The following is a 72,089-nucleotide window of genomic DNA, read 5'->3' as shown; positions in this document are numbered from 1 at the left end:
CGCTGAGACTAATATACACAAGAATGAGCTTCAGTGTTTCATTTTCATGTTGACTAGCAAGCTATCGAGGTGGATAAGTAGCCGTGTTGCTGTTCTTAGCATCCCGTCCACTAGATTATACGTCACGCAAGAAGCACCTGAATGACTCACGTCGCCATCTGCTGACTGAATTGGGTGACGCAGTTTAACAAAAAAAGATTATGTCAAACAACGTCATAACAAATCATTTCAAAGTAAGGATTTTCCTCACTTCTTATCGGAGGAAACCGGAAACATCCGGTTTTCATGGATACACAGTCTCTTCAAGTTAGCTTCCTTGTACAATTTTCTTCTATTCAGATTCATTTAAATGTTTACATTTTAGTCATTTAGCAGACGCTCTTATCCAGGGCGACTTACAGGAGCCATTAGGGCAGGGTTTCCCAGATTCGGTGAGTCCATACATTTTTCATACTGGCGCTTGTAACGCCAGGGTAGTGGGTTTGATTCCCGGGACCATCCATATGTACAATGTATGCATGCATGACTGTAAGTCGCTTTGGATGAAAGCGTCTGCTAATTGCCTTATATTATTATTACTGATATACCTCTTTCCACACTGGGAGCAGTGGTAAGGCATCTTCCATGTGTGTGTTACCACATGGTCTTTCCCTAACTGGGTAAATATCTTTCCACACTGGGAGCATTGATAACGTTTCTCTTAGGTGTGGATTCTTTCATGCTCTTTTAGTTGCCTTGACCAGGTCAATTTAAATCCACAGTGGGAGCAGTGGTAAAGCTTCACTCCAAAGTGTATTCTCTGATGTATTTTCAGAGTCCCTAACCGGGTAAAACACTTTACACACTGGGAGCATTGGAAAAGCTTCTCTCCTGAGTGTGTCCTCTCATGTGATTTTAGGCACCATGATGAGGAAAATCTCATTTCACATCGGCAGTAGTGGTAAGGCTTCTCCCTTGTGTATTACCTCATGTCTTTTCATGCTCCCTAACTCTGTAAAACTCTTTCCACACTGGGAACATTGAAACGTTTTTCTCCTGTGTGTGTCCTATCATGCCTTTTCAGGTTCCCTAACTTGCTAAAACTATTTTTACACTGAGAGCATTGGAAAGGCTTCTTTCCTGTTTGTGTCCTCTCATGTGTTTTCAGGCTCCCTTCCAAGGTAAAACCCTTTCCACACTGTGAGCATTGGAATGGCTTTTCTCCTGTGGGTATTCTTTCATGCTCTTTCAGGTAACATACCCACTTAAAACTCTTTCCACAGTGGGAACACTGGTGTGGTCTCACTGGTTTGGGCATCTCTGGTTCCCCTGAAGGACTCTTACCGATGTGAGAGTGAGAGTCTGCCAAAGACAAACAGCGTATCTAGTTAAACAGAGACTAGGATCATATACATTTTTATATATTTTTTCATTTTGAGCTGTGAAGCAATTTGCTATGTTGTGCACTTAATAAACACGACCCTGAATGAACCCTCCACGTGGTAAAACTGTCTTCCTCTGAGGTTTAATCCAAACTAGATCCCTCAATAACCTGAGGTCAGTGTTTTAGATGGTTTAATCCAGATCCAAATGATCCTTCGCTGTCTTGATTCTGTCCTTTTCATCATTTTGAAAAGAAAATGAAAGCCAAGATTTCACCCAAATGTCATGAAATCAGACAGGAGTTGGGTTGTAATAATATAGCATATACTGTATGATGTGGCATCATAGAGATTTTCAGATTAGTCTGTGTAACACTTTACATTTACATTTTAGTCATTCAGCAGACGCTCTTATCCAGGGTGACTTACAGGAGCCATTAGGGAAGGGTTTCCCAGATCCAGTCCTCGGGACCCCAAAGCACGTGTTGGTTGTTGCCCTAACAACACTACACTGCATTAGGGTTAACCTTTTACTGCAGAGGGCTAAATCAGGGTCACACATTCTTGGTAGTCTTAAACAAATCTGCTTTGAAACACACCTCACACACATTGTTATGGGCTTAAAAAAAAAAAAAAAAAGACACCTGTACCATGTCAGATATAGAGTTGAAATGTATTCCATTTTGAGTTTGCGTCCCGATATTACACTTTATATACATCACAGAACACTGAAATACAGTATAACAAAACTGTTTAACATAGAAATACCATATTTTCAGAGTTACATTCGTAAGATTTTATGAATTCTGAAATTCTGAAAATTATGAATAACATTCCACCCTTGAGGCCACCAGAGAGCGATTTGGACATTTGACTGCAGGAAAGGGCTACGTGCCCCGCCTCCCTATACCTTATAGCAAAAAATTAAGGACCTAATAAAACCATTGAGATTTTAAAAACAAATGATGTAGAGCTTCAAATCATGTCTTAAGAAATAATAATTTTTCCCTCGTGTGAAGTTGAGTATTGAGATTGATCAAAGCACTACAGAAAGAGATATTCAGAGACATCGGTTCAGCAACTGCAGAATTTGTGCCACTGTTTAAGATAGAACTCACTGGTGTTCATCAGACCTCCAGTCTCTTCTTCTTCTTCTTCTTCTTCTTCTTCTTCTTCTTCTTCTTCTTCTTCTTCTTCTTCTTCTTCTAATGTAACAGTTATCTCTCCACCCTCCTTAACTCCAAAACCGTCTTCCTCTTCTTTCACTGTGACGTCCATCTCCTCCTCTTTCCCTCCAAAAACCACATTGGTGGTATGGCTTCTCCCCTGTGTATGTTTTCTCATGTCCTTTCAGGCTCCCTAACTGGGTAAAAAAAACTCTTCCCGCAGTGGTGAGCAGTGGTGTGGTCTCGCTGGTTTGGACGTCTCTGGCTCTGGTTCCTCTGAGTCTGGTCTCTCTCCTGCCAAAGACAAACAGAGTGTTTATTTAAACAGAGACCTGAATAAAACACTAATTAAAACACTATTAAACTTCACTGTTGATATGCAAAAAAATTGGCAAAAGTGAAGGCTTTGATTTCTGGTCAAACAGATGTAAAAGGGGCCTTAGAAAACATCTACCAGAAATTGTGTGAATTAGAAATGGCCTACATCAGCACAATAATGTTGAAGTAAATACCCCTGACAACTGATATCAACACTTCCATTTAATTTCGGATTAGTTATTTTACAACTGATATCAACACTTAGTTTCTGATTAGTTATTTTACAACTGATATCAGTACTTCAATTTAGTTTCTGATGAGTTATTTTACAACTAATATCAACACTTAGTTTCTGATGAGTTATTTTAGAACTAATATCAACACTTAGTTTCTGATGAGTTATTTTACAACTGATATCAACACTTAGTTTCTGATGAGTTATTTTACAACTGATATCAACACTTAGTTTCTGATGAGTTATTTTACAACTGATATCAACACTTAGTTTCTGATGAGTTATTTTACAACTGATATCAACACTTAGTTTCTGATGAGTTATTTTCCTTCTGTAAGTTTCAGAAACATTGCTGTGCTGTACTATACTCTACTGTACCGGTGGGCTGGACTGTTGGTACTTAAAACGGGAGGAATGAGACAGAATATCTATCTATTAAACAGTCTGTTCCATACCCACTTTCTCTGCTTACCTCATGTCAAAATAAATGTCCCCCACAAGTTCTTCCTTTTTTTGTGCACACATGCCATGCTTTTATTTTGACAAGAGCAGCTATACTCACTGGTGTCGTGTTCAGTCTCCTCTTCCTCTCCTTCCTCTTCCTCCTTCACCTTTTATTGAGATAGCATCCTCTTTGTTGTAGTAAATATATTATTTGTCGTAGTAAATATATTTGTTATGTTGTAAGATGTTGTGCAAAGACCTATTTAGGTAAGGACCTTGTTTTCAATAAATGCTGTTCCTGATGCAAGAACAGAGGACAAAGGGTCCTGTCTTCTCACCAGATTGCCTAATCTTAAAGGAGTGTGATAACAGGACAATCAGTTCCTCCTCGGCCCCCACTTGTTGCTTCTCAAGGGTTTCCCTTGAGACACACACACACACACACACACACACACACACACACACACACACACACACTCATTCTCAACTCCCCACGAGTCATTCTCATGACACACAAACATCTCACTGGACGCACACTCATTCTCAAACCCCTTACTACTGGTCGGGTGCCAAGGGCAGAGGACTCTGCCGTGCACCAATGGGGCTCCTGCTCTGGACAGAGCAGACCCGCCTCCTACGCCTCGGGAACCAATCAAGGGACTAGGAGAAGGACCCCTTCCTTGCTGTTACATTGTATAAAGAGTGTTGAAAACTCTGTTTAATGATCTCTTTCTCAACTGTCTCCATAAGAGGCAATTGAATTGGGTCCATGCATGTTAATTAAACGGGATCCCAATGCATGTAGTCTTAACAGTACAAGATAACTCTGTTTGATTAAAATGCCTTTTGCTTATAAACAAATTCCTATCTGTCTAGCGTCGGTGGTTTGTACTTCCTCTCTTGTAACTTTTTACACCAACAAAATGGTAGCAGAGGATGGTTTCTTAATTCGATCTAAAGAGTTGGTGCGAGAGGAAAAGGCAAATCATCGATCTAAAAACAGACGGAAGAGTGACCTGAAAATCCAGGAGAAATCAACTATTCGTCTTGGCTCAGGAAACCTGATCAGAGCGCGCTCTTCTAAAAAAAAAGGTGAGCAGAGCCTGTTAAAACGAAATCTTGCATATTGTATTATAGACCAATACCAAATTTTGATCAGAAGTACTGAGTGTGAGTATGAATACTTGTTAAAAACAATTTCCCATCCTAATGAAATAAGGCATAAGTGAGATATCTGGTACTGTGATTTATACTGTAAAATTTCCTATGAATAAGTTAACACAGTTAAAAAGTCCTATTTACATAGGTTGTGAGTTTCCACATTTAAAAGGTCCTATTTTAGATAGGTTGTGTGGGGAGTGTGTAAGTCACACAATAAGTTAATAAGATTTGAATCATTTTGTGAATCTATGTGGAAAAGGTATCCAGAATGTGTCAAACTACGGATTGACGCATTGATGGATAAGATTTGACCCATAAATATAGATTTCTAGACATTAGGTGGGGGAGAATCACCGAAATAGACCAGAGGTACTAAATTCCCGGGGATGCCAGTTATCTCTGTGATTTCACACTTAAAACGTTCCATATAAACGGTTGTGTGAAAGGTGCAATTAAGCTGAGACTAAATCCTTCCTAGTGATCGAGTTGTCTAAACTAAAAATCCTTTGATAGGGATCCAGTTGCTTCTGTGACTTCACATAATGAAGGTGCCTAAATAAGGCTGTGTGAAGGGTGGCAGTCGAACTGAGACTATGTTTTAGGACGCTCTGGTAATCTAAATTCATTAGTTGCTTATGTGACTTCACATGTAAAATTGGTCCTTACAAAAGGACGTGTGAAGGGTGGCATGTCGAACTGACAATATGTTTTAGGACGCTTTGAGAACCGGAATGTATTAAGCATTGTAATTCCAATTGGCTTTTGGTTGTGTGTTTTTATGTATTATAACGCGTTAATGGGTGATGGGAAGTTATAGTGAGACTTATGAAACTGAATACCAATCTGTGGAATTGAGTGAATTTGACCTAGGGTTTCAGGAACCAGGGACTGGGGAGACTGATATTGAAATTGTGCATGATTCTAGAACAAGCGTGAGATAACTAAGACGTGGTGTGTGCTGTGTGTGGTGGTTACTGCATTGGTATATGTGACTGGAATTCTGATTTTTATGATAATGATTGCATTACACATAATATAAAAACAATCAGCCTCTTTATATACGAGGGTGTCTACATGAGATAAGTCTGTATTGAGGCAAAACATAATTATACCCAAATTTAATGAACATCTAGAACAACGAATGACAGACAGAGCAAGGGGAAAAGTACAGTATAGGAAAGTTTTAAAAAAGTGGCGTTAGAGAGCAGGAGGGTGCAACCAAAGAAATCAGATGTGTGTGTGGCCACTGAAGCGCCAGTAGAGATGAAAACTCCATTTAAGGGTTCTCCTACAGCTTCCCCAGAGGCCAGTACCAGCACCACTCCTGGCCCCACCTCACTATACAGCCTAAAAGGCACCATGACTTTTGGCCCACAACCACAACCATGGCCTCAGCAAGGCACTCCACCAGGTCCTCCTAGAAGAGGGAACTACCTGTGCTACCATTGTGGAAGAGCTGGACATTTTAGGCGTGATTGTAAGGAACACCCACAATTTCACCATCAACCCCAATGGAGGGGAAGAGGCAGAGGTACACTACAATGGAGAGGTAGAGGAAGGGGTGGACCCCCACAACAACCATAAACCCACCAGTCTGAACTCCAGGTGCCCGAAGGCGTGATCCTCATCCGATACCACCGACATCACAGACTGAACTCAACCAAGGCGATATAGCAGAAGGAAACTATGAACATTCAGTCTGGGCCCAGGAGGGGGCGGCAGAGGACAGGAAGAACTCTGGAGGTGCCGTGATGGAAGACTATTTGCACCAGCTAGACTCTGCCCTGAACTGTTGCATTTGAGACCCTCCAAAAGGTTTCACACATCTGGTGGCACCCTCGCATGACAGAAACTGTAGACAGGTTTTCAAAATGGGTAGAGGCAATTCCTACAGAAACATTAGAAATAGAGGATGATAGGTCAGTAATTAAGTGGCTATAAACTAAGTTAATAACCAGATATGGTATACCAGGGCAGATACAACCACACATTTTAGCAACAAACACCTGAAAGAGGTGGAGGAAAATTCGGAATCATGCACAGATTCGGTTCAGTGTACACTCAGTCCTAGGGACTCGTGGGACGCGCCAACCTAGTCAAGGGAGGGAGGTCATATGCCCGCCCTTGATGTACAACAGATAGAAATGACTGATTATGATATGAAATTGACTGAGTTTTCTGCAGCACTCTCTTCTCAGGTGCGGAAGGCCAGGGAGGGGGAGCTGACAGGAAACACGCTGACATTGAAGGTAAAAGTGGGAGAACTGGGTGAGGGTGAAAGTCCACAAGAGAAAGTGGCTGGAACCCAGGTGGACTGGACCGTACGAAGTGAAGGAGGTTACTTCACACTCAGTCCAGGTCAGAGGTAAATTAGAAGCACCCTGGCACCATCTAACACATTGCACACCAGCCCCCACTCCTTCTAGAACACTGACAGAAGTCAGAGCTGATTTGAGCAGCAAAACCACAATTTGACACCAAACATGTATATTCCCTCATGGAACAACAAACCTCGACCAGGTAGAAGGAGAAATCTTTCCCCCTGGGCAAGGTTAGGTATCTCTGATTGTTTGTTCATATGTCTTCTGCTTGGGACAGGGTTATTACTCGGTACCCTATTATGGCTTTTGGATAAACAACACACGCAGACTCCCCTTGATACTTCAACCTCCAAAAACACCTCAGCCTCCAACACATCGGTGCAGTCACGTGTTAGACGTGGTGCAACCGATACAACATATACTCCCACGCGGGCTAATAGCATTGTTTTTTTGTGTACCTTTAAACACCACCACTACTATTTCATTAAAATGGGAAGCACTGAAGGTCGTAAAAGTGGGTTTCTACAGTAGTTATGATTGGTATATGACTAGAGGGGGTTGGAATGAGTGGTCATGGGAAAATCTAGTGGCTGAAACTAGAGTTAATTGGGCTAGCTATTCAAAAGGGGAACAGTGTTGTACTTTTATTCCTAATAATACTGCTACAGATGGAAGTTTGACAATTGCTCTAGAAGGTTTGAGGACTCTTAATGGTAAAATGAAAGATCATTCTGGGGTCGATACCTCTATGTGGGATTCCTGGATGGATGTTTTTGGGAAATATAAAACCCTTATTTCATCTGTATTGATTTCTATTGCTGTTTTTCTATCAATTCTTACATTGTGTGGATGTTGTTGTATTCCCTGTGCCCGCACTTTGATTAACCGTGTAATAACCACTGCTATTGAACCAATTCACAATGACAAGGCCCAGATGTATCCGCTTTTGGGAAACAAAGATTTGGAACTGGACGATTTTGAAAGTGACTATCCTCCCTTATGTAATGTTAAAGGTGGACCTTTGATTGTCCTTTGGGGAATCCTGAATGTCTGTATGGTGTTGTCCCTGGGGGAGGATGGGCCTGTCAATTAGAGGTTAGCGATTTCAAAGACCAACTCTGATTGTTATAATCACTCACTAGAGGGGGACTGAGTATGGTTTACTCTCCACTCAGGCCAGGCACAAGATTATCATAACAACCTATCATAGTGAGAAGAGCCAGCTCCCTTAGACATCATTCCTGTATCGGGGGAGGACTCGCAGATCACAAAGAACTATTGTGGTCTGGCATTTGAAGACACAGTCCTTATCTTATTTTGCCCACTGAAGCGGCCCTTCACATCAATCACAGCCTTGCCAGAGGTCACAGCCTGCATTAGCCAAGTCAGGACTGCATTCTTTCTAGGTTAGACACCACATCACTGTGGGAGAATAATAGATCCCCAATAATAGCCATATAATTAGTATGCTAGAGGGGGATGGTTGAAATTTTGTTTACCATTTCATTATGCGTTATCATGTTCTGTTTTCTTTCCTGCATTATTGTTTTTCTTTTAAGACTGATTCAACTATGCTTAATGCCAACATAATTAATGGATCACGTCTAGAAGACGTGAAGAGGGGGTTTGTTGTAGTAAATATATTATTTGTCGTAGTAAATATATTTGTTATGTTGTAAGATGTTGTGCAAAGACCTATTTAGGTAAGGACCTTGTTTTCAATAAATGCTGTTCCTGATTGCATGTTAATTAAACGGGATCCCAATGCATGTAGTCTTAACAGTACAAGATAACTCTGTTTGATTAAAATGCCTTTTGCTTATAAACAAATTTCTATCTGTCTAGCGTCGGTGGTTTGTACTTCCTCTCTTGTAACTTTTTACACCAACATCTTCCTCTCTAAAATGTTCTTCCTCTTCTTTCACTGTAATATCCTCCTCTTCTTTAGCAGGGGAGTAGCTAAGTTCATGGTTGGGGATGTTAGCTAATTAGTGACTAGCATCAGCGATTAGCATTAGTGCTAGGCTGAGTATCAATCTCAACAAATAGAACAATGAAATGAAGTTGAAGTTAACTAGTAGATACGTAAACAGAATTGTGTTCAAAACACTCAGATTAATATATCCAAAATGTTCTAAAGAACTTCAATGTTTCGGTTTTATATTAGCTAGCAAGCTACCGAGGTGGTTGAATCAGTAGTTTTGTTGTTGTTGTTGTTGAAGAAGCATCTTTTTCTATGGTATAATGGTGTTCCGCAAACAAACCTTTAGGGTGTTTGCCGCCACCTAATGTGCTGGAGTGTGTGGTCAATCATGGTTTACATGAGCTCTACATTGATATACTGTATACAATAAATATGAATAAATCAATATTTGTTACCTATATTTAAACAGGAAGCCACCATTGAGACCAGGGTCTCTTTCCTGCACATAACATTTATAGACCAAATCTAATCAAAATCGGAAAGTACAAAACAAAGTAAAATACAGTTCAGACAATCCAGAAAAACAGTCACATTCCTCAGCAAATAGTTCCTCAATCAATATTGTATATTGCCCAAAAGTAACAAATTTAAGTAAAATCTTTATTTTATTTTCAAACAAAACGTTAGTTTTTAATGCATTTTATTAAAGAATAAAATGATATGTAAAAGTACAAAGAGTGTAGAAAGTGTTGTGTTGATGAGAACAGATTTTTTAATGAGTGAGTATTTTAAACATAAGGTTACAATAATATCAAGATATGCAGTTGGGTCTATACTGCGCCTACATTGTGTAACGATACATCATGTAGATGTACAGTATCAGTCAATGTTTGGACACACCTACTCATTCAAGGGTTTTTCTTTATTTTTACTATTTTATACATTGTTGAATAATGGTGAAGACATCAAAACTATGAAAAAACACATATGAAATCATGTAGTAACCAAAAAAAGTGTTAAACAAATCAAAATATATTTTATATTTGAGATTCTTCAAAAGTAGCCACCCTTTGCCTTGATGACAGCTTTGCACACTCTTGGCATTCTCTCAACCAGCTTCACCTGGAATGCTTTTCCAACAGTCTTGAAGGAGTTCCCACATATGCTGAGCACTTGTTGGCTTTGTTTCCTTCACTCTGCGGTCCAACTCATCCCAAACCATCTCAATTGAGGTTCAGGTCGGGTGATTGTGGAGGCCAGGTCATCTGATGCAGCACTCCATCACTCTACTTCATCACTCTACTTCAGTACGGAAAACACTGGAAAGTCAATACACAAGACACATTCAGAGTCTCTACGGCCTACTGATCCACCATGTATTGGACCTACATCTGTCCTATGTCCTACCGTTCAGCCTACATCTGTCCTATGTCCCACTGTTCAGCAGCCTACATCCTTATCTCCTGTGTGCGTCCTCTCATGTCTTCTCATGTGACCTAACCAGACAAAACTCTTTTCACATTGGGAGCAGTGGTACTGTTTCTCCCCTGTGTGTATTCTCTCACGCTGTTTCAGGTGACCTAACTGGGTAAAACTCTTTCCACACCGGGAGCAGTGATGAGGCTTCTCTCCTGTGTGTATTCTCTCATGTATTTTCAGGTACCCTAACCAGGCAAAACTCTTTTCACATTGGGAGCAGTGGTAGCACTTCTCCCCTGTGTGTATTCTCTCATGCACTTTCAGGTGTCCTAACTGGGTAAAACTCTTTCCACACTGGGAGCAGTGATGAGGCTTCTCTCCTGTGTGTGTCCTCTCATGTTGTTTCATGTTCCCTAACTGTGAAAAACTCTTTCCACACTGGGAGCATTGGAAAGGTTTATCTCGCTTCTCCCGTGTGTATTCTCTCATGCTCTTTCAGGTATTCTTTCCGGTTAAAACTCTTTCTACACTGGGAGCAGTGATGAGGCTTCTCTCCTGTGTGTATTCTCTCATGTATTTTTAGGCTCCCTAACTGGGTAAAACTCTTTCTACACTGGGAGCATTGGAAAGGCTTCTCCCCTGTGTGTATTCTCTCATGTCGTTTCAGGTCCCTTAACTGGTTAAAACCCTTTCCACACTGGGAGCAGTGATGAGGCTTCTCCCCTGTGTGTATTGTCTCATGTCGTTTGAGGTCCCCTAACTGGTTAAAACCCTTTCCACAGTGGGAGCAGAGGTACTTCTTCTCTCGCTTCTCCCCTGTGTGTATTCTCTCATGCTCTTTCAGGTATTCTTTCCGGTTAAAACTCTTTCCACACTGGGAGCAGTGATAAGGCTTTTCCCCTGTGTGTATTCTCTCATGCACTTTCAGGTGTCCTAACTGGGTAAAACTCTTTCCACACTGGGAGCAGTGATGATGCTTATCTCCTGTGTGTGTCCTCTCATGTATTTTCAGGCTCGCTAACTGGGTAAAACTCTTTCCACACTGGGAGCATTTGAAAGGTTTATCTCGCTTCTCCCCTGTGTGTATTCTCTCATGCTCTTTCAGGTATTCTTTCCGGTTAAAACTCTTTCCACACTGGGAGCAGTGATGAGGCTTTTCCCCTGTGTGAATTCTCTCATGTCGTTTCAGGCCCCTTAACTGATTAAAACCTTTTCCACAGTGGGTGCAGTGGAATCGTCTTGCTGGTTTGGACGTCTCTGGTTCCTCTGAATCTGGTCTTTCTCCTGCCAAAGACAGAGCATTTATTTAAACAGAGACCTGAATGAAACCTCCACAACTCTGCATATTGGTTATTGATTTGGACACGTTAAAACTGTGTTTTGACATTGGGCTATATCCCACCTTGCAAAATGTTGTTGAAAAGAAGACTATGCTCGAGGTCCAATCTATGTTCGGTTTTGGTTGAAAGTGAAAGTTGAAGAGATTTCTCAGGTCGTTGTTTCAACGACTTGAAAACAACTTCATTCAACGTACTTGCAGCCTATTAACATTGACGCAGGATAACACATGCGTCTATGAACAATTTTATTAACAATCTTACATCACTCCAGTATTTCTTGACAATATTCAATAGCTAATTGTCTTTATTCCACTACTGAAGAAGCATGACTCAAATCACCTACTCATATTTCAAACATCCAGCCTGACAAAATATACATTTGTAATTATTCCATGCCTCCCTATTGGAAATGAATTATTGCCAATACATACAGTGGGGAAAAAAGTATTTAGTCAGCCACCAATTGTGCAAGTTCTCCCACTTAAAAAGATGAGAGAGGCCTGTAATTTTCATCATAGGTACACGTCAACTATGACAGACAAAATGAGAAAAAAAATCCAGAAAATCACATTGTAGGATTTTTAATGAATTTATTTGCAAATTATGGTGGGAAATAAGTATTTGGTCACCTACAAACAAGCAAGATTTCTGGCTCTCACAGACCTGTAACTTCTTCTTTAAGAGGCTCCTCTGTCCTCCACTCGTTACCTGTATTAATGGCACCTGTTTGAACTTGTTATCAGTATAAAAGACACCTGTCCACAACCTCAAACAGTCACACTCCAAACTCCACTATGGCCAAGACCAAAGAGCTGTAAAAAGGACACCAGAAACAAAATTGTAGACCTGCACCAAGCTGGGAAGACTGAATCTGCAATTGGTAAGCAGCTTGGTTTGAAGAAATCAACTGTGGGAGCAATTATTAGGAAATGGAAGACATACAAGACCACTGATAATCTCCCTTGATCTGGGGCTCCACGCAAGATCTCACCCAGTGGGGTCAAAATGATCACAAGAACGGTGAGCAAAAATCCCAGAACCACACGGGGGGACCTAGTGAATGACCTGCAGAGAGCTGGGACCAAAGTAACAAAGCCTACCATAAGTGACTCTTTTATACTGATAACAAGTTCAAACAGGTGCCATTAATACAGGTAACGAGTGGAGGACAGAGGAGCCTCTTAAAGAAGAAGTTACAGGTCTGTGAGAGCCAGAAATCATGCTTGTTTGTAGGTGACCAAATACTTATTTTCCACCATAATTTGCAAATAAATTCATTAAAAATCCTACAATGTGATTTTCTGGAGAAAAAAAATCTCTATTTGTCTGTCATAGTTGACGTGTAACTATGATGAAAATTACAGGCCTCTCTCATCTTTTTAAGTGGGAGAACTTGCACAATTGGTGGCTGACTAAATACTTTTCCCCCCCACTGTACCTGTCAAACAGTGTAATCAGTAAAGTAATATTCCATTCCATCAGCAGACTATATGATCTATAATATCAACAGCCGCACTGAAGTCTAACAAAACAGCCCCCACAATCTTTTTAACATCAATTTCTCTCAGCCAATCATCAGTCATTTGTGTAAGTGCTGTGCTTGTTGAATGCCCTTCCCTATAAGTGTGCTGAAAAGTCTGTTGTCAATTTGCTTACTGTAAAATAGCATTTTATCTGGCCAAACACAACTTTCCCCAAAACGTTACTAAGGGTTGGTAACAGGCTGATTGGTCGGCTATTTGAGCCAGTAAAGGGGGCTTTACTATTCTTTGGTAGCGGAATGACTTTTGCTTCCCTCCAGGCCTGAGGGGGCACACTTCTAGTAGGCTTAGATAGAAGATATGGCAAATAGGAGTGGCAATATTTATTAGACCTAATGGATAAATAGACTAGTCAGTATAGGATACATTTATTAGACCTAATGGATAAATAGACTAGTCAGTATAGGATCCATTTATTAGACCTAATGGATAAATAAGACTAGTCAGAATAGGATCCATTTATTAGACCTAATGGATAAATAGACTAGTCAGTATAGGATCCATTTATTAGACCTAATGGATAAATAGACTAGTCAGTATAGGATCCATTTATTAGACCTAATGGATAAATAGACTAGTCAGTATAGGATACATTTATTAGACCTAATGGATAAATAGACTAGTCAGTATAGGATCCATGTATTAGACCTAATTGATAAATAGACTAGTCAGTATAGGATACATTTATTAGACCTAATGGATAAATAGACTAGTAAGTATAGGATCCATTTATTAGACCTAATGGATAAATAGACTAGTCAGAATAGGATCCATTTATTAGACCTAATGGATAAATAGACTAGTCAGTATAGGATCCATTTATTAGACCTAATGGATAAATAGACTAGTCAGTATAGGATCCATTTATTAGACCTAATGGATAAATAGACTAGTCAGTATAGGATCCATTTATTAGACCTAATGGATAAATAGACTAGTCAGTATAGGATCCATTTATTAGACCTAATGGATAAATAGACTAGTCAGTATAGGATACATTTATTAGACCTAATGGATAAATAGACTAGTCAGTATAGGATACATTTATTAGACCTAATGGATAAATAGACTAGTCAGTATAGGATACATTTATTAGACCTAATGGATAAATAGACTAGTCAGTATAGGATACATTTATTAGACCTAATGGATAAATAGACTAGTATAGGATACACTTTAAGTGTACATTATTGTTATTTGATAGGCTACTAGACCTAAAGAGGCAATCTGCAGTTCAAACAACAACAAAATTGTAACCCTGCCGCTGTTTTGGTATATAGCTGAGGGATGGGGTCAAACATTAAATACACTACATGACCAAAATTATGTGGACACCTGCTCATCGAAAAATCTCATTTCAAAATCATGGGCATTAATATGGAGTTGGTCCCTCCTTTGCTGCTATAACAGCCTCCACTCTTCTGGGAAGGCTTTCCACTGGATGTTGGAACATTGTTGTGGGGACTTGCATCCATTCAGCCACAAGAGCATTAGTGAGGTCGGGCACTGATGTTGGGCGATTAGGCCTGGCTCGCAGTCGGCGTTCCAATTCATCCCGAAGGTGTTCGATGGGGTTGAGATCAGGGCTCTGTCCAGGCCAGTCAAGTTCTTTCAAGGGCCTTCCCCAAACTGTTGCCACAAAGTTGGGAGCATAGAATCGTTTAGAATGTCATTGTATGCTGTAGCGTTAAGATTTCCCTTCACTGGAACTAAGGGGCCTAGCCCGAACCATGACAAACAGCCCCAGACCATTATTCCTCATCCACCAAACTTTACAGTTGGCACTACGGTAGCGTTCTCCTATAGCCACCTCCTATTTGTACTGGACTCCAAGTGCATCCTCAAATCAACCAATCACTCTAATCTTAATTCCAACCCTTAGGACGTCCACAGACTAACCCATCTTTCCCAGTATAATACAACTTTACTATTTCCTTCGGGCAATACATCCTTCACCACTGAACAAAAATATAAACGCAACATGCAACAATTTCAAAGATTTTACTGAGTTACAGTTCATATAAGGAAACCAGTCAGTACCTGGTGTGACCATTTGCCTCATGCAGCGTTACACCTTCACATAGAGTTGATCAGGCTGTTGATTGTGGCCTGTGGAATGTTTTCATGATATGATATGATATGATATGCCATTTAGCAGATGCTTTTATCCAAAGCGACTTACAGTCATGCGTGCATACATTTTTGTGTATGGGTGGTCCCGGGGATCGAACCCACTACCTTGGCGTTACAAGCGCCGTGCTCTACCAGCTGAGCTACAGAGGACCACTCTTAGAGCAATAGCTAAGTCAAATGAGTGTGACTAGGGCTGTGGCGGTCGTTACATTTTGTCAGATGGTTAATTGTCATGCAAAAGCTGCCGGTCTCACGGTAATTGACCGTTCGTTAAGATTAAAAAACGTTTCGCTTCTCCAGGCCTCCACGCATAGACTACAAGCCGCTGATGCACGCCTTTGGAACATCTACATTTAAAAAAGTATAATAAATAATTGTTATATACACCATCACAATAAATCCATTATTTTATGCAGGTCTAAAGAAACATGATATGAAGAAAATGTATTTCAGAAGAACAGAATGTGAGTTGGCCTACTGTATGTTACCTGGCTATGCTCCATGCAATAGGCTATAGGCTTGTTCATTTAGCTGACAAGATATGCTTAGAATCACATGGCATTATTTTATATTATAAGATTTTTTAGTAAGTAGAATATAATTGAACTTAGCTGAATAAAATAGAAAATATATTCCATTCCGGTGGGAGTGTGCATATGAAGTGACTATGTTGAGCGTAAAAGTGATCATTTGAAACAGGTCCCATACGATAGATAGTTATTTGGCAACTTAAGTTGTCAATGATCAAATCTTAGAATTTCTTAGAAATCAAAACATATATGGGCTGCATGATGTGACTACAGGCTATTGATGATTTGAGAAAGTAAAAAATATATATACAGTGGGGAGAACAAGCATTCGATACACTGCCGATTCCACTCGAGCTGTTGCATATTGGCGGAAACTGGAACACGCTGTCGTACACGTCATTACAGAGCATCCCAAACATGCTCAATGGGTGACATGTCTGGTGAATATGCAGGCCATGGAAAAAACTGGGACAGTTTCAGCTTCCAGGAATTGAGTACAGATCCTTGCGACATGGGGCCGTGCATTATCCTGCTGAAACATGAGGTGATGGCGGTGGATGAATGGCACGACAATGGGCCTCAGGATCTCGTCACATTATGAATAGTATAGCACGTTAGTGTGATGTTATTGGTCCGTTTTAAAGGCCAATCCCAGACCTGAATAGTATAGGGTGCTTCATTATTCGTCCCTTCCAGGGGAACTTTCAATTATTTAGAACAGCCATGGAGTGGTCTTGGAGTCTGGGAATAGTTGGTTATCAATGTAATACCATAACCATCCTTCACCACACTCTCTGGATTTACTCTGCTGGTTGTCCTGCTAACAGATACCAGTCTATATTCATGTCAACTAACAGAACTCTGCTGGTTGTCCTGGTAACAGATACCAGTATATATTCATGTCAACTAACAGAACTCTGCTGGTTGTCCTGGTAACAGATACCAGTCTAACTCTGCTGGTTGTCCTGCTAACAGATAACAGTATATATTCATGTCAACTAACAGAACTCTGCTGGTTGTCCTGGTAACAGATACCAGTCTATCTTTATGTCAACTAACAGAACTCTGCTGGTTGTCCTGGTAACAGATACCAGTATATATTCATGTCAACTAACAGAACTCTGCTGGTTGTCCTGGTAACAGATACCAGTATATATTCATGTCAACTAACAGAACTTTGCTGGTTGTCCTGGTAACAGATACCAGTCTAACTCTGCTGGTTGTCCTGCTAACAGATACCAGTATATATTCATGTCAACTAACAGAACTCTGCTGGTTGTCCTGGTAACAGATACCAGTCTATCTTTATGTCAACTAACAGAACTCTGCTGGTTGTCCTGGTAACAGATACCAGTATATATTCATGTCAACTAACAGAACTCTGCTGGTTGTCCTGGTAACAGATACCAGTATATATTCATGTCAACTAACAGAACTCTGCTGGTTGTCCTGGTAACAGATACCAGTATATATTCATGTCAACTAACAGAACTCTGCTGGTTGTCCTGGTAACAGATACCAGTGGGCAGATCTATTTTATTTGTTCAAACTAAACTACAGCACTTACTTTGATGAGTCAAATCTGCTCCTTTCTTCTCTTCTCCTCCTCTCACAGTTCCACTCAGCCCCGTTGTTTTCCTGCAGTCCACCAGCCGCACAGACAACCTCTTCAGACCCAGCAGTAAGGTGCTACTGGGAGAGGTACGACACTGGGACTCTGGGAGGGCGGAAGGGCTAGCGTTGTCCTGGTAACCATATAGAGGGGACACAGACACATATCATTATGGATGCTAATGTCACTGTTGTCATAAAGTGCTTTACAGAAACCCAGCCCAGACCCCGATAGAGCAAGCTGTATGCTAGACCAGACCAAGCTGTACCATCTGGTGTTCTGATCTGGAGAGACTCTTCTCTGCCTCGTCAGCATCAGGATGTTGTTGAGGCTCCCCAGAGGATCCACGATAGTCACGTCTCTCTCCTGTATGAACGAGAACATCAAACAGATGGTAAACATGTGACCTCAGGGTCTAAAAAGGGCCTAAAATGTCTAGTTTCATCCTGATAAAAAATATAGATATTGTAAAATGTAAAAAGCATGTCAAACATCCTTCCTCCAAATGAAGTTTCTATGTTGTTTTTGGGCTGTCGAGGAATCGCCTAATAATAATATTATAATAATATGCCATTTAGCAGACGCTTTTATCCAAAGCGACTTACAGTCATGTGTGCATTAATTTTTACGTATGGGTGGTCCCGGGGATCAAACCCACTACCCTGGGCGTTACAAGCGCCGTGCTCTACCAATTGAGCTACAGAGGCCCACGATTTGATTGGTCCTCAACTCGCAGCTCAGACACTTGATTCAGGATAAAGTGGAGTCAGCAGGTTTGGAGCTGAAGGATTTGTTGCCATAGAAACGTACAAGGCTAACAGGTAAGCAACCTTCAACGGTTATCCTGAGTTGAATTCAGAATTGACCAAAATCAGCTCACTAACTCCTCTATCCCACTACATAGAGTTAAACATGTTCTGATGGGGTTGATGACCGTTGAACTAAAGTTGTTGGGCATTTAGAAGTTATATTCATCAAGAATCATTGGCTACAACTCTCTCTTATGTGGACTTCTCCTCTGCTTTTAAACTCTTAGATGTGAAGTTCTGGATCCCAGTTACATTTTGTGTACAAAGCGAGGAAAGATATTTACCCGCTGACTTCACAAAATGATTTTCGATGTAAATGGAGTATAAAGTATCAATCATTTAAAAGTCATAAAATGCATGCACCAATCACAGATTGCCCCTTTAACAATCCATACAGTACTGAACAACCTATTCGAGTGCAGAACTTTTTTTAGACAAGTACTCACTGGTGTTAATCAGATATTCTGTCTCCTCCTCTTTCACTCCCAGAACGTCTTCAACCTTCTCTTTTATTGAGATAGCCTCCTCTTCCTCCCAAAAAGGTTCGTCTTTCACTGTAACATCCTCTTCTTCTTTCACAATAACAGCCTCCTCTTCCTCCTTTTTTATTCTGAAAGCATATACCTCCTCTTCTTCCACTGTGACAGCCTCTATCCCCTCTTCCTCTTTCACTCCAAACGGATCTTTCTCTTCTTTCACTAAAACATCCTTCTCTTCTTTCAATGTGATATCCTCCTCCTCTTCTTTCATTCTGAAAGCTTCTACCTCCTCTTCCAGTGTTACAGCCGTTATTCCCTCTTCCACTCCAAAATGCTCCACTTCTTCTTTCAATGTGATAGCCTCCTCTTCCTCCTTTTTCATTCTGAAAGCTTCTTCCTCTCCTTTCACTGTAATATCCTCCTCTTTTACGACAATGTTCATCCCCAGAGCTTCTTTCTCCGTCCAGCAGACCTCCTCTTCTTTAGCAGGAGGAGAGTAGCTTAGTGAGCTCATGGTCGGGGATGTTAGCTAGCTAGCTAGCATTAGCTGGTTAGCATTAACGACTAGCCTAGTGCCGGGCTCAATATCAATCTTAACAAGCTAACACATTTAACATCTAGCAAATGACGTTAAAGTTAAGAAGTTGATACGTAAACATAATTGTGTTTAAAACGCTGAGACTAATATACACAAGAATGAGCTTCAATGTTTCATTTTCATGTTGACTAGCAAGCTATCGAGGTGTATAAGTAGCCGTGTTGCTGTTCTTAGCATCCCGTCCACTAAATTATACGTCACGCAAGAAGCACCTGAATGACTCACGTCGCCATCTGCTGACTGAATTGGGTAACGCAGTTTAACAAAAAAGATTCTGTCAAACAACGTCATAACAAATCATTTCAAAGTAAGGATTTTCCTCACTTCTTATCGGAAGAAACCGGAAACATCCGGTTTTCATGGATACACAGTATCTTCAAGTTAGCTTCCTTATACAATTTTCTTCTATTCAGATTTATTTAAATGTTTACATTTTAGTGATTTAGCAGACGCTCTTATCCAGGGCGACTTACAGGAGCCATTAGGGCAGGGTTTCCCAGATTCGGTGAGTCCATAAATTTTTCATACTGGCGCTTGTAACGCCAGGGTAGTGGGTTTGATTCCCGGGATCATCCATATGTACAATGTATGCATGCATGACTGTAAGTCGCTTTGGATAAAAGCGTCTGCTAATTGCCTTATATTATTATTATTATTGATATACCTCTTTCCACACTGGGAGCAGTGGTAAGGCATCTTCCATGTGTGTGTTACCACATGGTCTTTCCCTAACTGGGTAAATATCTTTCCACACTGGGAGCATTGATAACGTTTCTCTTAGGTGTGGATTCTTTCATGCTCTTTTAGTTGCCTTGACCAGGTCAATTTAAATCCACAGTGGGAGCAGTGGTAAAGCTTCACTCCAAAGTGTATTCTCTGATGTATTTTCAGAGTCCCTAACCGGGTAAAACACTTTACACACTGGGAGCATTGGAAAAGCTTCTCTCCTGAGTGTGTCCTCTCATGTGATTTTAGGCACCATGATGAGGAAAATCTCATTTCACATCGGGAGCAGTGGTTGTGTATTATCTCATGTCTTTTCATGCTCCCTAACTCTGTAAAACTCTTTCCACACTGGGAACAGTGAAAGGTTTTTCTCCTGTGTGTGTCCTATCATGCCTTTTCAGGTTCCCTAACTTGCTAAAACTATTTTTACACTGAGAGCATTGGAAAGGCTTCTTTCCTGTGTGTGTCCTCTCATGTGTTTTCAGGCTCCCTTCCAAGGTAATACCCTTTCCACACTGTGAGCATTGGAATGGCTTTTCTCCAGTGGGTATTCTTTCATGCTCTTTCAGGTAACATACCCACTTAAAACTCTTTCCACAGTGGGAACACTGGTGTGGTCTCACTGGTTTGGGCATCTCTGGTTCCCCTGAAGGACTCTTCCCGATGTGAGAGTGAGAGTCTGCCAAAAGACAAACAGCATATCTAGTTAAACAGAGACCAGGATCATATAAATGTTTACATATTTTTTCATTTTGAGCTGTGAAACATGTTGCTATGTTGTGCACTTAATAAACACGACCCTGAATGAACCCTCCACGTGGTAAAACTGTCTTCCTCTGAGGTTTAATCCAAACTAAAGATCCCTCAATAACCTGAGGTCAGTGTTTTAGATTGTTTAATCCAGATCCAAATGATCCTTCGCTGTCTTTGATTCTGTCCCCTTCATCATTTAGAAAAGAAAATGAAAGCCAAGATTTCACCCAAATGTCATGAAATCAGCCAGGAGTTGGGTTGTAATAATATAGCATATACTGTATGACGTGGCGTCATAGAGAATTTCAGATTAGTCTGTGTAACTCTTTACATTTACATTTTAGTCATTCAGCAGACGCTCTTATCCAGAGCGACTTACAGGAGCCATTAGGGAAGGGTTTCCCAGATTCGGTCCTCGGGACCCCAAAGCACGTGTTGGTTGTTGCCCTAGCAACACTACATTGCATTAGGGTTTAACCTTTTACTGCAGTGGGGCTAAATCAGGGTCACACATTCTTGGTAGTCTTAAACAAATCTGCTTTGAAAACACACCTCACACACATTGTTATGGGCTGTACCATGTCAGATATAGAGTTGAAATGTATTACATTTTGAGTTTGCGTCCCGATATTACACTTCATATACATCACAGAACACTGAAATACTGTATAACAAAACTGTTTAACATAGAAATACCAGATTTTCAGAGTTACATTCGTAAGATTTTATGAATTATGAAATTCTGAAAAATATGAATAACATTCCACCCTTGAGGCCACCAGAGAGCGATTTGGACATTTGACTGCAGGAAAGGGCTACGTGCCCCGCCTCCCTATACCTTATAGCTAAATATTAAGGACCTAATAAAACCATTGAGATTTAAAAAAACAAATGATGTAGAGCTTCAAATCATGTCTTAAGAAATAATAATTTTGCCCTCATGTGATGTCGAGTATTGAGATTGATCAAAGCACTACAGAAAGAGATATTCAGAGACATCGGTTCAGCAACTGCAGAATTTGGGCCACTGTTTAAGATAGAACTCACTGGTGTTCATCAGACCTCCAGTCTCTTCTTCTTCTTCTTCTTCTTCTTCTTCTTCTTCTTCTTCTTCTTCTTCTTCTTCTAATGTAACAGTTATCTCTCCATCCTCTCTAACTCCAAAACCGTCTTCCTCTTCTTTCACTGTGACGGTCATCTCCTCCTCCTCTTTCCCTCCAAAACCACATTGAGAGCAGTGATATGGCTTCTCCCCTGTGTACGTTTTCTCATGTTCTTTTAGGCTCCCCAACTGGGTAAAACTCTTCCCGCAGTGGTGAGCAGTGGTGTGGTCTCGCTGGTTTGGACATCTCTGGCTCTGGTTCCTCTGAGTCTGGTCTCTCTCCTGCCAAAGACAAACAGAGTGTTTATTGAAACAGAGATACCTGAATAAAACACTAATTAAAACACTATTGAACTTCACTGTTGATATGCAAAAAAATTGGCATAAGTGAAGGCTTTGATTTCTGGTCAAACAGATGTAAAAGGGGCCTTAGAAAACATCTACCAGAAATTGTGTGAATTAGAAATGGCCTACATCAACACAATAATGTTGAAGTAAATACCCCTGACAACTGATATCAACACTTAGTTTCTGATGAGTTATTTTACAACTGATATCAACACTTAGTTTCTGATGAATTATTTTACAACTGATATCAACACTTCAATTTAGTTTCTGATGAGTTATTTTACAACTGATATCAACACTTAGTTTCTGATGAGTTATTTTACAACGGATATCAACACTTAGTTTCTGATTAGTTATTTTACAACTAATATCAACACTTAGTTTCTGATGATTTATTTTACAACTGATATCAACACTTAGTTTCTGATGAGTTATTTTAGAACTAATATCAACACTTAGTTTCTGATGAGTTATTTTACAACTGATATCAACACTTAGTTTCTGATGAGTTATTTTACAACGGATATCAACACTTAGTTTCTGATGAGTTATTTTCCTTCTGTAAGTTTCAGAAACATTGCTGTGCTGTACTATACTCTACTGTACCGGTGGGCTGGACTATTGGTACTTAAAACGGGAGGAATGAGACAGAATATCTATCTATTAAACAGTCTGTTCCATACCCACTTTCTCTGCTTACCTCATGTCAAAATAAAAGTCCCCCACAAGTTCTTCCTTTTTTTGTGCACACATGCCATGCTTTTATTTTGACAAGAGCAGCTATACTCACTGGTGTCGTGTTCAGTCTCCTCCTCCTCTCCTTCCTCTTCCTCCTTCACCTTTTATTGAGATAGCATCCTCTTCCTCTCTAAAATGTTCTTCCTCTTCTTTCACTGTAATATCCTCCTCTTCTTTAGCAGGGGAGTAGCTAAGTTCATGGTTGGGGGATGTTAGCTAATTAGTGACTAGCATCAGCGATTAGCATTAGTGCTAGGCTGAGTATCAATCTCAACAAATAGAACAATGAAATTAAGTTGAAATTAACTAGTAGATACGTAAACAGAATTGTGTTCAAAACACTCAGATTAATATATCCAAAATGTTCTAAAAGAACTTCAATGTTTCGGTTTTATATTAGCTAGCAAGCAGTAGCTTTGTTGTTGTTGTTGTTGTTGTTGAAGAAGCATCTTCTTCTATGGTATAATGGTGGTCCGCAAACAAACCTTCAGGGTGTTTGCCGCCACCTAATGTGCTGGAGTGTGTGGTCAATCATGGTTTACATGAGCTCTACATTGATATACTGTATACAATAAATATGAATAAATAAATCAATATTTTTACCTTTATTTAAACAGGAAGCCACCATTGAGACCAGGGTCTCTTTCCTGCACATAACATTTATAGACCAAATCTAATAAAAATCGGAAAGTACAAAACAAAGTAAAATACAGTTCAGACAATCCAGAAAAACAGTCACATTCCTCAGCAAATAGTTCCTCAATCAATATTGTAAATTGCCCAAAAGTAAACATTTTAGGTAAAATCTTTATTTTATTTTCAAACAAAACGTTAGTTTTTCATGTATTTTATTAAAGAATAAAATGATATGTAAAAGTACAAAGAGAATCATGTGTTGATCAGAACAGATTTTTAATGAGTGAGTATTTTAAACATAAGGTTACAACAATATCAAGATATGCAGTTGGGTCTATACTGCGCCTACATTGTGTAACGATACATCATGTAGATGTACAGTACCAGTCAATGTATGGACACACCTACTCATTCAAGGGTTTTTCTTTATTTTTACTATTTTATACATTGTTGAATAATGGTGAAGACATCAAAACTATGAAAAAAACACATATGGAATCATGTAGTAACCAAAAAGTGTTAAACAAATCAATATATATTTTATATTTACATTCTTCAAAATGGCCACCCTTTGCCTTGATGACAGCTTGGCATTCTCTCGACCAGCTTCATGAGGAATTATTTTCCAACAGTCTTGAAGGAGTTCCCACATATGCTGAGCACTTGTGGGCTTTGTTTCCTTCACTCTGCGGTCCAACTCATCCCAAACCATCTCAATTGAGGTTCAGGTCGGGTGATTGTGGAGGCCAGGTCATCTGATGCAGCACTCCATCACTCTACTCCATCACTCTACTTCATCACTCTACTTCAGTACGGAAAACACTGGAAAGTCAATACACAAGACACATTCAGAGTCTCTACGGCCTACTGATCCACCATGTATTGGACCTACATCTGTCCTATGTCCTACTGGTCAGTCTACATCTGTCCTATGTCCCACTGTTCAGCAGCCTACATCCTTATCTCCTGTGTGCGTCCTCTCATGTCTTCTCATGTGACCTAACCAGGCAAAACTCTTTTCACATTGGGAGCAGTGGTACGGCTTCTCCCCTGTGTGTATTCTCTCATGCTGTTTCAGGTGACCTAACTGGGTAAAACTCTTTCCACATCGGGAGCAGTGATGAGGCTTCTCTCCTGTGTGTATTCTCTCATGTATTTTCAGGTACCCTAACCAGGCAAAACTCTTTTCACATTGGGAGCAGTGGTAGCACTTCTCCCCTGTGTGTATTCTCTCATGCACTTTCAGGTGTCCTAACTGGGTAAAACTCTTTCCACACTGGGAGCAGTGATGAGGCTTCTCTCCTGTGTGTGTCCTCTCATGTTGTTTCATGTTCCCTAACTGTGAAAAACTCTTTCCACACTGGGAGCATTGGAAAGGTTTATCCAGCTTCTCCCCTGTGTGTATTCTCTCATGCGCTTTCAGGTATTCTTTCCGGTTAAAACTTTTTCCACACTGGGAGCAGTGATGAGGCTTATCTCCTGTGTGTATTCTCTCATGTATTTTTAGGCTCCCTAACTGGGTAAAACTCTTTCTACACTGGGAGCATTTGAAAGGCTTCTCCCCTGTGTGTATTGTCTCATGTCGTTTGAGGTCCCCTAACTGGTTAAAACCCTTTCCACAGTGGGAGCAGCGGTACGTCTTCTCTCGCTTCTCCCCTGTGTGTATTCTCTCATGCTCTTTCAGGTATTCTTTCCGGTTAAAACTCTTTCCACACTGGGAGCAGTGATAAGGCTTTTCCCCTGTGTGTATTCTCACATGCACTTTCAGGTGTCCTAACTGGGTAAAACTCTTTCCACACTGGGAGCAGTGATGAGGCTTATCTCCTGTGTGTGTCCTCTCATGTATTTTCAGGCTCGCTAACAAGGAAAAACTCTTTCCACACTGGGAGCATTGGAAAGGCTTCTCCCCTGTGTGTATTCTCTCATGTCGTTTCAGGTCCCTTAACTGGTTAAAACCTTTTCCACAGTGGGAGCAGTGATGAGGCTTATCTCCTGTGTGTATTGTCTCATGTCGTTTGAGGTCCCCTAACTGGATAAAACCCTTTCCACAGTGGGAGCAGCGGTATGTCTTTTCTCGTTTCTCCCCTGTGTGTATTCTCTCATGTCGTTTCAGGTCCCTTAACTGATTAAAACCTTTTCCACAGTGGGTGCAGTGGAATCGTCTTGCTGGTTTGGACGTCTCTGGTTCCTCTGAATCTGGTCTTTCTCCTGCCAAAGACAGAGCGTTTATTTAAACAGAGACCTGAATGAAACCTCCACAACTCTGCATATTGGTTATTGATTTGGACACGTTAAAACTGTGTTTTGACATTGGGCTATCCCACCTTGCAAAATGTTGTTGAAAAGAAGACTACGCTCGAGGTCCAATCTATGTTCCGTTTTGGTTGAAAGTGAAAGTTGAAGAGATTTCTCAGGTCGTTGTTTCAACGACTTGAAAACAACTTCATTCAACGTACTTGCAGCCTATAAACATTGACGCAGGATAACACATGCGTCTATGAACAATTTTATTAACAATCTTACATCACTCCAGTATTTCTTGACAATATTCAAGTGCTAATTGTCTTTATTCCACTACTGAAGAAGCATGACTCAAATCACCTACTCATATTTCAAACATCCAGCCTGACAAAATATACATTTGTAATTATTCCATGCCTCCTTATTGGAAATGAATTATTGCCAATACATACAGTGGGGAAAAAAAGTATTTAGTCAGCCACCAATTGTGCAAGTTCTCCCACTTAAAAAGATGAGAGAGGCCTGTAATTGTAAATAGGTACACGTCAACTATGACAGACAAAATGAGAAAAAAATCCAGAAAATCACATTGTAGGATTTTTAATGAATTTATTTGCAAATTATGGTGGAAAATAAGTATTTGGTCACCTACAAACAAGCAAGATTTCTGGCTCTCACAGACCACGAAGGTCGAGAGCCGCACTGCTTCTTGACACAATGCTGGCTTAACCCGGAAGCCAGCAGCACCAACGTGTCGGAGGGAACACCGTACTGTTGCGCCCGGCCGGCCACAGGAGGAGCCAGAGCGCAATGGGACAAGGACAAACCCGGGCCGGCCAAACCCTCCCCTGAGCCGGACGACGCTGGGCCAACTGGGCGCCGCATCATGGGTCATCCCGGTTCACGGCCGGCTGGGATCTAACCAGGATCTGTGGTGACGCCTTAGAACGCTGCATGCTTTTGAGCACTACTGAAAAAGTACTATTTACACGTGAAAGACGAAATGCTGCATTTACTACAGGCCTATTGTTTACCTTTGTGTTGGGGACACTTTGATATCTTGATAATATGCAGCTGTTTAAAGGGCAAAATCCACAGATGAAACAATAACAAAACGGTCGACCCTGCCTCTGTTTTGGTAAACAGCTGAGGGATGGGAGAAATGTAACCAGACAGAGCTATGGATGCAAGGACTGACCATCCATGATATCAACATTATTGTTTTAAACATGTTATGAGGCTATATAGTGTTTGTTTACATTTACAATGTTTAAAAGCTTGGATAAAAACAAAACTAGCCTTCCACAAGCTTCCCACAATAAGTTGGGTGAATTTTGGCCCATTCCTCATGACAGAGCTGGTGTAACTGAGTCAGGATTGTAGGCCTCCTTGCTCGCACATGCTTTTTCAGTTCTGCCCACACATTTTCTATAGGATTGAGGTCAGGGCTTTGTGATGGCCACTCCAATACCTTGACTTTGTTGTCCTTAAGCCATTTTGCAACAACTTTGGAAGTATGCTTGGGGTCATTGTCCATTTGGAAGACTCATTTGCGACCAAGCTTTAACTTCCTGACTGATGTCTTGAGATGTTGCTTCAATATATCCACATAATTTTCCTTCCTCATGATGCCATCTATTTTGTGAAGTGCACCAGTCCCTCCTGCAGCAAAGCACCCCCACAGCATGATGCTGCCACCCCCGTGTTTCACGGTTGGGATGGTGTTCTTCGGCTTGCAGGCTCCCCCATTTTCCTCCAAACATAACGATGGTCATTATGGCCAAACAGTTCTGTTTTTGTTTCATCAGACCAGAGGACATTTCTCCAAAAAGTATGATTTTTGTTCCCATGTGCAGTTGCAAACCGTAGTCTGGCTTTTTTATGGCGGTTTTGGAGCAGTGGCTTCTTCCTTGCTGAGCGGCCTTTCAGGTTATGTCGATATAGGACTCGTTTTAAATGTGGATGTAGATACTTTTGTACCTGTTTCCTCCAGCATCTTCACAAGGTCCTTTGCTGTTGTTCTGGGATTGATTTGCAGATTTTGCACCAAAGTATGTTCATCTCTAGGACGGAACGCGTCTCCTTCCTGAGCGGTATGACGGCTGCGTGGTCCCATGGTGTTTATACTTGCGTACTATTGTTTGTACAGATGAATGTTGTACCTTCAGGAGTTTGGAAATTGCTCCCAAGGATGAACCAGACTTGTGGAGATCTACCATTTCTTTTCTGAGGTCTTGGCTGATTTATTTTCATTTTCCCATGATGACAAGCAAAGAGGCACTTAGTTTGAAGGTAGGCCTTGAAATACATCCACAGGTACATCTCCAATTGACTCAAATGATGTCAATTAGCCTATCAGAAGCTTCTAAAGCCATGACATCATTTTCTGGAATTTTCCAAGCTGTTTAAAGGCACAGCCAACTTAGTGTATGTAAACGTCTGACCCACTGGAATTGTGATACAGTGAATTATAAGTGAAATAATCTGTCTGTAAACAAATGTTGGAAAAATTACTTGTGTCACGCAGATGTTCTAACCGTGGAGTGGTTGAAAAACGAGTTTTAATGACTCCAACCTAAGAGTATATATATATATTGGAGTGTATTTAAACTTCCGACTTCAACTGTGTATATATATATATATATATTGGAGTGTATTTAAACTTCCGACTTCAACTGTGTGTGTATATATATATATATATATATATATATATATATATATATATATATATATATATATATATATATACACACACACACACACACACACACACACACACACACACACACACACTACCGGTCAAACATTTTAGAACATTTTCATATACAGTACCAGTCAAAAGTTTTAGAACACCTTCTCATTCAAGGGTTTTTCTTAATTTTTACTATTTTCTACATTGTAGAATAATAGTGAAGACATCAAAACTATGATGAACTATTGCCTTACCTCCATAACTTGCTACATTTGCACACACTGTATATATGTTTTCTGTTGTATTTTTGACTTTATGTTTTGTTTTACCCCATATGTAACTCTGTGTTGTTGTTTTTATCGCACTGCTTTGCTTTATCTTGGCCAGGTCGCAGTTGTAAATGAGAACTTGTTCTCAACTGGCTTACCTGGTTAAATAAAGGTGGAATAAAAAAAAAAAAAAAAAAATGAAATAACACATATGGAATCCTGTATTAACCAAAACAGTGTTAAATCAAAATATATTTGAGATTCTTCAAAGTAGCCACCCTTTGCCTTGATGACAGCTTTGCACACTCTTGGCATTCTTTCATCAGGTATTTCAATGCATTTCAATTAACAGGTGTGCCTTGTTAAAAGTTCATTTGTGGAATTTATTTCCTTCTTAATGAGTTTGAGCCAATCAGTTGTGTTGTGACAAGGTAAGGGGGGATATACAGAAGATAGCCCTATTTGGTAAAATACCAAGTCCATATTATGGCAAGAACAGCTCAAATAAGCAAAGAAAAATGACAAGTCCATCATTACTTTAAGACATGAAGGTCAGTCAATACGGAACATTTCAACAACTTAAAGGAAAATAGAATAATCAGAACAGTTGTCAGTCCAAAACAACAGTCAGAACAAAGCCTCTGTATTCTCTCATGTCATCTCAGGTCCTCTAACACTACACAGCCATTTCAAATCAGAAAAGCTTGATGATGAGTTGGTTAACTGAATAAGTTGTGCTAGAGCAAAAACCAAAACACGCACCCAGCAAACAAATCCACAAACCCAATAAACTATAATACATGCAGTACGGAAAACACTGGAAAGTCAATACACAAGACACATTCAGAGTCTCTACGGCCTACTGACCCACCATGTATTGGACCTACATCTGTCCTATGTCCTACTGTTCAGTATCCTACATCTGTCCTATGTCCATGTTTTGGGATAGTTGTGGGGATGTTTTTCAGAGGCAGTGACTGGGAGACTTGTCAGGATTGAGGGAAAGATGAACGGAGCAAAGTACAGAGAGATCCTTGATGAAAACCTGCTCCTGAGCGCTCATGACCTCAGACTGGTGCGAATGTTCACCTTCCAACAGGACAATGACCCTAAGCACACAGCCAAGACAACACAGGAGTGGCATCGGGACAAGTCTCTGAATGTCCTTGAGTGGCCCAGCCTGAGCCCAGAGTTGAACCTGATCGAACATCTATGGAGAGACCTGAAAATAGCTGTGCAGCGACACTCCCCATCCAACCTGACAGAGCTTGAGAGGATCTGCAGAGAAGAATGGGAGAAACTCCCCAAATACAGGTGTGCCAAGCTTGTAGCGTCATAGCCAAGAAGACTCGAGGCTGTAATCACTGCCAAAGGTACTTCAACAACGTACTGAGTAAAGGGTCTGAATACTTATGTAAATGTGATATTTCAGTATTTTTCTTTATAAATTAGCAAAAACAGTTTGTCATTATGGGGTATTGTGTATAGATTGATGAGGGGAAAAAAAGATCTAATCCATTTTAGAATAAGGCTTTAACGTAACAAAATGTGGAGAAAGTTAAGGGGTCTGAATCCTTTCCTAATGCACTGAGCAGTAAACTAGTGTTCCCCCATGTTGAAGCCAGCATAACGCCATGTTAATGAACATGGATTAGTGACGGACTAGTGGCAGACATGACAAAATGTTTACCATCCAATTTTACTTCAAAGTTAACTGTAATATAGAATAAGTAATTATATCAACCCATATTTTAAGTTGGCATAATATGGACATCGTATGGTAAGCAAAGGTCACTGGATTAATTATATACTAAAAACATATCAAGATCATTTAGATCTTCCTGTGTGTGTATCATGACCGTAAACACATCTTGCTTTGACAATTTAACATTTCCTAAACAGCACCAACGTTAGGCTTCTGCAACCTCTGCAGTCTCACTCTACCCGTGATATCAAAGTAATTTTTATAATTATTTGTAGCTATCGTTTCTGTCGGGAGCATTAGAGAGCATCCGACTCAGTTTCCCTCCCAGAAAACATGCGGTACAGTTAAGTGGTATCTATTCGGTAAGAAAATTCAGGCGGAAACAGAAGGGTGGGTGTCTTGACCACGTTTTGCGAATGACGGATCACTTGACCGCAGTCTTTAAGACGACACATTAGTTCAATAGTTCAACAACTACAGAGTTTGTGCCACTGTTTTTAAAATACTACTTACTGGTGTTAATCAGCTCTCCCGTCTCCTTTTCTTCCTCCAATGTGACAGTAATCTCCCCCTCCTCCTTCACTCCAAAAACTGCATCCTCCTCTTTCACTCTGAAACCTTCTTCCTCTTCTTTCACTGTAACTTCTTCCTCTTCTTTCACTGTAACAGCTTCACTCTCTACTTCTGTTTTAACTGTGACATCCTCCTCTTCTTTCACTGTAACGTCTTTCTCTGTCCAGCAGACCTCTTCTTTAGGAGGAGGAGAGTAGCTTAGTGAGCTCATGGTTGGGGATGTTAGCCAGCTAGTTAGCATTAGCCTCGTGTTACTTAGCCAGATAGCTAATAACGTAAATGTGAAATCAAATGGAGTAACTGCTAAATACACAGACAGTGTGTTTAAAACACTGATGTTAATATACACAAACATGGTCTAAAGAGCTTCAATATTTTGGTTTTATGTTAGCTAGCAAGCTACCAAGGCGGCTGAATTGTTGTTTTTGAAAAAGCCTCCCGTCCCGTCCACTAGAATATACGTCACGCAAGAAGCATCACCTGAAAGACTCAGTAGCTTTCCATTTAAGTTGTCAATGCCAGGAGGTTTGTCATTATTGATCGATAACAATACTTTTTCCACCTCTCCCACACTAACTTTACAAAATTAAAACTTTCAATGCTTTTCTTTCATTATTTGTTTTTTTATGCATGAATACGATGGCTCACTGTTCCTTGTTGGCATTTCCTGCCTAAGTTTGCCCACTTTGCCAATTAAGTAATCATTAAAATAATTGGCAACATCAAATGGTTTGTGATGAATAAGCCATCTGATTCGATGAAAGATGGAGTTGAATGTCATTCTACCCATATTTCAGTTAAAGTGCTCCAAATTTGTTTTCCATCATTCTTTATATCATTGATCTTGGCTTCATAATACAGTTTCTTCTTCTTTTTGTTGAGTTTAGTCACATAATCTCTCAATTTGCAGTAAGTCAACCAGTCAGATGTGCAGCCAGACTTATTAGCCACTCCTTTTGCCCCGTCTCTTTCAACCAGACAGTTTTTCAATTCCTCATCAATCCACGGAGCCTTTACAGTTCTAACAGTCAGTTACCAAACAGGTGCATGTTTATCAATAATTAAAATAAACCCTGTTATAATGAACCCTGTTATGACTTTTCCTTTACAGGGGATCTGCAGTTCAAACAATAACAAAGCGGATACCCCACCACTGTTTTGGTAAAAAGCTGAGGCTGGAGAAATACAACCACTCTCAAATTCACAGAGCTATGGATGCAAGATGATATTTTAAATTCTAGTTTATCCATGTTTTCAGGCGAACAGTGTTTACAATGTTTACAAAACAATGGAGTTAAACAGGTTGGTTTCTGATGGGGTACGGCAGTTGAACTAAGCTCATTAGGCATGTATACGTTTATATTCTTAAAGAGTCAATGGGTACATAAATCATTAATTTAAAAGTTTGAAATTGGATGTAGCAAATTGCTTATTTCCCCTTTAAAGTCGCTCAGAAAAAAACAAGCTCTGACTAGGAACAATTTTATTTCAATGGTGATTCAACTCTTATTTCCAATTCGGAAATCTTTCTACATCTCCGACTTTCCGACCTGAAAATCACTGATGTCATGATTTGACCTCTTTTCCCCCCAGAGTTCCCAGTTTACCACAAGTTTACCTGTTTAATAGACGCAAATCACTGTCACCACGCACTCCTTAGGCTATATGCTATCAATTTCTATGGAGGGCTTCACGTGTTATGGTTAAAAGCAGGTCTTGAACTTGAGGGCGTGTGTGACGATGTAGTTCTAACCCTTGTTATAGCGAATGGCAAAAAGCATCGGCTACCCGTTGTTGGCTTATTCATTATCCCACAGAAAATATGGTTGTTTTAAATGCTCCGGAATTGAGTGGTAGGTTATGCCTATAAACACAGTGTTGATGTCCAGGAGTGGGGAATTGCATTGAATCAGGCTATTCGTTTCAGTGCAGTTGCGTTCTTCCCCATAACCTATAGCCTAAACCCAACCCTTACAATAAAATATTGCAGTTTTTTAAACTGCTGTAAAAGTGCTGTAACTGCAGTCGACTGTGGTATTTTGGACGCAGTAATTGCAGTTATACTGCTCTCTGATTGCGTTTTTTTTTCTGTAAGGGAACCCGAACACGTCCCAGCCTATTTTGATCATAGATCAAGACTGAACAATTCGGCTAACTTATATTTATTCTGGATTTGACCATTTATAGCCCGACTTCTAGGATCTTTTGACTTCTCCCCGCGGCTGTTTGTTATGTTTCCGGTTAGGATAAATGTAGTCATATGAATACGTTCAGAACGTTGTCCTGTTAATTTGAAAAGACTAACCATTGTGATTAATGATATTTAATTATTTATATTTATATTTTTATTTATTTACCTTTAGGGAATAATGTCTGGAGGGTGAAAATCCCCAAACATTCTCTTTTACTCAAGAGTTCTTTATATCGCCTAGTCTGTCTGATATCTTGACTCCCTCTTTGACACTAAATCTAAAAAGGTAGAAATGTCATGTTTTTGGTCAATAAAATGTACTGCGACTGGATAATCCCTGTCGTTTCTTCCGGTTGAACTTTTATGTTCAGGAATTCTCTGGTTTGAGAGAACGAGAGGTTTTATCTACATCCCACAGCCCACATGGACATTTAATCATGGAGATGACATGGGTGGAGGAGCACCTAATAATGCCATTTATTTGGAACCGTTTTCCTGTATTTGGGTGGCATATCGTTGCACTGTGCGCAGCCTCTGCATTTATAGCTGCCGTTCAGAAGAGGGCGGAAACGAGCCTGGCTCATTTTGGCAGTTGTCATCGACCAACATGTCGCGTAAATTGCGACCTCTCCTTTGTACAATAAGCTGGCAGAGCTGGGTCCGATGATAAAACATGCCAGTGTTTCTTGACAGCAGCCTCTGCCCGCTAGATTATACGTCACAATGGCAGCATTGCCTGAAAGACCCACATCGCCACCTGCTGACTGCAGTTAGTAATAACGTCAGGTAAAATCTTTATTTTATTTATAAACAAAACATTTGTTTTTCATGTATTTTATTAAATAATAAAATGATATGTAAAAGTACAAAGAGAATCATGTGTTGATCATTACAGATTTTTAATGAGTGAGTATTTTAAACATAAGGTTACAATAATATCAAGATATGCAGTTGGGTCTATACTGCGCCTACATTGTGTAACGATACATCATGTAGATGTACAGTACCAGTCAAATGTTTGGACACACCTACTCATTCAAGGGTTTTTCTTTATTTTTACAATTTTATACATTGTTGAATAATGGTGAAGACATCAAAACTATGAAAAATCACATATGGAATCATGTAGTAACCAAAAAGTGTTAAACAAATCAATATATATTTTATATTTACATTCTTCAAAATGGCCACCCTTTGCCTTGATGACAGCTTGGCATTCTCTCAACCAGCTTCATGAGGAATGCTTTTCCAACAGTCTTGAAGGAGTTCCCACATATGCTGAGCACTTGTTGGATTTGTTTCCTTCACTCTGCGGTCCAACTCATCCCAAACCATCTCAATTGAGGTTCAGGTCGGGTGATTGTGGAGGCCAGGTCATCTGATGCAGCACTCCATCACTCTACTTCATCACTCTACTTCAGTACGGAAAACTGGAAAACACTGGAAAGTCAATACACAAGACATATTCAGTCTCTACGGCCTACTGATCCACCATGTATTGGACCTACATCTGTCCTATGTCCTACTGTTCAGTATCCTACATATGTCCTATGTCCTACTGTTCAGTATCCTACATCTGTCCTATGTCCTACTGGTCAGTATCCTACATCTGTCCTATGTCCTACTGTTCAGCCTACATCTGTCCTGTGTCCCACTGTTCAGCAGCCTACATCCTTATCTCCTGTGTGCGTCCTCTCATGTCTTCTCATGTGACCTAACCAGGCAAAACTCTTTTCACATTGGGAGCAGTGGTACGGCTTCTCCCGTGTGTATTCTCTCATGCTGTTTCAGGTGACCTAACTGGGTAAAACTCTTTCCACACCGGGAGCAGTGATGAGGCTTCTCTCCTGTGTGTATTCTCTCATGTATTTTCAGGTACCCTAACCAGGCAAAACTCTTTTCACATTGGGAGCAGTGGTAGCACTTCTCCCCTGTGTGTATTCTCTCATGCACTTTCAGGTGTCCTAACTGGGTAAAACTCTTTCCACACTGGGAGCAGTGATGAGGCTTCTCTCCTGTGTGTGTCCTCTCATGTTGTTTCATGTTCCCTAACTGTGAAAAACTCTTTCCACACTGGGAGCATTGGAAAGGTTTATCTCGCTTCTCCCCTGTGTGTATTCTCTCATGCTCTTTCAGGTATTCTTTCCGGTTAAAACTCTTTCCACACTGGGAGCAGTGATAAGGCTTTTCCCCTGTGTGTATTCTCACATGCACTTTCAGGTGTCCTAACTGGGTAAAACTCTTTCTACACTGGGAGCAGTGATGAGGCTTATCTCCTGTGTGTATTCTCTCATGTATTTTTAGGCTCCCTAACTGGGTAAAACTCTTTCTACACTGGGAGCATTGGAAAGGCTTCTCCCCTGTGTGTATTCTCTCATGTCGTTTCAGGTCCCTTAACTGGTTAAAACCCTTTCTACACTGGGAGCAGTGATGAGGCTTCTCCCCTGTGTGTATTGTCTCATGTCGTTTGAGGTCCCCTAACTGGTTAAAACCCTTTCCACAGTGGGAGCAGCGGTACGTCTTCTCTCGCTTCTCCCCTGTGTGTATTCTCTCATGCTCTTTCAGGTATTCTTTCCGGTTAAAACTCTTTCCACACTGGGAGCAGTGATGAGGCTTTTCCCCTGTGTGTATTCTCCCATGCACTTTCAGGTGTCCCAACTGGGTAAAACTCTTTCCACACTGGGAGCAGTGATGAGGCTTTTCCCCTGTGTGTATCCTCTCATGTATTTTCAGGCTCGCTAACAAGGAAAAACTCTTTCCACACTGGGAGCATTGGAAAGGCTTCTCCCCTGTGTGTATTCTCTCGTGTCGTTTCAGGTCCCTTAACTGATTAAAACCTTTTCCACAGTGGGTGCAGTGGAATCGTCTTGCTGGTTTGGACGTCTCTGGTTCCTCTGAATCTGGTCTTTCTCCTGCCAAAGACAGAGCGTTTATTTAAACAGAGACCTGAATGAAACCTCCACAACTCTGCATATTGGTTATTGATTTGGACACGTTAAAACTGTGTTTTGACATTGGGCTATCCCACCTTGCAAAATGTTGTTGAAAAGAAGACTACGCTCGAGGTCCAATCTATGTTCGGTTTTGGTTGAAAGTGAAAGTTGAAGAGATTTCTCAGGTCGTTGTTTCAACGACTTGAAAACAACTTCATTCAACGTACTTGCAGCCTATAAACATTGACGCAGGATAACACATGCGTCTATGAACAATTTTATTAACAATCTTACATCACTCCAGTATTTCTTGACAATATTCAAGTGCTAATTGTCTTTATTCCACTACTGAAGAAGCATGACTCAAATCACCTACTCATATGTCAAACATCCAGCCTGACAAAATATACATTTGTAATTGCCATGCTATCCATTATTCCATGCCTCCCTATTGGAAATGAATTATTGCCAATACATACAGTGGGGAAAAAAAGTATTTAGTCAGCCACCAATTGTGCAAGTTCTCCCACTTAAAAAGATGAGAGAGGCCTGTAATTGTAAATAGGTACACGTCAACTATGACAGACAAAATGAGAAAAAAATCCAGAAAATCACATCGTAGGATTTTTAATGAATTTATTTGCAAATTATGGTGGAAAATAAGTATTTGGTCACCTACAAACAAGCAAGATTTCTGGCACTCACAGACCACGAAGGTCGAGAGCCGCACTACTTCTTGACACAATGCTGGCTTAACCCGGAAGCCAGCAGCACCAACGTGTCGGAGGGAACACCGTACTGTTGCGCCCGGCCGGCCACAGGAGGAGCCAGAGCGCAATGGGACAAGGACAAACCCGGGCCGGCCAAACCCTCCCCTGAGCCGGACGACGCTGGGCCAACTGGGCGCCGCATCATGGGTCATCCCGGTTCACGGCCGGCTGGGATCTAACCAGGATCTGTGGTGACGCCTTAGAACGCTGCATGCTTTTGAGCACTACTGAAAAAGTACTATTTACACGTGAAAGACGAAATGCTGCATTTACTACAGGCCTATTGTTTACCTTTGTGTTGGGGACACTTTGATATCTTGATAATATGCAGCTGTTTAAAGGGCAAAATCCACAGATGAAACAACAACAAAACGGTCAACCCTGCCTCTGTTTTGGTAAACAGCTGAGGGATGGGAGAAATGTAATGTAAGATGAATAGACAGAGCTATGGATGCAAGGACTGACCATCCATGATATCAACATTATTGTTTTAAACATGTTATGAGGCTATATAGTGTTTGTTGTTTACATTTACAATGTTTACAAACATTGGAGAAAAACAAGCTTACATTTTGGGTTCTCATGGAGTGTAACAGTTGAACTCATGAGGCATTTAGAAGTTATATTCTTCAAGAATCAATGGATGGATGGATGATAATAGTAGAGAGAGTGATTTATTTCAGCTTTTATTTATTTCATCACATTCCCAGTGAGTCAGAAGTGTACATACACTCAATTAGTATTTGGTAGCATTGCCTTTAAAATGGTTTAACTTGGGTCAAACGTTTCGGGTAGCCTTCCACAAGCTTCCCACAATAAGTTGGGTGAATTTTGGCCCATTCCTCATGACAGAGCTGGTGTAACTGAGTCAGGTTTGTAGGCCTCCTTGCTCGCAAACGCTTTTTCAGTTCCGCCCACACATTTTCTATAGGATTGAGGTCAGGGCTTTGTGATGGCCACTCCAATACCTTGATTTTGTTGTCCTTAAGCCATTTTGCAACAACTTTGGAAGTATGCTTGGGGTCATTGTCCATTTGGAAGAACCATTTGTGACCAAGCTTTAACTTCCTTACTGATGTCTTGAGATGTTGCTTCAATATATCCACATAATTATCCTTCCTCATGATACCATCTGTTTTGTGAAGTGCACCAGTCCCTCCTGCAGCAAAGCACCCCCACAGCATGATGCTGCCACCCCCGTGTTTCACGGTTGGGATGGTGTTCTTCGGCTTGCAGGCTCCCCCATTTTCCTCCAAACATAACGACGGTCATTATGGCCAAACAGTTCTGTTTTTTGTTTCATCAGACCAGAGGACATTTCTCCAAAAAGTATGATTTTTGTCCCCATGTGCAGTTGCAAACCGTAGTCTGGCTTTTTTTATGGCGGTTTTGGAGCAGTGGCTTCTTCCTTGCTGAGCGGCCTTTCAGGTTATGTCGATATAGGACTCGTTTTAATGTGGATGTAGATACTTTTGTACCTGTTTCCTCCAGCATCTTCACAAGGTCCTTTGCTGTTGTTCTGGGATTGATTTGCAGTTTTTGCACCAAAGTATGTTCATCTCTAGGACGGAACGAGTCTCCTTCCTGAGTGGTATGATGGCTGCATGGTCCCATGGTGTTTATACTTGCGTACTATTGTTTGTACAGATGAATGTTGTAACTTCAGGCGTTTGGAAATTGCTCCAAAGAATGAACCAGACTTGAGGTCTTGGCTAATTTATTTTCATTTTCCCATGATGACAAGCAAAGAGGCACTTAGTTTGAAGGTAGGCCTTGAAATACATCCACAGGTACATCTCCAATTGACTCAAATGATGTCAATTAGCCTATCAGAAGCTTCTAAAGCCATGACATCATTTTCTGGAATTTTCCAAGCTGTTTAAAGGCACAGTCAACTTACTGTATGTAAACTTCTGACCCACTGGAATTGTGATGCAAATGAATTATAAGTGAAATAATCTGTCTGTAAACAATTGTTGGAAAAATTACTTGTGTCAAGCACAAAGTAGATGTCCTAACCGTGGAGAGGTTGAAAAACGAGTTTTAATGACTCCAACCGAAGGGTATTTAAACTTCCGACTTCAACTGTGTATATATATATATATTGGAGTGTATTTAAACTTCCGACTTCAACTGTGTATATATATATATTGGAGTGTATTTAAACTTCCGACTTCAACTGTGTATATATATATATATATATATTGGAGTGTATTTAAACTTCCGACTTCAACTGTGTATATATATATATATTGGAGTGTATTTAAACTTCCGACTTCAACTGTGTATATATATATATTGGAGTGTATTTAAACTTCCGACTTCAACTGTGTATATATATATATATATATTGGAGTGTATTTAAACTTCCGACTTCAACTGTGTATATATATATATTGGAGGGTATTTAAACTTCCGACTTCAACTGTGTATATATATATATATATATTGGAGTGTATTTAAACATCCGACTTCAACTGTGTATATATATATTGGAGTGTATTTAAACTTCCGACTTCAACTGTATATATATATATATATTGGAGTGTATTTAAACTTCCGACTTCAACTGTGTATATATTGGAGTGTATTTAAACTTCCGACTTCAACTGTGTGTGTGTGTGTGTGTGTGTGTGTGTATACACACACACACACTACCGGTCAAACATTTTAGAACATTTTCATATACAGTACCAGTCAAAAGTTTTAGAACACCTACTTATTCAAGGGTTTTTCTTAATTTTTACTATTTTCTACATTGTAGAATAATAGTGAAGACATCAAAACTATGATGAACTATTGCCTTACCTCCATAACTTGCTACATTTGCACACACTGTATATATATTTTCTGTTTTATTTTTGACTTTCTGTTTTGTTTTACCCCATATGTAACTCTGTGTTGTTTTTATCGCACTGCTTTGCTTTATCTTGGCCAGGTCGCAGTTGTAAATGAGAACTTGTTCTCAACTGGCTTACCTGGTTAAATAAAGGTGAAATAAAAAATAAAAAATAAATGAAATAACACACATGGAATCATGTATTAACCAAAACAGTGTTAAATCAAAATATATTTGAGATTCTTCAAAGTAGCCACCCTTTGCCTTGATGACAGCTTTGCACACTCTTGGCATTCTTCCAACAGGTATTTCAATGCATTTCAATTAACAGGTGTGCCTTGTTAAAAGTTCATTTGTGGAATTTCTTTCCTTCTTAATGCATTTCAGCCAATCCAGTTATGTTGTGCCAAGGTAGGGGTGGTATACAGAAGATGGCCCTATTTGGTAAAAGACCAAGTCCATATTATGGCAAGAACAGCTCACATAAGCAAAGAGAAATGACAAGTCCATCATTACTTTAAGACATGAAGGTCAGTCAATACGGAACATTTCAACAACTTAAAGGAAAATAGAATAATCAGAACAGTTGTCAGTCCAAAACAACAGTCAGAACAAAGCCTCTGTATTCTCTCATGTCATCTCAGGTCCTCTAACACTACACAGCCCATTCAAATCAGAAAAGCTTGATGATGAGTTGGTTAACTGAATAAGTTGTGCTAGAGCAAAAACCAAAACACGCACCCAGCAAACAAATCGACAAACCCAATCCACTATAATACATGCAGTACGGAAAACACTGGAAAGTCAATACACAAGACACATTCAGAGTCTCTACGGCCTACTGATCCACCATGTATTGGACCTACATCTGTCCTATGTCCTACTGGTCAGCCTACATCTGTCCTATGTCCTACTGTTCAGCCTACATCTGTCCTATGTCCTACTGTTCAGCCTACATCTGTCCTAGGTCCTACTGTTCAGCCTACATCTGTCCTATGTCCTTCTGTTCAGCAGCCTACATCCTTATGTCCTGTGTGTATTCTCATGACTTCTCAGGTGACATAACCGGTTAAAACTCTTTCCACACTGGGAGCAGTGATGAGGCTTCTCTCCTGTATGCGTCATCTCATGTCTTCTCAGGTTAGCTAACCAGGCAAAACTCTTTTCACATTGGGAGCAGGGGTAGGGCTTCTCCCCTGTGTGTATTCTCTCATGCTCTTTCAGTTGTCCTTTCAGGTTAAAACTCTTTCCACACTGGGAGCAGTGATGAGGCTTCTCTCCTGTGTGTATTCTCTCATGTATTTTCAGGCTCGCTAACTGGGTAAAACTCTTTCCACATTGGGAGCATTGGAAAGGTTTATCTCGCTTCTCCCCTGTGTGTATTCTCTCATGCTCTTTCAGGTATTCTTTCCGGTTAAAACTCTTTCCACACTGGGAGCAGTGGAAAGGTTTATCGCCTGTGTGTATTCTCTCATGTCGTTTCAGGTCCCTTAACTGATTAAAACCTTTTCCACAGTGGGAGCAGTGGAATCGTCTTGCTGGTTTGGACGTCTCTGCTTCCTCTGAGTCTGGTCTTTCTCCTGCCAAAGACAGTGTTTATTTAAATAGAGACCTGAATGAAACCTCCACAACTCTCTTGCTAGGAGGTTGAATCCAAACCAGATCCCTCAAAAACCAGAGGCCAGTTTACAAAAGAATGTCTCATTTAAAAGAATCTTGGTGTAATTTGAAAAACAAAAGATGTAGAGTTCCAACTATAATCTTGCTCTCATGGAATGTCATGTTTTTAGGCTGAGCAGAGCACTAGAATAACAGATATTGAGGACTACAGTATTTCAATCAATGCCATAGGCTGCATTTGATCCACTGTTAATAATGTTTTGTTGGGAGGCCCACTCTATGATGGTAAACATCTTACAGATACTGCGAAATTCTGGTACCTAGTGTTAGCGCAAAGACTAGAAGTCTACAAGTAACAGTAGCATAGAATACCTGTAGACGTCCAGTCATTTCACTAACGCTAGTTAGCGCTGGCTCGCCATACATCTAACTTTATTCATGCTACAAACAGAGACAGAAAAATGGTTTCCACAAGTTAATCAGACTCTGTAAGGAATCCCCAACACAAAGTGTCATACCTACCAAAATAAAGGAATCCCCAACACAAAGTGTCATACCTGCCAAAATAAAGGAATCCCCAACATAAAGTGTCGTAACTGCCAAAATAAAGGAATCCCCAACATAAAGTGTCGTAACTGCCAAAATAAAGGAATCCCCAACATAAAGTGTCGTAACTGCCAAAATAAAGGAATCCCCAACATAAAGTGTCGTAACTGCCAAAATAAAGGAAACCCCATCATAAAGTGTCTTGGTCGTTCGGACCCCACAACAGCTTCAATGTGTCTTTGCATAGATTCTGCATGTTTCTGGAGCTCTATTGGAGGGATGCGACACAATTCCTTGATGAGAAATTCAATCATTTTATGTTTTGTTGATGGTGGTGGAAAACGCTGTCTCAGGCGCCGCTCCAGAATCTCCCATAAGGGTTAAATTAGGTTGAGATCCATTGACTGAGACACAAACTCCCTTTAAACCCCCTACGCTCCTTTGAGACGCCTCTTTCAAAGTCTCTGAGATCTCTTCTTATAGCCATGGTAGCCAAGATAATGGTCAACTGGGCATTTTTATACATGACCCTAAGCATGACTGGATGTTAATTACTTAATTAACTCAGGAACCACAGCTGTGTGGAAGCTGCTTTCAATATACGTTGTATCCCTCATTGACTCAAGTGTTACCTGTATATTGTATCCACAAAACATTTGGGAAATTACATACTCATACAATTAATATGAAACCAATTCTCATCTTTCAATTTTTGCTTTTGTAGCACCTACAGATGAAACATTATGGAGTCTTAAAGGAGGCTTCACCAACAGATGAAACATTATGGAGTCTTAAAGGAGGCTTCACCTACAGATGAAACATTGTGGAGTCTTAAAGGAGGACTGTAGCATCTAATGATGAAACATTATGGAGTATTAAAGGAGGACTGTAGTATCTAATGATGAAACATTGTGGAGTCTTAAAGGAGGACTGTAGCATCTAATGATGAAACATTATGGAGTATTAAAGGAGGACTGTAGCATCTAATGATGAAACATTATGGAGTCTTAAAGGAGGACTGTAGCATCTAATGATGAAACATTATGGAGTCTTAAAGGAGGACTGTAGCATCTAATGATGAAACATTATGGAGTCTTAAAGGAGGACTGTAGCATCTAATGATGAAACATCATGGAGTCTTAAAGGAGGCCTGTAGCATCTAATGATTAAACATTATGGAGTATTAAAGGAGGACTGTAGTATCTAATGATGAAACATTGTGGAGTCTTAAAGGAGGACTGTAGCATCTAATGATGAAACATTATGGAGTATTAAAGGAGGACTGTAGCATCTAATGATGAAACATTGTGGAGTCTTAAAGGAGGACTGTAGCATCTAATGATGAAACATTATGGAGTCTAGCAGGAGGTAAGCTTGAGGTAAGCTTGGCTTCTTATATGGTGTTGAGTAAAGCTTAAACCATGCATTTGATCGTAGGTAGGTAGTTGTAGTTAGGTATTGTAGGTAGTTTATTTAGGTAGTTATTGTAGGTTTCCGTAGGTAATTATTGTAGGTAAGTATTGTTTAATGCGGAGCCCGGAGAAAGCACGAGGCTAGCTAGCTAGCGGGTAGCTACTGGTAACGTTTAGCAACGATGGAGAGTTGTTTCCAATGTTAATGTGCTAGCTAGCCAACGTTTAATTTTTGCTGCGTTATGAAAGGAACTAGACACGGACACGAATGATCTGTTTAGTGTGTTAACACACTATTGGTAGTCTGTTGTAACCAAGTATTGGTGCTAAACTGTGTGTTATTGGATGCTAGCATGCTAGTTAGCTATGGTGTCATAGTTAGGCATCGTGGGCTGTTGTGGGTAGTTACTGTAGGTTGGCATTGTCTTCGGTGTAGCACGAAGCTAGCTAGCTAGCCGTTTTTCGAACAGAGTCAACACAGTAGCCATTGTGTGCTGTACTGTGGCAGCTAAATACAATATATTTGTGCTAAGCTAGCCAACGTTTAATTATTGCTGCGTTATGAAAGGAACTAGACACGGACACAAATTATCTGCTTAGTGTGTTAACACACTATTGGTGGTTTGTTGTGACCAAGTGTTGGTGCTAAACTGTGTGTTATTGGATGCTAGCATGCTAGTTAGCTATGGTGTCATAGTTAGCTAGCTGAATAAAGTGGGTTGAGTCTACTCCTTTAAACATTGAACCGCTGTGGTTCACAACAATTCTGATTTCTAAAGGTGGAAGTTGGGAGAGTTTTTGTTCGGGTGGTTCAGTGAAACAATTATAGTTTCTGAGGTGGAAGTTTTGGTGAGGGAGGCCCTGCTCTCTCCTCTTCCAGATGTTTAGTTCATTTCATTCCGATCTCCTCTGCATTATTGTAGCCATTTGCTACAGCCTGTCAACTATGCCTCTGCCTATCCCTGTTCTCTCCTCTCTGCACAGGCTACACAAACGCCTCACACCGCGTGGCTGCTGCCTCTCTAACCTGGTGGTCCCTGCACGCACCCCACACCTGGAGTTCCAGGTCTCAGGCAGCCTCTGGAACTGCCGTTCTGCTGCCAACAAAGCTGACTTCATCCCAGCCTATGCTAACCTCCAGTCCCTCGACTTCCTGGCGCTGACGGAAACATGGATTACCACTGAAAACACTGCTACTCCTACTGCTCTCTCCTCGTCTGACCATGTGTTCTCGCATACCCCGAGAGCATCTGGTCAGAGGGGTGGTGGCACAGGAATCCTCATCTCTCCCAAGTGGACATTCTCAATTTTTCCCCTAACCCACCTGTCTATCTCCTCATTTGAATTCCATGCTGTCACAGTCACTAGCCCATTTAAGCTTAATATCCTTGTCATCTATCGCCCTCCAGGTTCCCTTGGAGAGTTCATCAATGAGATTGACGCCTTGATAAGTTCCTTTCCTGAGGATGGCTCACCCCTCAGAGTTTTGGGGGATTTCAACCTCCCTATGTCCACATTTGACTCATTTCTCTCTGCCTCCTTCTTTCCACTCCTCTCCTCTTTTGACCTCACCCTCTCACTGTCCCCCCCTACTCACAAGGCAGGCAATACGCTTGACCTCATCTTCACTAGATGCTGCTCCTCTACTAATCTCACTGCAACTCCCCTCCATGTCTCCGACCACTACTTTGTTTCCTTTTCTCTCTCGCTCTCCTCCCACACTACTCACTCTGCCCCTACACAGATGGTAATGCGCCGCCGCAACCTTCGCTCTCTCTCTCCCACTACTCTCTCCTCTTCCATCCTATCATCTCTTCCCTCTGCTCAATCCTTCTCCCTCCAATCTCCTGATTCTGCCTCCTCAACCCTCCTCTCCTCCCTTTCTGCATCCTTTGACTCTCTGTGTCCCCTATCCTCCCGGCCGGCTCGGTCCTCCCCTCCAGCTCCGTGGCTTGATGACTCATTGCGAGCTCACAGAACAGAGCTCCGGGCAGCGGAGCGGAAATGGAAGAAAACTAAACTCCCTGCCGACCTGGCATCTTTTCACTCCCTCCTCTCTACATTTTTCTTCATCTGTTTCTGCTGCTAAGGCCACTTTCTACCACTCTAAATTCCAAGCATCTGCCTCTAACCCTAGGAAGCTCTTTGCCACATTTTCCTCCCTCCTGAATCCCCCCCCCCCCCCCTCCTCTCTCTCTGTGGATGACTTCGTCAACCACTTTGAAAAGAAGGTTGACGACATCCGATCCTCGTTTGTTAAGTCTAATGACACTGCTGGTCCTACTCACACTGCCCTACCCTATGCTTTGACTTCTTTCTCCCCTCTCTCTCCAGATAAAATCCTGCGACTTGTGACTGCAGGCTGCCCAACAACCTGCCCGCTTGACCCCATCCCCTCCTCTCTTCTCCAGACCATCTCCGGTGACCTTCTCCCCTACCTCACCTCGCTGATCAACTCATCCTTGACCGCTGGCCATGTCCCTTCCGTCTTCAAGAGAGCGAGAGTTGCTCCCCTTCTCAAAAAACCAACACTCGATCCCACTGATGTCAACAACTACAGACCAGTATCCCTTCTTTCTTTTCTTTCCAAAACTATTGAGCGTGCTGTCTTTAGCCAACTCTCTTGCTATCTCTCTCAGAATGACCTTCTTGATCCAAACCAGTCAGGTTTCAGGACTGGTCATTCAACTGAGACTGCTCTTCTCTGTGTCACGGAGGCTCTCCGCACTGCTAAAGCTAACTCTCTCTCCTCTGCTCTTGTCCTTCTAGACCTGTCTGCTGCCTTTGATACTGTGAACCATCAGATCCTCCTCTCCACCCTCTCCGAGCTGGGCATCTCCGGCGCGGCTCACTCCTGGATTGCGTCCTACCTGACCGGTCGCTCCTACCAAGTGGCGTGGCGAGAAGCTGTCTCCGCACCACGTGCTCACACCACTGGTGTCCCCCAGGGCTCAGTTCTAGGCCCTCTCCTTTTCTCCCTATACACCAAGTCACTTGGCTCTGTCATATCCTCACATGGCCTCTCCTATCATTGCTACGCTGACGATACACAACTAATCTTCTCCTTTCCCCCTTCTGATAACCAGGTGGCGAATCGCATCTCTGCATGTCTGGCAGACATATCAGTATGGATGACGGATCACCACCTCAAGCTGAACCCTGGCAAGACGGAGCTGCTCTTCCTCCCGGGGAAGGACTGCCCGTTCCATGATCTCGCCATCACGGTTGACAACTCCGTTGTGTCCTCCTCCCAGAGTGCGAAGAGCCTTGGCGTGACCCTGGACAACACCCTGTCGTTCTCCGCTAACATCAAAGGCGGTGACCCGCTCCTGCAGGTTCATGCTCTACAACATTCGGAGAGTACGACCCTGCCTTACACAGGAAGCGGCACAGGTCCTAATCCAGGCACTTGTCATCTCCTGTCTGGATTACTGCAACTCGCTGTTGGCTGGCCTCCCTGCCTGTGCCATTAAACCCCTACAACTCATCCAGAACGCCGCAGCCCGTCTGGTGTTCAACCTTCCCAAGTTCTCTCACGTCACCCCCCTCCTCCGCACACTCCACTGGCTTCCAGTTGAAGCTCGCATCCGTTACAAGACCATGGTGCTTGCCTATGGAGCAGTGAGGGGAACGGCACCTCTGTACCTTCGGGCTCTGATCAGTCCCTACACCCAAACGAGGGCATTGCGTTCATCCACCTCTGGCCTGCTGGCCCCCCTTCCTCTGCGGAAGCATAGTTCCCGCTCAGCCCAGTCAAAACTGTTCGCTGCTCTGGCACCCCAATGGTGGAACAAGCTCCCTCACGACGCCAGGACAGCGGAGTCACTCACCACCTTCCGGAGACATTTGAAACCCCACCTCTTTAAGGAATACCTGGGATAGGATAAAGTAATCCTTCCCCCCCCCCCCAAAATTGTAAAGTGGTTATCCCACTGGCTATAGGGTGAATGCACCAATTTGTGAGTCGCTCTGGATAAGAGCGTCTGCTAAATGACGTAAATGTGCCCTTGAGCAAGGCACTTAACCCTAATTGCTCCTGTAAGTCGCTCTGGATAAGAGCGTCTGCTAAATGACTAAAATGTAAAATGTAAAATGTCAAAGGTACTTCAACAAAGTACTGAGTAAAGGGTCTGAATAATTATGTAAATGTGCATTTTTCAGTTTAATGTTTTATTTTTTTATACATTTGCAAACAGTTCTAAAAACCTGTTTTCACTTTGTCATTATGGGGTATTTGTGTGTAGATATGTTATTTTTTTTACCAACTGCAACCTCTGCAGCCTCACTCTAGCAGCCTCACTCTACCCGTGATATCAAAGTAATTTTTATAAGGTGCAAAAATAAAATTAACGATTTGGTATCATTTTGATTATGAAAGATTGAATAAGTTTGGCTCAAACTGTTTGCTTGGAATGATTTGTAGCTATCGTTTCTGTCGGAGCATTAGAGAGCATCCGACTCAGTTTCCCTCCCAGAAAACACGCGGTACAGTTAAGTGGTATCTATTCCGTAAGAAAATTCAGGCGGAAACAGAAGGGTGGGTGGCTTGACCACGTTTTGCGAATGACGGATCACTTGACCGCAGTCTTTAAGACGACACATTAGTTCAATAGTTCAACAACTACAGAGTTTGTGCCACTGTTTTTAAAATACTACTTACTGGTGTTAATCAGCTCTCCAGTCTCCTCTTCTTCCTCCAATGTGACAGTAATCTCCCCCTCCTCCTTCACTCCAAAAACTGCATCCTCCTCTTTCACTGTAACTTCTTCCTCTTCTTTCACGGCAACAGCTTCACCCTCTACTTCTGTTTTAACTGTGACAGCCTCCTCTTCCTCCTCTTCTTTCACTGTAACGTCTTTCTCTGTCCAGCAGACCTCTTCTTTAGAAGGAGGAGAGTAGCTTAGTGAGCTCATGGTCGGGGCTGTTATCTAGCTAGTTAGCATTAGCCTAGTGTTACTTAGCCAGATAGCTAATAACGTAAATATGAAATCAAATGGAGTAACTGGTAAATACACAGACAGTGTGTTTCAAACACTGATGTTAATATACACAAAAATGGTCTAAAGAGCTTCAATGTTTTGGATTTATGTTGGCTAGCAAGCTACCAAGGCGGCTGAATTGTTGTTGTTGAAAAAGCATCCCGTCCAGTCCAATAGATAATACGTCACGCAAGAATCATCACCTGAAAGATTGACATCGCCATCTGCTGACTGGAGTGGGAAGAATCATCACCTGAAAGACTCACATCGCCATCTGCTGACTGGAGTGGGTAACACAGTTGAACAAAAACTATATTCTGGCAAACAATGTAAACAAATAATTGGTAAATAACCAGTTCTCTTACTTCTTACAGATAATAATTTCCTCTACGCAGATGTAGACGCTGAATAGGGATTTGTACATTATGAATCAACCCTGTTATGAATCAACCCTGTTATGAATAGGCCATATGTATATTATAAATAAATCCTGTCATAATCAAATCAAATTTTATTGGCCACATGCGCCAAATACAACAGGTGCAGACATTACAGTGAAATGCTTACTTACAGCCCTTAACCAACAGTGCATTTATTTTTTATAAAAAAGTAAAATAAAACAACAAAAAAGTGTTGAGAAAAAAAGAGCAGAAGTAAAATAAAATAATAGTAGGGAGGCATTATATACAGGGGGGTACAGGTGCAGAGTCAATATGCGGGGGCACCGGCTAGTTGAGGTAGTTGAAGTAATATGTACATGTGGGTAGAGTTAAAGTGACTATGCATAAATAATTAACAGAGTAGCAGCAGCGTAAAAAGCTGGGGTGGGGGGGGGGCAGTGTAAATAGTCTGGGTAGCCATGATTAGCTGTTCAGGAGTCTTATTGGATGGGGGTAGAAGCTGTTGAGAAGTCTTTTGGACCTAGACTTGGCACTCCGGTACCGCTTGCCGTGTGGTAGCAGAGAGAACAGTCTATGACTAGGGTGGCTGGAGTCTTTGACAATGTTGAGGGCCTTCCTCTGACACCGCCTGGTATAGAGGTCCTGGATGGCAGGAAGCTTGGCCCCAGTGATGTACTGGGCCGTACGCACTACCCTCTGTCGTGCCTTGCGATCGGAGGCCAAGCAGTTGCCATAACAGTCTGAGATGCAACCAGTCAGTATGCTCTCGATTGTGCAGCTGTGTAATTTTTTGAGGATCTGAGGACCCATGCCAAATATTTTCAGTCTCCTGAGGGGGAATAGGCTTTGGCGGATGATCTCCGCATGTATATTTCCCACCGTAAAGCATGGAGGAGGAGGTGTTATGGTGTGGGGGTGCTTTGCTGGTGACACTGTCTGTGATTTATTTAGAATTCAAGGCACACTTAACCAGCATGGCTACCACAGCATTCTGCAGCAATACACCATCCCATCTGGTTTGAACTTAGTGGGACTATCATTTGTTTTTCAACAGGACAATGACCCACTTCCAGGCTGTGTAAGGGCTAATTTACCAAGGAAAGTGATGTAACTGCTGCATCAGATAACCAGGCCTCCACAATCCCCCAACCTCAACCAAATTGAGATGGTTTGGGATGAGTCGGACCGCAGAGTGAAGGAAAAGCAGCCAACAAGTGCTCAGCATATGTGGGAACTCCTTCAAGACTGTTGGAAAAGCATTCCAGGTGAAGCTGGTTGAGAGAATGACAAGAGTTTGCAAAGCTGTCATCAAGGCAAAGGGTGGCTATTTGAAGAATCTCAAATATAAAACATATTTTGATTTGTTTAACACTTTTTTGGTTACTACATGATTCCATATGTGTTATTTCATAGTTTTGATGTCTTCACTATTAGTCTACAATGTAGAAAATAGTCAAATTAAAGAAAAACCCTTAAATGATTAGGTGTTCTAAATATGTTGACCGGTAGTGTAAGTATTACATTTACATTTACATTTTAGCAGACGCTCTTATCCAGAGCGACTTACAGGAGCAATTAGGGTTAAGTGCCTTGCTCAAGGGCACATCGACAGATTTTTTTCACCTAGTCGGCTTGGGGATTAGAACCAGCGACCTTTCGGTTACTGACACAACGCTCTTACCCACTAAGCCACCTGCTGCCCCATTAAATCTATATAGATATTTATATGTATGTATATATCTACTAGGGAATTTAAAATGTTTGCTCCATTTAAAACAGATTCATTGAACAATTCTTTAAATAAAACCAGTGGAGAAAAAATACAAAAAACAAAGTTAAGTCCATACATTTCTCTTCTTTACAAATAGATCCCCATAGACATTAATGCAGAAATCGTGTGAACTCCCAAATCAATGCAGGAGGATAGAAAGCAGTGGGGCCCTTTGGTGAGCTCTCTAAGACGAGGCAGAAACCAGCGAGAAACCTGGTGAGCCTGAACGTCGTTAAACCAGTGGGGGGAAAGAATCTTCGTACATTTTTAAACACACACAGGACAGACAAATCACTACATTGCGCATTTACAAGAAGTTTGACTATCAAATCGGGACGACTGTACACATTGTAGAGATAAGACCATATTTACGGAGCCATTTTTAATTATGTAATTATTTTCCACGTTCGTCACTTTAAGACTTGTGTCATACATTTTTTCCTTTGTTTTTTTAAATCTGGTTTTACAATTTCTTTCTCCAGCAGCCACATAGGACAGATTTTGGTGGAGAAGTTAGTGGTTTATTTCACACCTGAGTCAATACTTTATAGAAGCGGTTACAGCTGAGTCTTTCTGGGTAAGTCTCTAAGAGCTTTCTAAACCTGGATTGTGCAACATTTCCCCATTATTATTTTACAACTTCTTCACGCTCCGTCAAATTGGTTGTTGATCATTGCTAGACAACAGTGGCCGTAAATGCCGTTTAAGATGAGGGAGGACCATTATTATTATTTTTTTTTAATGAGCATGGCCTTATCTCTATTACAGCATGTTGGATGACTGTCATTCATATTCCATTCACCCAGTTCAATGTAACATCGATAGGTTTAGGCTACTACATTATACTCAAAATGTCCCAATACCCATCATGAGGTTGCTACAACCTAGTCTATGAATGAAAGTTTACAATGTAGGTGACATACGGACAGTGACTCAATACCGCCTTGCACACTCTTGCCTGCAAATAGCTTATCTAGGGTGTAATAATTTGTCCAACAGTTGCAAACAAGAGTTTCTAATGGTCAAATTCAGATATGTTTATATGTTTGAGCCGGGTGTTTTAGTAAATAAACTAGCCAGCTAGCTAACATAGCATCCCTCTGTTTGAGCCGGGTGTTTGAGTAACTAAACTTGCCAGCTAGCTAACATAGCATCCCTCTGTTGGAGCAGGGTGTTTCAGTAACTAAACTAGCCAGCTAGCTAACATAGCATCCCTCTGTTTGAGCCGGGTGTTTGAGTAACTAAACTAGCCAGCTAGCTAACATAGCATCCCTCTGTTGGAGCAGGGTGTTTGAGTAACTAAACTAGCCAGCTAGCTAACATTGCATCACTCTGTTGGAGCAGCGTGTTTGAGTAACTAAACTAGCCAGCTAGCTTGATGGGAGTTGTGCTATCGTACAGAGTGCTGTTGAGGCTACTGTAGACCTTCATTGCAAAACAGTGTGTTTTAATCAATTATTTGGTGACAGGTGAATATATTTAGTATAGTTTTATCTATAAAGGATGACTTTTTCAATGTTTGGAGGAGGATGGTTCTCATCCCTTTCCTACTCAGAGGAGCCTCTACTGCTAGACAACCATTTTCAGGTCTTGCCATAGATTTTAAAGTAGATTTAAGTCAAAATTGTAACTCGGCCACTCAGGAACATTCATTATCTTCTTGGTAAGCAACTCCAGCGTAGATTTGGCCTTGTGTTTTAGGTTATTGTCCTGCTGAAAGGTGAATGCATCTCCCAGTGTCTGGTGGAAGCAGACTGAACCAGGTTTCCCTCTAGGATTTTGCCTGTGCTTAGCTTCATTCCATTTATTTTTATCTTGAAAAACTCCCCAGTCCTTAACGATTACAAGCATACCCATAACATGATGCAGCCACAGCTAAGCTTGGACATTTGAAAAGTGGTAGTCAGTAATGTGTTCGATTGGATTTGCCCCTAACATAACACTTTGTATTCAGGACAAAAAGTTAAATTGCTTTGCCACATTTTTTTGCATTATTACTTTAGTTGCTTGTTGCAAACAGGATGCATGTTTTGGAATATTTTTATTATGTACAGGCTTCCTTCTTTTCACTCTGTCATTTAGGTTAGTATTGTGGAGTAACTACAATGTTGTTGATCCATTCTCAGTTTTCTCCTATCACAGCCATTAAACTCTGTAACTGTTTAAAAGTCAGCATTAGCCTCATTGTGAAATCCCTGAATGGTTTCCTTCCTCTCCGGCAACTGAGTTAGGAAGGATGTCTATATCTTTGTAGAGGCTGGGTATATTGATACACCATCCAAAGTGTAATGAATGAAGGAATATTCAATATCGTCTACCCATAGGTGCCCTTCCTTGCGAGGCATTGGAAAACTTCCCTGGTCTTTGTGGTTGAATCTCTCCGGCAACGTTAGTTGTGTGTTATTCGATATGTTAGAGAACAGCTATTAGTTGTACAATAATCCACGGGGTTGAGTGTCTTGTTGTTTCAATTCAATAACATCATAGAGATTTCAATCATATCAGTCTATCTTACCTTATAGGCCTAACTCAATATTAGGGACCTAATAACACCATAGAGAATCAAATCAAGCTTTATTTATACAGCACATTTCAGACATGGAATTGAACACAATGTGCTTCACAGGAAAAAAACTAATAAAAACAATTAAAATAAAACTAAATATTTACTACACAAATATAAGAGGATAAAAAAAACTAAAGAATTACAATAAAAACTGCACGACTAAAAAGCACCCTGAGGAAAAGCACCACTAAAAAGGTGTGTTTTAAGATCTCTTTTTAAAAATGCCACAGTTTCCTTCCCCCTCAGGTTCTCTGGCTATTCCAGAGGCTGGGAGGCATAGTAACTAAAGGCTGCCTCTCCATGCCTCTTGGTCCTAGGCTTTGGGATAGTTAAAACTCACTGCTGTTAATCAGATATCCACCCTCAGGCCTGGAAATACATCCACAGGTACACCTCCAATTGACTCAAATTATGTCAATTAGCCTATCAGAAGCTTCTAAAACCATGACATCATTTTCTGGAATTTTCCAAGCTGTTTAAAGGCACAGTCAACTTAGTGTATGTAACCTTCTGACCCACTGGAATTGTGATATAGTGAATTATAAGTTAAATAATCTGCCTGTAAACGATTGTTGGAAAAATTACTTGTGTCATGCACAAAGTAGATGTCCTAACCGACTTGCCAAAACGATAGTTTGTTAACAAGAAATTTGTGGAGTGGTTGAAAAACGAGTTAATGACTCCAACCTAAGTGTACGTAAACTTCCGACTTCAACTGTATATGACATGTAATAACTAGTAAGCACACAGACTGTGTTTAAAACCCTGCTGTTAATATACAGTCGTGGTCAAAAGTTTTGAGAATGACACAAATTAAATTTTCACAAAGTCTGCTGCCTCAGTTATGATGGCAATTTGCATATACTCCAGACTGTTATGAAGAGTGAGCAGATGAATTGCAATTAATTGCAAAGTCCCTCTTTGCCATGAAAATGAACTTAATCCCCCAAAAACATTTCCACTGCATTTCAGCCCTGCCACAAAAGGACCAGCTGACATCATGTCAGTGATTCTCTCGTTAACACAGGTGAGAGTGTTGACGAGGACAAGGCTGGAGTGATTGAGTTAGAATAACAGACTGGAAGCTTTAAAAGGAGGGTGGTGCTTGAAATCATTGTTCTTCCTCTGTTAACCATGGTTACCTGCAAGGAAACACGTGCCGTCATCATTGCTTTGCACAAAAAGGGCTTCACAGGCAAGGATATTGCTGCTAGTAAGATTGCACCTAAATCAACCATTTATCGGATCATCAAGAACTTCAAGGAGAGAGGTTCAATTGTTGTGAAGGCTTCAGGGCGCCTAAGAAAATCCAGCAAGCGCCAGGACCGTCTCCTAAAGTTGATTCAGCTGCGGGATCGGGGCACCACCAGTGCAGAGCTTGCTCAGGAATGGAAGCAGGTGTGAGTGTATCTGCACGCACAGTGAGGCGAAGACTTTTGGAGGATGGCCTGGTGTCAAGAAGGGCAGCGAGGAAGCCACTACTCTCCAGGAAAAACATCAGGGACAGACTGATATTCTGCAAAAGGTACAGGGATTGAATTGCTGAGGACTGGGGTAAAGTCATTTTCTCTGATGAATCCCCTTTCCGATTGTTTGGGGCATCCGGAAAAAAGCTTGTCCGGAGAAGACAAGGTGAGCGCTACCATCAGTCCTGTGTCATGCCAACAGTAAAGCATCCTGAGACCATTCATGTGTGGGGTTGCTTCTCAGCCAAGGGAGTGGGCTCACTCACAATTGAGAGCAACTTCTCCCAACCATCCAAGAACACTTTGGTGACGAACAATGTCTTTTCCAGCATGATGGAGCACCTTGCCATAAGGCAAAGGTGATAACCAAGTGGCTCGGGGAACAAAACATTGAAATGTTGGGTCCATGGGCAAGGAAACTCCCCAGAACTTAATCCCACAAATTCTGACAAACACCAAGCATTGATTAGGCAAGAATGGGCTGCCATCAGTCAGGATGTGACCCAGAAGTTAATTGACAGCATGCCATTGCAGAGGTCTTGAAATAGAAGGGTCAACACTGCAAATATTAACTCATTGCATAAACTTCATGTAATTGTCAATAAAAGCCTTTGACACTTATGGAATGCTTGTAATTATACTTCAGTATACCATAGCAACATCTGAGAAAAATATCTAAAAACACTGAAGCAGCAAATGTTGTGGTTTGTTTGTTTGCTAGCAAGCTACCAAGGCTTCAGATGAGTCCGTGTTGTTGTTGAAAAAGCGTCCTGTCCACTGGAGGAAACAGCTCTTGAAAGACTCACATCGTCATCTGCTGACGGGAGTGGGTAACGCAGTTTGGGAAAATATTCACTACACTGTGTTCATTCTGCCAAACAATATCATGTCATTTAAAAATAAGGTGAGTTGGCTGATAGACAGGGTTGATCATAGTGATGGTGAATTGTCCTCAGACATTGTTATCAGTCTTCAGATCCCTCTAGCTTGCTCGCTAAGCAAACCAAAGAAATCTACCTGCCAACATTTCTGTAATCTCTGGTGAACAGACCCAACTAGTATCGTAGCATCTGTCAATAGACTGTGGGACGGCAGTGACTTAAGGGACTTTTCTGACCACATCCCAACTAGTCAACATGTTAAACGGACCCTTGCCTTAACCCTAACGATAGACTTGCAGAGAGAGGGGGAGGAGCTACCGCCCTGCTTTCTCTGAGCTGACCAATCTTGTTGTTGGGAAACACCCACACCATTCTGTTGTTGGGGTACGTACGCCCACACCATTCAAACAGACTATTTCACTCACATTGCAATTAATAGAAATCAGGAAATAATGGATAGTTAAAGTTTTCAGAGGGTGGACCCCTTGTTGACAGTACATCAAATTACACTAAGGAAGGCCACATTAAGAACGCTTGAGGTGGCAAAACTCACCCTGTAGCGCTTCTCTCCGGTGTGTGTACACTAGTCTACCATTAACTGGATTGAGCTACAAAAGTGGAAAGGTTACCCAACAGTGTGGTGTTTTCTCTTGTGTAAAGCCAGGCTTCCTGACTGAGTGAATCTCTTCCGACACTGATCACAACCAAAAGGCTTCTCTCCTGTGTGTGTTCTCTGGTGTACTAGAAGTCTGTTTGAAGTGGTGAAGCTCATTCCACAGTCTGAGCAGTGGTAAGGCTTCTCTCATGTGTGTATTGTCTTGTGTAAAGCCAGGTTTCCTGACTGAGCGAATCTCTTCCCACACTGATCACAACCAAAAGGCTTCTCTCCTGTGTGTATTCTCTTGTGTAAAGCCAGGCTTCCTGACTGAGTGAATCTCTTCCCACACTGATCACAACCAAAAGGCTTCTCTCCTGTGTGTATTCTCTTGTGTCCAACCAGGCTTCCTGAATGAGTGAATCTCTTCCCACACTGATCACAACCAAAAGGCTTCTCTCCTGTGTGTTTTCTCATGTGTCCAACCAGGCTTCCTGACTGAGTGAATCTCTTCCCACACTGATCACAACCAAAAGGCTTCTCTCCTGTGTGTATTCTCTTGTGTAAAGCCAGGTTTCCTGAGTGAGTGAATCTCTTCCCACACTGATCACAACCAAAAGGCTTCTCTCCTGTGTGTGTTATCTGGTGTACTAGAAGTCCTTTTGAAGTGGTTAAGCTCATTCCACAGTCTGAGCAGTGGTAAGGCTTCTCTCCTGTGTGTATTCTCTTGTGTAACTCCAGGCTTCCTGAATGAGTGAATCTCTTCCCACATTGGTCACAGCTATAAGGTTTCTCTCCTGTGTGTATTCTCTTGTGTAAAGCCAGGTGTTTGTGAATCTCTTCCCACACTGATCACAACCAAAAGGCTTCTCTCCTGTGTGTATTCTCTTGTGTCCAGCCAGGCTTCCTGACTGAGTGAATCTCTTCCCACACTGATCACAACCAAAAGGCTTCTCGCCTGTGTGTGTTCTCTGGTGTACTAGAAGTCCTTTTGAAGTGGTTAAGCTCATTCCACAGTCTGAGCAGTGGTAAGGCTTCTCTCCTGTGTGTATTCTCTTGTGTAACTCCAGGCTTCCTGAATGAGTGAATCTCTTCCCACACTGATCACAACCAAAAGGCTTCTCTCCTGTGTGTATTCTCTTGTGTCTAGCCAGGTGTCCTGACTGAGTGAATCTCTTCCCACACTGATCACAACCAAAAGGCATCTCTCCTGTGTGTATTATCTTGTGTAAAGCCAGGTTTCCTGAGTGAGTGAATCTCTTCCCACATTGATCACAACCAAAAGGCTTCTCTCCTGTGTGTATTCTCTTGTGGAAAGCCAGGTTTCCTGACTGAGTGAATCTCTTCCCACACTGATCACAACCAAAAGGCTTCTCTACAGTGTGTGTTCTCTGGTGTGTTACCAGAGACTGGTCTGATCTAGGAAATCTTTTCCCACATTGATCAGAGCTGTAAAGCTTCTCTCCTGTGTGTATTCTCTTGTGCATTTTAAGTTTTGCTGAAGAGGTGAAACTCTTTCCAAAGTCAAAGCAGCAGTGAGGTTTCTTCCCTGTAAGTCTCTGCTGGTGTTTCTTGAGGTGTTCTGATCTGGAGAGACTCTTCTCTGTCTCAACAGCATCATGATGTTGGTTAGCCTCCCCAGATGATAAGCCCCTTCTACTGAGAGAGCGACGGTTAGGGCTGTCCCCTGTGAAACAAAGACAGACAGTTAGGGTTCCTTCTTCATATCGAAGTTAGTTCAAGGCCCAGCTTTCCAAACTCTTGTGATTAGATTTTAGCATTTTGGATGGGTTAAAATCATCAATGTAACCAATGGGGTAGGAGTGCTTCTAATGAGTCTACATTTTAAGAAGGTATTTAATGGTAATTAAGGACATCTAGGGAGTGTCCCAAAATAAATGTATGTAAGAGCATAAACCCACTCCGTCCCGGTGTTTTCCTGCAGTCGACCAGCAGCACAGACACCCTCTTCAGACCCATCAGTAAGTTACCAGGAGAGGCACGACCTGGGGACCCCAAGAGGGGGAGGGGGGAGGAGAGTTGGAGGGAGAGGGAGGAGGGGGGTGGGATAGGTGTTTCCTGTAAATCCCAAAAAGAGGGTATTGGGAGTTCAAGTTAGTACACTAAGGGTAAAACAACACAACAATGGTATGATGAGGTCTTGCATTTAAATGGGGACGGCCACAACGGAGTGGTAACAATGCCCCCTTGCTGTTTAAGACTTAATGGACACCAAATAAATGTTTTCCCAAACTCTGCTTCTTCATTCCGGTCCGTTGAACAACAGGAAGTTACCAAACCACAGAAGATGAACAATGTGGTTTTCAACGATGGGTTTATGATATAGCTTGCAACTTGTAAACGATTACCCATTCCTAAAAGTGAGTACTACTTTCACAGCATGTTAAAAATAATACACATCGTCTGTTTGCTTGCTACACAGATTTGCAGTGCTCAAATATTGTAACACGCACGATATGAACCCAGGGCTCCCACGGGAGAAACCAATATCTTACACTTCAGACCAATAGGACATTCCCTATCGGGAAAAAGGGCAAATTGATTTAGCTTATTTTTAAATTAGACCCCAATTACGTTTCTATGTGAGAATTTCAAGAATATTTTTGGGCATTGCTGGCGATGGAATCAGCCAATAACAAAGGGGATGGAAGTATAGACAGCGTTCCTTGATCTGATCTACAGGCTATTTGATCGTATCTACAGGATATGCATCAGACTATTTTGAAATGTTAACCTAATATAATACATTGCCTTTAGAACGTCTGCACTCCCTTGAACCTTTTTCACATTTTGTTACGTTACAAAGTAGGATTGAAATATATTAAATTGTAATTTTTTGTAATTGATGCTAATTTAAATTGTCAATGTGGCTTTGATTGGATAGTTGATGTTACGTTGGAAAGCTTCATGTTGATGACAGTTTGCGATAGAACACATAAAAAAAGGGTGGGTGTCATGTTTTGGCTGACAAATGTACTAAAATGTAATAACATCCAAACTATGAAATAACACATATGGAATAATGTTGTAACCAACAAAGTGTTAAACAAATCAGAATATATTCCAGGTGACTACCTCATGAAGCTGGTTGAGAGAATGGCAAGAGAGTGCAAAGCTGTCATCAAGGCAAAGGGTGGCTATTTGAAGAATCTCAAACATCATATTTTGATTTGTTTAACACTTTCTTGGTTACTACATCATTCCATATGTGTTATTTCACAGTTTTGATGTCTTCACTATTATTCTACAACGTAAAAATAAAGAAAAACCCTTGAATGAGTATGTGTGTCCAAACTTTTGACTGGAACTGTATATATTTTTTTCCACTTTCAAATGGTACAACAAAGACATTTGGAGGTAGAGGGCTGCTGGCTCCGACAGAGATCATTGAAGCGTGGTCCGTATTTCTCATGTTGCGGGCGGTCAGACAGAAAACGTTGTGATAAATATACTTGTCCCGCAGATTATTCGGAAACGGTGTCTTTCTGCTGTGTATGCGTTAGCCTAGCTATTGTACTAAAAGCACCTCTGTCAAATTATTCACACACTAGCCTACCAGGCTACCTATGAATGGGCGAATAAATCACGTGGCAGTCATCTTTCCAAGGAAATTCACTTAAATATAATTAGGCTATAGTTTACTAATGTGTCTGTTAATAGAAAGAAGTTGGGGACGCTCAACCAACGTGAGTCGAGGTGAAATCCCAAAATGTGATTATCAATATAAAGCAAAAGGCGCAACATGGGGATCGAGCATTGAGTCTTCTCCTTCTCAATATATATTAATTATCCATTTATTTGTCTCTGACTGAAAATATTCCCGCTCCTAAAAGACAGGCTATATCCTACGTGCAAAACGTAGGTCAAGAGAAAGTGCAACGGACCGCTCATCTTTCTTGCTGTTTCAAGTTCAGGAGCCATACCTCTCCTCTCCTCTCCTAGTTCAGCAGCCATACCTCTCCTCTCCTAGTTCAGCAGCCATACCTCTCCTCTCCTAGTTCAGCAGCCATACCTCTCCTCTCCTAGTTGGGCGTGCCAGATCAGGTGAGCGTTTGGTCTCAATTAAATAGAGTAGTCTATATATGAATGGATGGAGATGCACCGGCAGTTATCTTCCCAAGGAAATTAACTTCCTAAATATTATTAGGCTATACAGTTCCTATGGAAAGTCTACACCCACTATAACTTCTTTCACATTTTGTTGCTTTAAAAAGTGGGATTGAAATAGATTTGATTATAATTTCCCGTAATTCATCTACACAAAATAATGTGAAAGTAAAAACAAAATTCTACAAATTTGTACAAACAAATATTTTTTTAAAACTAAAATAGTAATTGTGTGATATGAATGACTAACCCTTCCTCTGTTAATAATGATGTTGTGTATGGTGTATTAAGCCACCCAGACACATCAAAGATGTTCACAATAATCCCCAATAATGACCACCTGCAACCCTGTACATGTGACTATTCACAATAATCCCCAATAATGACCACCTTTAACCCTGTACATTTGACTATTCACAATAATCCCCAATAATGACTACCTGCAACCCTGTACATTTGACTATTCGAAATCATTCCCAATAATGACCACCTGCAACCCTGTACATGTGACTATACACAATAATCCCCAATAATGACTACCTGCAACCCTGTACATTTGACTATTCGCAATAATCCACAATAATGACCACCTGCAACCCTGTACATTTGACTATTCACAATAATCCCCAATAATGACCACCTGCAACCCTGTATATGTGACTATTCACAATAATCCCCAATAATGACCACCTGCAACCCTGTACATGTGACTATTCACAATAATGACCTGCAACCCTGTACATGTGACTAGTTTTTCATACTGGCCCCCTATGGGAATCGAACCCACAACCCTGCCGTTGCAAACGCCATGCTTTACCAACTGAGCTACATCCCTGCCGGCCATTCCCTCCCCTACCCTGGACGACGCTGTGCAGTGCAGTGCGATGCAGTGCCTTAGACCACAGTGACCACCTGCAACCCTGTACATGTGACTATTCACAATAATCCACAATAATGACCTACAGTGGGGAGAACAAGTATTTGATACACTGCCGATTTTGCAGGTTTTCCTACTTACAAAGCATGTAGAGGTCTGTAATTTTTATCATAGGTACACTTCAACTGTGAGAGACGGAATCTAAAACAAAATCCAGAAAATCACATTGTATGATTTTTAAGTAATTAATTTGCATTTTATTGCATGACATAAGTATTTGATACATCAGAAAAGCAGAACATAATATTTGGTACAGAAACCTTTGTTTGCAATTACAGAGATCATACGTTTCCTGTAGGTCTTGACCAGGTTTGCACACACTGCAGCAGGGATTTTGGCCCACTCCTCCATACAGACCTTCTCCAGATCCTTCAGGTTTCGGGGCTGTCGCTGGGCAATACGGACTTTCAGCTCCCTCCAAAGATTTTCTATTGGGTTCAGGTCTGGAGACTGGCTAGGCCACTCCAGGACCTTGAGATGCTTCTTACAGAGCCACTACTTAGTTGCCCTGACTGTGTGTTTCGGGTCGTTGTCATGCTGGAAGACCCAGTCACGACCCATCTTCAATGCTCTTACTGAGGGAAGGAGGTTGTTAGCCAAGATCTCGCGATACATGGCCCCATCCATCCTCCCTTCAATACGGTGCAGTCGTCCTGTCCCCTTTGCAGAAAAGCATCCCCAAAGAATGATGTTTCCACCTCCATTCTTCACGGTTGGGATGGTGTTCTTGGGGTTGTACTCATCCTTCTTCTTCCTCCAAACACTGCGAGTGGAGTTTAGACCAAAAAGCTCTATTTTTGTCTCATCAGACCACATGACCATCTCCCATTCCTCCTCTGGATCATCCAGATGGTCATTGGCAAACTTCAGACGGGCCTGGACATGCGCTGGCTTGAGCAGGAGGACCTTGCGTGCGCTGCAGAATTTTAATCCATGACGACGTAGTGTGTTACTAATGGTTTTCTTTGAGACTGTGGTCCCAGCTCTCTTCAGGTCATTGACCAGGTCCTGCCGTGTAGTTCTGGGCTGATCCCTCACCTTCCTCATGATCATTGATGCCCCACAAGGTGAGATCTTGCATGGAGCCCCAGACTGAGGGTGATTGACCGTCATCTTGAACTTCTTCCATTTTCTAATAATTGCGCCAACAGTTGTTGCCTTCTCACCAAGCTGCTTGCCTATTGTCCTGTAGCCCATCCCAGCCTTGTGCAGGTCTACAATTTTATCCCTGATGTCCTTACACAGCTCTCTGGTCTTGGCCATTGTGGAGAGGTTGGAGTCTGTTTGATTGAGTGTGTGGACAGGTGTCTTTTATACAGGTAACGAGTTCAAACAGGTGCAGTTAATACAGGTAATGAGTGGAGAACAGGAGGGCTTCTTAAAGAAAAACTAACAGGTCTGTGAGAGCCGGAATTCTTACTGGTTGGTAGGTGATCAAATACTTATGTCATGCAATAAAATGCAAATTAATTACTTAAAAATCATACAATGTGATTTTCTGGATTTTTGTTTTAGATTCCGTCTCTCACAGTTGAAGTGTACCTATGATAAAAATTACAGACCTCTACATGCTTTGTAAGTAGGAAAAACTGCAAAATCGGCAGTGTATCAAATACTTGTTCTCCCCACTGTAAATGACAGAGTGAAAGGAGAATATAAATATTCCAGAACATCCATCTTGTTTGCAACAAGGCACTAAAGTAATACTGCTAAAAAACTAACAGGGCAAATCAATACACTTTTTGGGCCTAAATGCAAAGCCTTAAGTTTGGGGCAAATCCAACATCACTGAGTAACTGCCTCCTTATTTTCAAGCATGGTGATGGCTGCATCATGGTAAGGAAATGCTTGACATCGTCAAAGACTGGGGAGTTTTACAGGATGAAACGAAACGGGAGATCCTAGAGGAAAGACTGCTTCAGTCTGCTTTACACCAGACACTGGGAGAGGAATTTACCTTTCAGCAAGACCGTAACCTACAACACTACGCCACATCTAAATCTGTGGGAAGCTAAAAGGCTAGCTTGCTTACAGTTTTTAGCAAGCTGCTGGTGGAGTAGCCTACAGCAAACTGGTAAGCTGCTAGTGGAGTAGCCTACAGCCAACAGGTAAGCTGCTAATGGAGTAGCCTACAGCCAACTGGTAAGCTGCTAGTGGAGTAGCCTACAGCCAACTGGTAAGCTGCTAATGGAGTAGCCTACAGCCAACTGGTAAGCTGCTAGTGGAGTAGCCTACAGCCAACTGGTAAGCTGCTAGTGGAGTAGCCTACAGCCAACTGATAAGCTGCTAGTGGAGTAGCCTACAGCCAACTGGTAAGCTGCTAGTGGAGTAGCCTACAGCCAACTGGCAAGCTGCTAGTGGAGTAGCCTACAGCCAACTGGTAAGCTGCTAATGGAGTAGCCTACAGCCAACTGGTAAGCTGCTAGTGGAGTAGCCTACAGCCAACTGGTAATCTGCTAGTGGAGTAGCCTACAGCCAACTGGTAAGCTGCTAGTGGAGTAGCCTACAGCCAACTGGTAAGCTGCTAGTGGAGTAGCCTACAGCCAACTGGCAAGCTCCAACTAGCTGCATTGTACCGATAAGTCGTTGGTAGTGCATTATTGTTTACTTTCCGCGATTGGAAATGCATTGTCTTGGCATGAGGAAGTGTTATTACGGTAATTAGCAGCATTGGATTGTTAGGGATTGTGCATGTAGCTGTGTAGCGTTGTCATGACTTGCTATTTATTCATGAATTGTCCATGTTTGTAAAGCGGTGCAGTAGCCTGTATTCTTGCTGCAAGACAGCCGTGCGTGGCTGCAAATACATTGTGTGTAATTGTACTATCGATTATTATCCATCCTGTGTTATCAGCAAGCGAAAATAGTTGTGCCCCCTTAGTCATTTCTGATGCCCCCTTGCCGAGTTCATCCTGCCGCCGGGCCTGGCTACGAGTAACCAGCTAAACTACACAAATAATTTTCCAAAAGTCAAGGACCATTAAATGCGAGCAGTGTAAAAGCAGGAAGTAGGCCACAAAGACCCGTTATAAAAATGTTTAAATTAATCTAAACTCACCTGATTCATTGTAGAAACGTGTGTTTATGGTCGATTGCAGAGTTCAGGCGAAGTTAACTAGATTACAATGTTTATCTGTAGTCTACGGACCTTTTAGATCTGGGAGGTAGAGGACCGAGACGTTATATTTCAACATGTGAATCTCTGCCTAAAGTCACAAGACAAAATGGAGAATAGAGAACATGTGACTCCACCTTCACTTCCGTTCGACTGAAAAATAGGACTTCCGCCAACATACAAATAATACTCCAGCAGGAGGCTTCTGTTTAGCTCATTTTCAAAAGTTACCGTCCGATATCATTTTATCATTCCTCCTTTGTTCAATCATGTTGTCTGGTGTTCTACTCTGTACGGAGCGTAAAGTCACAAGAGAAAAGAGCCAGGCTCCGCCTTCACTTCCGTTCAACTTAAACGTTGGGATTCGGCCAACATACAAATAATACTCCAGTCATAGGACGCCTTCTGCTTTTAGTAACTAATTTTCTAAAGTTAACGCAGTTTCTCTGGACCCTGCAAGGTTGGACTTTGGGCCTCTATATATAAAATAAGGGGGCCGGGCCCGCCCCCAAAAATGCTTGTGCACTCTTGACATTCTCTCAACCAGCTTCATGAGGTAGTCACCTGGAATGCATTTCAATTAACAGGTGTGCCTTCTTAAAAGTTAATTTGTGGAATTTCTTTCCTTCTTAATGCATTTGATTCAATCAGTTTTGTTGTGACAAGGTAAGGGGGGGTATACAGAAGATAGCCATATTTGGTAAAAGACCAAGTCCATATTATGGCAAGAAGAGCTCACATAAGCAAAGAGAAACGACAGTCCATCATTACTTTAAGACATGAAGATCAGTCACTCATTTCAAGAACTTTGAACGTTTCTTAAAGTGCAGTCGCAAAAACCATCAAGCTCTATGATGAAACTGGCTCTCATGAGGACCGCCACAGGAATGGAAGACCCGGTTACCTCTGCTGCAGAGGATAAGTTCATTAGAGTTACCAGCCTCAGAAATTGCAGCCCAAATAAATGCTTCAGAGTTCAAGTCACATACACACCTCAACATCAACTGTTCAGAGGGGACTGTGTAAATCAGTCCTTCATGGTCGAACTGCTGCAAAGAAACCACTACTAAAGGACACCAATAAGAAGAAGACACTTGCTTGGGCCAAGAAACACAAGCAATGGACATTAGACCGGTGGACATTTGTCCTTTGGTCTGGAGTCCAAATTGGAGATTTTTGGATCCAGCCGCAGTGTCTTTGTGAGACGCGGTGTGGGTGAACGGATGATCGCATGTGTATTTCCCACCGTAAAGCATGGAGGAGGAGGTGTTATGGTGTGGGGGTCCTTTGCTGGTGACACTGTCTGTGATTTATTTAGAATTCAAGGCACACTTAACCAGCATTGCTACCACAGCATTCTGCAGCAATACACCATCCCATCTGGTTTGAACTTAGTTGGACTATCATTTGTTTTTCAACAGGACACTGACCCAACACACCTCCAGGATATGTAAGGGCTATGTTACCAAGAAGGAGAGTGATGTAGTGCTGCATCAGATGACCTGGCCTCCATAATCCCCCGACCTAAACTAAATTGAGATGGTTTCGGATGAGTCGGACTGCAGAGTGAAGGAAAAGCAGCCAACAAGTGCTCAGCATATGTGGGAACTCCTTCAAGACTGTTGGAAAAGTATTCCAGGTGAAGCTGGTAGAGAGAATGGCAAGAGTGTGCAAAGCTGTCATCAAGGCAAAGGGTGGCTATTTGAAGAATCTCAAATATAAAACATGTTTTGAATTGTTTAACACTTTTTTGGTTACTACATGATTCCATATGTGTTATTTCATAGTTTTGATGTCTTCACTATTAGTCTACAATGTAGAAAATAGTCCAAATAAAGAAAAACCCTTGAATGAGTAGGTGTTCTAAAACCTTTGTCCGGTCGTGTAAGTATTCACACCTGAGTCAATACTTTATAGAAGCACCTTTTAGCAGCGGTTACAGCTGAGTCTTTCTGGGTAAGTCTCTAAGAGCTTTCTAAACCTGGATTGTGCCACATTTACTATTATTATTTTACAAATTCTTCAAGCTCCGTCAAATTGGTTGTTGATCATTGCTAGACAACAGTGGCCATAAGTGCCATTTATGATGAGGGAGGACATTTACATTTTAGTCATTTAGCAGACGCTCTTATCCAGAGCGACTTACAGTTAGTGAGTGCATACATTATTATATACAGTGGGGAGAACAAGTATTTGATACACTGCCGATTTTGCAGGTTTTCCTACTTACAAAGCATGTAGAGGTCTGTAATTTTTATCATAGGTACACTTCAACTGTGAGAGACGGAATTTAAAACAAAAATGCAGAAAATCACATTGTATGATTTTTAAGTAATTAATTTGCATTTTATTGCAAAAAGATAATTGCTTTGCCACATTTTTTTTGCATTATTACTTTAGTTCCTTGTTGCAAACAGGATGCATTTTTGGAATAACTTTATTCTGTACAGGCTTCCTTCTTTTCACTCTGTCATTTAGGTTAGTATTGTGGAGTAACTACAATGTTGTTGATCCATTCTCAGTTTTCTCCTATCACAGCCATTAAACTCTGTAAATGTTTAAAAGTCAGCATTAGCCTCATTGTGAAATCCCTGAATGGTTTCCTTCCTCTCCGGCAACTGAGTTAGGAAGGATGTCTCTATCTTTGTAGAGGCTGGGTATATTGATACACCATCCAAAGTGTAATGAATGAAGGAATATTCAATGTTGTCTACCCATAGGTGCCCTTCTTTCCGAGGCATTGGAAAACTTCCCTGGTCTTTGTGGTTGAATCTGTGTTTGAAATTCACTGCTCGACTGAGGGACCGTACAGATAATTGTACAGCATGTCTGGAGTACGGAGATGAGGTAGTCATTCAAAAATCATGTTAAACACTATTATTGCACACAGAGTGAGTCCATGCAACTTATTATGTGACTTGTTGAGAAGATTTTTACTCCTGAACTTTCTTAGGCTTGTCATAACAAATAGGGTGAATTCTTATTAACTCAAGACATTTCAGCTTTTCATTTTTAATTAATTTGTTTCGAAAAACATGATTCCACTTTGACATTTTGGGGTACTGTGTGTATGCCAGTGACTAAATTAATCTCAATTTAATCCATTTTAAATTCAGGGTTGTAACAACAAAATGTGTAAAAGTGGAAGGGGTTTAAATACTTTACAACATTTTATAAATCATATAATTGGTTTGTTACGTTGTCTAAGTAGTTACAGTGGGGGAAAAAAGTATTTAGTCAGCCACAAATTGTGCAAGTTCTCCCACTTAAAAAGATGAGAAACGCCTGTAATTTTCATCATAGGTACACGTCAACTATGACAGACAAATTGAGAAAAAAAATCCAGAAAATCACATTGTAGGATTTTTTATTAATTTATTGGCAAATTATGGTGGAAAATAAGTATTTGCTCACTCACAATTTTGCCTAAGAACACAGCCATGAATAAAGAATGGTACCAACACATCCTCAGAGAACAACTTCTCCCAACCATCCAAGAACAGTTTGGTGACAAACAATGCCTTTTCCAGCATTATGGAGCACCTTGCCATAAGGCAAAAGTGATAACTAAGTGGCTCGGGGAACAAAACATCGAAATGTTGGGTCCATGGCCAGGAAACTCCCCAGACCTTAATCCCATTGAGAACTTGTGGTCAATCCTCAAGAGGCGGGTGGACAAACAAAAACCCACCAATTCTGACAAACTCCAAGCATTGATTAGGCAAGAATGGGCTGCCATCAGTCAGGATGTGGCCCAGAAGTTAATTGACAGCATGCCATTGCAGAGGTCTTGAAATAGAAGGGTCAATACTGCAAATATTGACTATTTGCATAAACAATGTAATTGTCAATAAAAACCTTTGACACTTATGGAATGCTTGTAATTATACTTCAGTATACCATAGTAACATCTGAGAAAAATATCTAAAAACACTGAAGCAGCAAACTTTGTGAAGACCAATACTTGTGTCATTCTCAAAACCTTTGACCACGACTGTACATGAAATGGTCAAAAGAGCGCCGATGTTTTGGTTTCTATGTTTGCTAGCAAGCTACCGAGGAGGCTGATGAGTCTGTGTTGTTGTTGAAAAAGCTCTTAAGTCTCACATCGTCATCTGCTGACTGGAGTGGGTAATGCAGTTTGGGAAAATATTCACTATACTGTGTTCATTCTGCCAAATAATATCATGTCATTTCAAAATATGGTGAGCTGGATGGTAGACGGGGTTGATCATGGTGATGCTGAGTTGGCTGGTAGATGGGGTTGATCATGGTGATGGTGAGTTGTATGGTAGACAGGGTTGATCATGGTGATGGTGAGTTGCCTGGTAGTCAGGGTTCATCATGGTGAGTTGGATGGTAGACAGAGTTGATCATGGTGATGGTGAATTGTCCTCAGACATTGTTATCAGTCTTCAGATCCCTCTAGCTTGCTCGCTTAACAAACCAAAGATATCTACCTGCCAACATTTCTGTAATCTCTGGTGAACAGACTTAACTGGTATCGTAGCATCTGTCAACAGACTGTGGGACGGCAGCGACTTAAGGGACTTTTCTGACCACATCCCAACTAGTCAACATGTTAAACGGACCCTTGCCTTAACCCTAACGATAGACTGGAAGAGAGAGGGGGAGGAGCTACCGCCCTGCTTTCTCTGAGCTGACCAATCCTGTTGTTGGGAAACACCCACACCATTCTGTTGTTGGGGTACGTACGCCCACACCATTCAAACACAGACTATTTCACTCACATTGCAATTAATAGAAATCTGGAAATAATGGATAGTTAAAGTTTTCACAGGGTGGACCCCTTGTTGACAGTACATCAAATTACACTAAGGAAGGCCACATTAAGAACGCTTGAGGTGGCAAAACTCACCCTGTAGGGCTTCTCTCCGGTGTGTGTACACTAGTCTACCATTAACTGGATTGAGCTAACAAAGGTGGAAAGGTTACCCAACAGTGTGGTGTTTTCTCTTGTGTCCAGCCAGGTGTCCTGACTGAGTGAATCTCTTCCCACACTGATCACAATCAAAAGGCTTCTCTCCTGTGTGTATTCTCTTGTGTCCAGCCAGGTTTCCTGACCGAGTGAATCTCTTCCCACACTGATCACAACCAAAAGGCTTATCTCCTGTGTGTGTTCTCATGTGTAGTAGAAGTCCTTGTGAAGTGGCTAAGCTCATTCCACAGTCAGAGCAGTGGTAAGGCTTCTCTCCTGTGTGTGTTCTCTTGTGTCCAGCCAGGCTTCCTGATTGAGTGAATCTCTTCCCACACTGATCACAACCAAAAGGCTTCTCTCCTGTGTGTATTCTCTGGTGTACTAGAAGTCCGTTTGAAGTGGTTAAGCTCATTCCACAATCTGAGCAGTGGTAAGGCTTCTCTCCTGTGTGTATTCTCTTGTGTTCAACCAGGTGTCCTGATTGAGTGAATCTCTTCCCACATTGATCACAGCTATAAGATTTCTCTCCTGTGTGTATTCTCTTGTGTTTAACCAGGCTTCCTGACAGAGTGAATCTCTTCCCACACTGATCACAACCAAAAAGCTTCTCTCCTGTGTGTATTCTCTTGTGTTCAACCAGGCTTCCTGACCGAGTGAATCTCTTCCCACACTGATCACAACCAAAAAGCTTCTCTCCTGTGTGTATTCTCTTGTGTCTGGCCAGGTTTCCTGACAGAGTGAATCTCTTCCCACACTGATCACAACCAAAAAGCTTCTCTCCTGTGTGTATTCTCTTGTGCGTTTTAAGATTTGCTGAAGACGTGAAACTCTTTCCACAGTCAAAGCAGCAGTGAGGTTTCTTCCCTGTAAGTCTCTGCTGGTGTTTCTTGAGGTGTTCTGATCTGGAGAGACTCGTCTCTGTCTTGTCAGCATCATGATGTCGGTTAGCTTCCCCAGATGATAAGCCCCTTCTACTGAGAGAGCGACGGTTAGGGCTGTCCCCTGTGAAACAAAGACAGACAGTTAGGGTTCCTTCTTCATATCGAAGTTAGTTTAACGCCCAGCTTTCCAACTCTTGTGATCAGATTTGAGCATTTTGGATGCGTTAAAATCATCAATGTAACCAATGGGGTAGGAGTGCTTCTAATGAGTCTACATTTTAAGAAGGTATTTAATGGTAATTAAGGACATCTAGGGAGTGTCCCAAAATAAATGTATGTAAGAGCATAAACCCACTCCGTCCCGGTGTTTTCCTGCAGTCGACCAGCAGCACAGACACCCTCTTCAGACCCAGCAGTAAGTTACCAGGAGAGGCACGACCTGGGGACCCCAAGAGGGGGAGGGGGGAGGAGGGTTGGAAGGAGAGGGAGGAGGGGGGTGGAATAGGAGTTTCCTGTAAATCCCAAAAAGAGGGTAGTGGAGTTCTCATGTTAGTACACTGAGGGTAAAACAACACAACAATGGTATGATGAGGTCTTGCATTTAAATGGGGACGGCCACAACGGAGTGGAAACAATGCCCCCTTGCTGTTTAAGACTTAATGGACACCAAATACATTTTTTCCAAACTCTGCTTCTTCATTCCGGTCCGTTGAACAACAGGAAGTTACCAAACCACAGAAGATGAAAAATTTGGTTTTCATAGATGGGTTTATGATATAGCTTGCAACTTGTAAACGATTACCCATTCCTAAAAGTGAGTACTACTTTCACAGCATGTTAAAAATAATTCACATTGTCTGTTTGCTTGCTACGCAGATTTGCAGCACTCAAATATTGTATCTGTATGTAACATGCACGATATGAACCCGGGGCTCCCACGGGAGAAACCAATATCTTACACTTCAGACCAATAGGACATTCCCTATCGGGAAAAAGGGCAAATTGATTTAGCTTATTTTTATATTAGACCCCAATTACATTTCTATGTGAGAATTCCAAGAATATTTTTGGGCATTGCTGGCGATGGAATCAGCCAATAACAAAAGGGATGGAAGTATATGGGGCGGCAGGTAGCTTAGTGGGTAAGAGCGTTGTGCCAGTAATCGAAAGGTCGCTGGTTCTAATCCCCGAGCCGACTAGGTGAAAAATCTGTCGATGTGCCCTTGAGCAAGGCACTTAACCCTAATTGCTCATGTAAGTCGCTCTGGATAAGAGCGTCTGCTAAATGACTAAAAATAAAAAATAAATAAATATAGACAGCGTTCCTTGATCTGATCTACAGGCTATTTGATCTGATCTACAGGCTATTTGATCTGATCTACAGGCTATTTGATCTGATCTACAGGATATGCATCAGACTATTTTGAAATGTTAACCTAATATAATACATTGCATATAGAACGTCTGCACTCCCTTGAACCTTTTTCACATTTTGTTACGTTACAAAGTGGGATTGAAATATATTAAATTGTAATTTTTTGTAATTGATGTGCTAATTTAAATTGTCAATGTGGCTTTGATTGGATAGTTGATGTTACGTTGGAAAGCTTCATGTTGATGACAGTTTGCGATAGAACACATTAAAAAAAGGGTGGGTGTCATGTTTTGGCTGACAAATGTACTAAAATGTAATAACATCCAAACTATGAAATAACACATATGGAATAATGTTGTAACCAACAAAGTGTTAAACAAATCAGAATATATTCCAGGTGACTACCTCATGAAGATGGTTGAGAGAATGCCAAGAGAGTGCAAAGCTGTCATCAAGGCAAAGGGTAGCTATTTGAAGAATCTCAAACATAATATTTTGATTTGTTTAACACTTTCTTGGTTACTACATAATTCCATATGTGTTATTTCATAGTTTTGATGTCTTCACTAT

At 41.3% G+C, this 72,089-nt stretch overlaps 2 protein-coding genes across 2 annotated transcripts; both read right to left on the bottom strand.

Annotated features, from left to right (window-relative positions):
• Positions 1-17,737: 17,737 nt before the first annotated feature.
• On the bottom strand, positions 17,738-19,528 carry LOC311122249 (uncharacterized protein). Its single transcript, XM_084196638.1, has 2 exons — positions 18,761-19,528; positions 17,738-17,871 (listed from the first exon to the last, which is right to left on the bottom strand). The coding sequence occupies exons 1-2, from the start codon at positions 19,305-19,307 to the stop codon at positions 17,753-17,755; spliced, it is 666 nt and encodes a 221-aa protein (XP_084052764.1). The 5' UTR covers positions 19,308-19,528; the 3' UTR covers positions 17,738-17,752.
• Positions 19,529-34,279: 14,751 nt separating this feature from the next.
• LOC311122250 (uncharacterized protein) lies at positions 34,280-48,609 on the bottom strand. The gene is made up of 2 exons (XM_084196639.1): positions 48,146-48,609; positions 34,280-36,277 (listed from the first exon to the last, which is right to left on the bottom strand). Exons 1-2 carry the CDS (start codon positions 48,396-48,398, stop codon positions 35,100-35,102), a joined length of 1,431 nt encoding a protein of 476 aa, XP_084052765.1. The 5' UTR covers positions 48,399-48,609; the 3' UTR covers positions 34,280-35,099.
• Positions 48,610-72,089: the final 23,480 nt, after the last annotated feature.

This window comes from Coregonus lavaretus (assembly GCF_964263955.1).
Source record: "Coregonus lavaretus genome assembly, contig: HAP1_SCAFFOLD_350, whole genome shotgun sequence".
Taxonomy (NCBI): Eukaryota; Metazoa; Chordata; class Actinopteri; order Salmoniformes; family Salmonidae; genus Coregonus; species Coregonus lavaretus.
The sequence above is the reverse complement of the archived record's forward strand: the minus strand, read 5'-3'. Positions and strand labels throughout refer to the sequence as shown.

Excerpts from the sequence above, each read along its gene's own strand:
- LOC311122249 (XM_084196638.1), bottom strand. The coding sequence starts at position 19,307 with ATGAGCTCACTAAGCTACTCTCCTCCTGCTAAAGAAGAGGAGGTCTGC. Across the intron at positions 17,872-18,760 it reads AGAATATCTGATTAACACCA|GAGAGAGACGTGACTATCGT; the intron begins GTGAGTACTTGT and ends TCGTTCATACAG.
- LOC311122250 (XM_084196639.1), bottom strand. The coding sequence starts at position 48,398 with ATGAGCTCACTAAGCTACTCTCCTCCTTCTAAAGAAGAGGTCTGCTGG. Across the intron at positions 36,278-48,145 it reads TGGAGAGCTGATTAACACCA|GAGAAAGACCAGATTCAGAG; the intron begins GTAAGTAGTATT and ends TGTCTTTGGCAG.